Source organism: Hyaena hyaena, unplaced genomic scaffold (assembly GCF_003009895.1).
Source record: "Hyaena hyaena isolate Hyena2069 unplaced genomic scaffold, ASM300989v1 scaffold_247, whole genome shotgun sequence".
Classification (NCBI taxonomy): Eukaryota; Metazoa; Chordata; class Mammalia; order Carnivora; family Hyaenidae; genus Hyaena; species Hyaena hyaena.
Genome location: NW_024080879.1, coordinates 1,902,997 through 1,975,085, shown reverse-complemented (window position 1 = coordinate 1,975,085; position 72,089 = coordinate 1,902,997).

Below are 72,089 nucleotides of genomic sequence, written 5' to 3'. Positions count from 1 at the left end.
GTTAATGATACTGGAATTAAAATTTTAAAGAAAAGGAAATAAATAAATAGAATAAGAAACTGAAAGTGACCAAAAATAAATAAAGCAAGCAAACAAAAACAGGTGCTTAAAGGAAACAAAGCAATAAATTATGATAAAATACTAACGATAACAATAAAGCATTGGGTTATATGTGCCAGAGTCTTCTAAGAGCATCATATGTGTCCCCTCATCTAATTTTTACAGGACTTTATAAGCCAGATATTATTATTATTCATATTTTATAGATAAGAAAACTGTGGCACAATAGAGTCAAATAAGATGCAGGAAGTTCTACTGCTGGTAAGTAGTGGCACTAGGATTTGAACACTGTTCTCTCACACTCCTATGATGAATTTGAAAAATGTTTCAAAAATTGCTCTAATCAGTTCTGGCTCCATCATATTACTAGCTCTAAGTCTTGTGCCATTGTCTTACATAGTTTCACATAGAAACTGTAGATGAGAAAATTCACAAGACACCAAGGAAATGCCTGTCATATGGTGTATGCTTGTTATAAGTAAAATAAAAACATTTAAAAATATATTATCATTATTGTTGTTGTTCAAGTTTATTTACCTGAAGATAAAAAAACCAGTTTTCTCACTCTCAACATTTTATATTACTTTGTATTTCCCTGGTATTAGGACAATCGGGTGGTGCTAGAAATGAGAACTTCCTAAAATTTACATAGTCTATGAAATCAGTTTACAAATTTTAAGTCCATAAAATTCAGCATTGTAATATGAAACTGAATGGGAACTCCCAGTTTCCTGAAGAAATCAATGTTTACAGACTTAATTTTTGGTGCATGTTTTGTTCATATTCAACAAAAGAATTTGGATGCTTGACAGAAAGGTGATTTAGATTACATTTGCATGCAGAACTAGTTCAATTATTATGAGGGTCAAGTCATTCAAAATCCAGTTTTGACAGAACCTAGATTGCTAAAATAGTCTTCTTTAAGATGAGTATGGTTTGAGATCTTAAATATTCATCATTAATAAAAATTCTATGACATTTTTCAGAAGAACATTTGCCCAGGTCATTTGACCAGATGCCAAGTTAAATCATTAAGGCATGGCCAACTGCCATTTCATTTTTCGTTTTTCCCTTAATATTATAGATTTTTTTAATTTAAAGGAACCGGAGATATCACTTTTCTTGAGTATAAAATTTACAAGTGAATATCAGAATCTCACAAAGTGCCTTTCCCAAACTTAGAATTTCTGAGGTCTTTGAAAAATCTCCCCTTTGGATCAGGGTATTGTTGATAGGGAAGAGTGTTTCTGAGTTTCAATAATTAAATTCTGCATAAAATTTTCCATTAAAATATTTTGCAATGAATAGATCAGAAACTGTTTTACTTGCTCTTCGTTTTGTTGTTGTGTTAGTGATCACTAATGTTTTTTTTTTTTGAATGACTGAGGGTTAAACCACCATCCATTTGATAGAGTTACTCTGTTGATGATTTTCTCTTGTATCACAATCCCACAGCAATGAGTACAGCATTTAAAAAAAAACTTATCCACACATTTTAATAACCTTTACTTAATTTCTCATTAATTGGAGGCAGGATGAATACTTTCCAATCTGTTTTAGGTTATAAGAGGAACAGTGTTGTTTCACATCCCACAGAGTACATGTCCGTGCGTTGCTACAATAACAATTTGTGTTATCTCATCAGTTTTGAGAATTTGTTTGCATGTTGAAGACAATCGGTGATATTGTTTTTGAATGGTGACTTGATAATGATTTTTGAAAGGCTACCAGAATTAAGGAATGAGTTGTGTAAGAAAATGAAAATTAAAATTAACCTTGAAAGTATGCTATTTTAGATTCTTTATCTCATAGTTTAAGTATACATACTTAATATGTTATTCTAAGTTAGAAAGCATTTTTATCCTCCAGTGGCAAAATGTCTCCCATTTTAATCCCATCTATATTTTTTTACTCTCAAAGAGTTAAATATTAGTTGTACAGATAGATGCTTACTATGTTCCACTTGCTATATGTATGCTTAAAAATTGTGATGTTTAGATCCAGGTACGTTCACTAGGACATGGTAGATTTTTACTTATTCTTAAGGACTCAGATTACTTTTTAAATATTTTGTGATTTCTTATCTAGTCCACAAATTTAATCTTCCCTTAGTTTCCCTTAGAACATTATCAGAGATCTTATTTTTTTCTTATCAAATTTTTGTTTAAAGCCTAGTTGGTTAACATACAGTGAAATACTGGTTTCAGGAGTAGAATTCAGCGATATTTTTTGATTACATATAACATCCAGTGCTTATTGCAACAAATGCCCTCCTTGGTACACATCGCCCATTTACCAATCCACTTCCCTCTATCAACCCTTAGTTTGTTCTCCATCTTTAAGAGTCTCCCACGTGTGTTTCACTCTACTTTTTTTCCTCCTCCCCCATATATGGTCTTCTTTTTTGTGTCTTAAATTCCACACATGAGTGAAATCATACAGTATATGTCTTTCTCTGACTTATTTTGCTTTGCATAATACATTTTAGTTCCATCCACATCCTTGCAAATGGCAAGATTTCATTCTTTTTACAAATGTTTTATTTACTTCTGAGAGAGAGAGAGAGAGAGAATGTGAGCAGGGGAGGGTCAGAGAGAGAGGGAGACACAGAATCTGAAGCAGGCTCCAGGCTCTGAGCTGTCAGTACAGAGCCCGACGCAGGGCTCAAACCCACGAACCGTGAGATCATGACCTGAGCCGAAGTCAGAGGCTTAACTGACTGAGCCACCCAGGCGTTCCTTTTTTTTTTTTTTTAATGGTATCATTTCTTTTCTATTTTCTTCCAAGATTTTATTTAAATTCAAGTTAGTTAACACAGAGTGTAGTATTGGTTTTAGGAGTAGAATTTAGTAATTCACAACTTACATATAACAGCCAGTGCTCATCCTGACAGCTGCCCTCCTTAATGCCCGTCACCCATTTAGCCCATCTTTCCAACCACCTCCCGTCCAGCAACCGTGTTTATTCTCTATATTTAAATCTCTTACAGTTTGCCTTCCTCTCTGTTTTAATCTTATGCTCATTTTTATGTTTCTTAAATTCCACCTAAGAGTGAAATCATATGGCATGCATCTTTCTTTGACTAACTTACGTTGCTTAGCATAATACACTTTAGTTTCATCCATGTCATTGCAAATAGCAAGATTTCATTCTTTTTGACAGAATATATTCCATACATTCCATTGTATGTGTATATATAAGATATATACGTGTGTATAAAATATATATGTGTGTATAATATACAAATATATATATGTGTATATACATATATATATATATATATATATTACATATTCAACAGTTGATAGACATTTTGGCTGTCTCCATAGTTTGGCTATGTTGATACTGCTACTATAAATTTTGGGGTGCATGTACTCCTTCAAATCTGTTCTTATCTTTTGGGTAAATGCCCTGTACTGCAATTGTGGGTCATAGGGTGGTTATATTTTTAACTTTTTGAGGAACCCCCATACTGATTTCCAGATTGTTGCATTGGTTTTCATTCACACCAACAGTGCAAGAGGATTTCCCTTTTTCTGCATCCTCACCAACACATATTGTTTCTTGTGTTGTTAATTGTAGTCATTCCAACAGGGGTGAGGTGGTATCTCATTGTGGTTTTCATTTGTATTTCCCTGATGCTGAATGATGTTGAGCATTTTTTCATGTTAGCCATCTGGATGTCTTCTTTGGAAAAAAATCTATTCATGTTATCTGCCCATTTCTTAACTGGATTATTTCTTTTTGGGAGTTGAGTTTGATAGGTTCTCTATAGATTTTGGATACTAACCTTTAACAGATTTGTCATTTCCAAATATCTTCTCCCATCCATAGATTGCCTTTTAGTTTTGTTGCTTTTGTTTCCCTTGCCTCAGGAGATGTGTCTAGGAAGAAGTTGCTCCACCCAAGTTTAAAGAGGTTGCAGGCTGTGTGCTCCTCTAGGATTTTGAGGATTTCCGCTCTCACATTTAGGTCTTTCAACCATTTTGAATTCATTTCTGTGTGTGGTCCAGTTTCATTCTTCTGTATGTTGCTGTCCACTTCTCCCAACACTACTTGCTAAAGAGACTGTCTTTTTTCCATTGGATATTCTTTCCTACTTTGTTGAAGGTTAGTTGACCATATAGTTGTGGTACCACTTCTGGGTTTTCTAATCTGTTTCACTGATCTATGTGTCAGTTTTTGTGCAGTACCATACTGTCTTGACGACTATAGCTTTGTAATAAACCTTGAAGTACAGAATTGTGATACCTTTAGCTTTCTTTTCTTTTTCAGGATTACTTTGGCTATTTGGGGTCTTTATGGTTCCATATAGATTTTAGGATTGCTTGTTCTAGCTCTGTGAAAAACATTGGTTGCATTTTCACAGAAGATTCATTAATTATGCAGATTGCTTTGAGTAGTATAGATATTTTAACAATATTTGTTCTGCCAATCCACGAGCATGGAATGCTTTTCCGTTTCTTTGTGTCATCTTTAATTTCATTCATAAATGTTTTATAGTTTTCAGAATACAGAACTTTTACCTTTTTGGTTGGGTTTATTCATAGATATCTTATTGTTTTTAGTGCAGTTTAAATAGGATTGATTACTTGATTTCTTTTTCTGCTACTTTATTATTGATGTATAGAAATGCAACAGATTTCTGCACATTGATTTTATATCCTACAACTTTGCTAAATTCATCTGTTCTGGCAATTTTTTGGTAGAGACTTTTAAGTTTTCTACATAGATTATCATGTCATTTGTAAATAGTGAAATACTGAATTCTTTCTTGATGATTTGGGTGCCTTTTATTTCTTTTTGTTGTCTAATTGCTAGGCTAAGACTTCCGGTACTATGTTAAATAACAGGTATTTTGTATATGGCCTTTTTGAGATTGAGGATAGATTTTTTTGTTTATTTTTTAATTTTATTCATTTATTTTGAGAGAGAGAGTGTGTGCATGTGCACAAGTTGGGGAGTGGTAGCGAGTGAGGGCAACAGAATCCCTCGCAGGCTCCACACTGTCAGTGTGGAACCTGATGCAGGGCTCAAATTCACAAATGGTGTGAAATCATGACCTGATTCAAAATCAAGAATCCAACTGATCCACCGAGGTACCCTGAGGAAAGATCATTTTATAATAATAATGTAGCAGAAACTTTTTTGAGTACTTACTATGTCAGGCATGTTTCTAAGACACTATTTCATTTAATGGTTTAATTGCTCCAAGAGAAACTGTAACTTCTGTAGTTGCCAATTAATTTTTATCATTTATCTATTCAACAAGAACAACAAACGCCCCCATGGGTGTGTGTGCATGTGTAGAGAAAGAGATGGAGAGAGAAAGATGTGGAGATGGATAGATCGATGATAGATGGATAGACAGATGATAGATAGATAGATAGATAGATAGATAGATAGATAGATATGCATACTAGCTATTTATGCTATTCCTAAACATTTAGGATTCAAATATTTTTAAGAGAACCTATTAGGTTGCAAAATAACATTATAACAAAGAATACAATTACAGAACTATGTAATAGGACAGTTCAGTAAATATCACAAAGGAAGTGAATATGAAATGTGGCACGATTGAAAGGTCTAGAACATATTTTAGTGCCTGTTTTATGCCATATACTTATAGAGTTTAAGATTCATAACTATACTAGGAATAAACATCATCAGTCTTTATTCATGAAGAAATTAAGATGAGAGAAGTTTAGTAACTATAAAAAGTCACAAGGCAAGTGATTGGAGAATAAGAAATAGAATTCAACTCTTTCTTTTCCTTTTTTTTAAAGTTAAATGAGAGAGAGAGAGACAGAGACAGAGATAGAGACACAGAGACATCAGGAGAGAGACAGAGCAAGAGAGGAAAAGAGAGAATCCCAAGCAGGCAGTGCAGAGCTTGATGCGGGGCTTGAACTCATGAACCGTGAGATCATGACCTGAACTGAAGCCAAGAGCTGGACACTTAACCAATTATGCCACCGAGGTACCCCCAATCCAACTCTTTCCGATTTTATTATGTCAATTGGATTTTTTTGCTTGGAAGGATTGAGGATAACTCAAAAGAGATCAGAGGACATGGGATTTAGTAATAAGAAAAGAGTGGAAGGGAATTCTCTCAGAATATTGGACATTTGTAAATTCAGGCTCTGACTCTATTGTGAGCCTGCAAAATGTATTTAAGGAACTATTCAAGGATTTCTGTGGATTTAATGCAGCTGAAGTCGTGTCTTTTAAAAATGCCATTCCAGTTACTTAAAATAATGAAGACATAAGTACTGTAGATCTGTTTCTCACATGACATATATGTAACATATAAGATGTGTTCTTTATATAATCAAAAACCTTCTCAACTTCTAGTAGTTTCTTTAGTGAACTAAAAGTTACTTCATAGGTCAAATGGTTAATAAATCTTTCAAAAGCTTCTAATTTGTACTCTACCTGCAGCTAAGTCATTAAAACACCATGACTCCTTGTATAACAATGACCAGTATTTATTACAGTATAAAATGGCTGTACTAATATGCATACATTTGCTCAATCTGTTGACTATTTTACATAGCATGTGCTGTTTATTAATTTATCTTTTAGATCTAAAAAATTGCCTTTCTTTTCCTTTCCTTTCCATTCAGGACACAGGGATGTATAATAGATATATATTATATCTTCAATATATCCAATTTATATATATATATAAAATAGCTCCCAAACCTAATATTACATATCATTTCATTCTCTGCCAGAATAATTGTATTTTAGTAGAAGAACCAAAAGACACTTGGTGTTAAAAAGAATGATGAAGATTATAATCTACCTGAAGGTGAGAGCATTTCAAAATTTATATAAATAACTATTTGAGGATCTGTCTTCTTAGAGTAGAACTAGCGATAGTTACAATCATAAAATTGTTGGAAAGGTAATCTCTAAAACTAGAGATGTAAACAAGAGAATACCAAATCTAGGACATTCAGGGACTTTTATTTTGGTAAGTATAAAGCTAAATTGAACATAATTTTATAAACAATATAAAATCTTACTTTTCATTTACTCATTCTCAACAAATACTTTTTGAGCCTTGGATATAACAAACATATCATGATATTGTTAAACCTTCATAACTACTATTAATTAAATATGTACCACGTGTCAGAAACTTGTGGAAATTGGGGGTGGTTTGAGAAAAAGAGAAAAAAAATATCTGTAATGAAAGCCAGAGCTACTTTCTGCAACATATTATTTTCTCATGTTATTAGAGTTCTTTAGGAATTCAAGCATTATGATTAACTGGATATTCTGATTAAGAACATTTGCATTGTCAAAAAATTTTAATGAAATATATTTATCTTCTCCCTCCTTCTTAATGTGTTTAGGATGATAATACAATGAAATTTTCTCAACAGGAGATGCTATAATGTCTCATGAAAAACTTCTAAATATTGATTAAAAATATACCCGCTACTGTTGATGGCTAAAAGTAATACAATTCATACTCATGTCATATAAATCTAAACAAATTTTGTTTTCTCAAAATAAAAAGCTTTAACTCAGCTAAGTTTCTACTGCATTTTTTTAGTTCTTATGAAATCATTTTACATTTGGGGTAGTTATATTCTATCATAAATCCACTTATTTGATTTCAGGGTAAGTAAATAGGTGATTTTTAATGAAGAACATTATTTTTTAAAAAACAGTCCACACATAGTAGTATTTTAGTCTTAACTTTACATATACAGATAAAGATCACACTATTTTTTGTAGTCCAATTCATTATGTAACTCCTGGTCTACTAAATTCAGTATGGGAAGGTACTCTAGTACCTTCTTTTTAAATGTATTTCTAGCTTCTGATCAATCTGTAAAAAAAATATTGCTATACTTTTAATACTGTGTTACAAAATATACTTTCCTATTAGTCAAGTGATGTCTGAAGGGTGTTTCAAACTGAAAAACTAACTATTTTCCTGGTTTGGGGGTAAAATATTAAATTTATTTTGGGATTTTTATGTTCCCATATGTGTTCATGCCCTAGTTTGTTGTATGTTTCTGAAATTCCTTAAACTGATAGAATATTTATACCCAATCAGTCACTGTCTTCTGAAAGCTCAAAAATGCAAGAAAAAAGGGATGTTACTGGACAGAAAAAATATACATACAGTCCTTCTATAGGAAGTGCTGTTTTAATCATTGAATAAAGGCAATTCTCTCTCCTCTAATATTTTTACTTTACTTTGATTTATTGTATTAAAGAATCAGAGGAGTTTCTAAAGGTAGGCAGGACATCTTCTAGATGAGAACAGTGACCTTGACAAAGGTCATGCAGCTAGAGGATGGCAAAGCAGAGAGGACCCCTCCATTCCCTGTCTCTGACTATTCAATGGTTTTTGCACTGGACTGTATTTTTTCCTTCAGTACAAACTACAACCTCAACAACATAAATTCCAGAAGTCTTTCTGTTGAGTCTTGACCTTTCTTTCCCTTCAAGCTTGGTAGGAGTAAAGGAAAGACCCCTGTTTTGTTTTTGTCTTTTTTCCACATACATTTCAAAACATCTTTTCAGCTTTACGGACAATTGCTCCTAGAAACTACACTTGGTCATTAACAGAAATTTCAGGTAGGCATTTGGTGGAAGTAAAAAGAAAAAGAAATGAAAAAATATGGCCCTTTCTGTAACAGCACAATCTTTGTAATTTCCAGTGTTAGGTGTGGAATAACAAATGAATTTATTATTTCTTTAGGAAGACTGCCCTATTTAAATGAAGTATAATTCTTCCTCAATGAACACCTTAGGAAACTTAGTGGAGTTCAAAGAAATAATTCTCTTCTATCAGAGGGAATTCCGTAATCTCAGTAATAATTCCCTATATTTGTAACTAAGCAAAGTCTATACACCAAGTAAAAAAAAAAATCAGACTCTATTCATTGCTTTGCTTATTGCACCATAACCAGCACAAATTAAATCTTCTTGTCAGTTATAAGCATATGAACATCCTTTAATATCAAAGAGAATGATAAAAGGCTATACTTAAATGAGTAATGGCCAAGGAAAACTGCTGCTTAATTCACAAATGACACAGCATCCTTTTATTGATGCTGTCTGCACGTTTCAACCTGGAAATTATCACATATAGATTTACTATGTCCCATGCAGAGTGTAAAAGTACAAGAGACCTAAAACATTTAACCAAACAACAACAACAAAAATGACTAGGAGAAAACATTTGCTAAGTGTCAAGCATGTAGCTTTAACCCTAGCAAGATTCTGTGTAATTGGAAGTGAAATTCATATGGCACCATGAAGACAGGGAGGAATAAAAATTAGTCAAGATTCTGCTAGCCTATAACTGTTACATATCATTCTGTTGTTTTCAAGGAATGTGTTAATAGAAATTCACACTTCCAAAGATGTAAACCAAGTAATAATATTGAATTGTTAAAAGACATCACTATTACATATTGTGTAAGAAAAAAATAAAAAACACAGAAATATTTACTTTTAGAAATCTATCAGTTCCCAAAGTATTGTTCTAACAGGGAAGTCAAAGTTTATATGTTACAATTAAGGTCAGCAAAACTTTATTTTTTTAAGTGTTTATTTAAATTCAAGTTAGTTAATACACAGTATAGTATTGGGTTCAGGAGTAGAATCCAGTGATTCATCATTTATATATAATACACAGTGCTTATCCCAACAACTGCCTTCCTTAATGCCTATCACTCATTTAGTCCATCCTGCATCTACTTCCCTCGAGCAACCCTCAGTTCTCTGTATTTGAGTAGCTTATGGTTTGCCTCCCTCTCTGTTTTTATCTTATTTTTCCTTCCCTTTCCCTATGTTCATCTGTTGTATTTCTTAAATTTCACATGTGAGTGAAATCATATGATTTTTTTTTCTTGGACTGAAAAAACTTTACAGTTATTATTATCTATTATTATAATTCTTTTTAATGCCTGTCTTATAGATTAGATGGAAGGAACTTAATATTTGCCAGTTAAAGCTGTCTTATTCATGTTCAATTAAAATATTTTTTTTTCAAGTTATTTAAGAACTTTTTGGGCAGTCAGTCAGCTCAAAGGCAATTCCCTAAAGTGGCTATTTGTCACTCTGTCACTCTCTACTCCCTAAAATGGCTCCTGGGTTTAATGGAATCATTACTTAACCTTATGACATTGAGGGAGAGTCATAGCTCTGAGTCACCCATCTCACATGTGTCCTAGGCACTTTTACCTACACCAACCAATATTTAAAATTTTACCTACATTAACATATTTAATTTAAAATTCACAAAAACGTAGAAATTAATATTTTCATTTTGCTGATAAGAAAATGGAGTTTCAGAAAATTAACTATTTACTATTAACTTTAGTTTAACTAATAACTAATAACTATTTCCTAGCTAAACTAGAAAAAACGAACTAAACTGTATAGACATGATATCTGTCAGTTCAAAACTGTATCTGTAATATACTAATGTGTAGTAATTAGTTGAGTCCATAATAAACTATGATATAGATACTCTCATCTTCATTTTACAGATGAAGAAGACATAAATTAAGTAAGTTGCCTAATACTACAGAAATATGTTTTAGTGGAACCAGAATTAAACCCCAGGATGTCCGGCTCTAAATCCTGCACTATTAACCTACCGTTGTTACTACAAAATTCACTAGAACATCACAAATTCAGATAATCAAAACATAGAATTGAATATCAATAATGGGTTTGTACTTTCAAGTACTAAAAAAGCAACACATTATCTTGTGCACTGTTTCCCAAAGTATGTTATGGTATATTTTACTATATCTAATAAGTTACCATTAGCCCTGTCATCTTAGCTTGCCGGTGACTTACTGGCCCCACCCCCACCTCAAATAGTGGGACTATTTCTCTGCACTCACTTACCCTATATATGGGTTCCTATAACCCTGGTGTGCCAGTATGATTTTGTTGGAGAATTTGAGGAGGGAAACAAAATATAGGGATGTAACTGAAATTGCAGCCTGCCCCAAGTTCAGCTCCCCCTTAGAGGGTCTTGAAGAAGTAGTAAGTACCATGGCAATGAGGGGACTTTCAGCCTATGAGTTTCAGACCGGATGAACAGTAAATATATGACCAGAACATGGTCAAGAGGGGGAGAAGTAGCCACAAAGACCACACACAAATATATTAGAAAATAGCTATTAAAAGGGAGAAAAAGTGACACCTGAATTCTATGTGCCTAATTCTCAAATTTATTCTTCAGCTTCCAGACCCTCTGACTTCTGTGAAGTCTGACCATCCTCAAGTCTGGTGTTGGTTTCTCTCTTATGGAGTTTAATAATAAACTGTACTACCACTTAAGTTAATTTCAAGAATGTTAAAAATTACAGAAAAAGTTAGAGAATTTAATTGATTTACACAATTATTGTTATGAGTGTACTTCAATTCTCTACATGTTCTACTTCTGCAAAAGCTTAATAAAAATGTTCCTATAAAAATTACAGGAACTATTGACAAATGTTTACATAAGAAATTATCTTGAAAAATAAAATTTAAAATCATGAATATCTATTTTATTTGATATTTCACAAAATTAACTTACAAGTATACTCCTTTTCTTAAGATGGATGAAGAATGTAATAATTGACAATAAAGAAATTAGTTTTGACTTCATATCTAACTTTTCTAACATAATAAAGGGAATCTAACTTTGAAACATAATTATAATGATTACCTACCACAATTATAAAGATAACATAATTTTTATAACATGATCATAAAAATAAATTAAGTGCATATGTACAATTTAAGAAACAAAACAAATGTACAAAGGGGGTAAAAAAGAGAGAAATAAACCAAGAAAAGGACTCTTGGGAGAACAAACTTATGGTAACGGGGTGGGGGTGGTTGAGCGAGGAGTTAAGTAGGTGACAGGGATTAAGGAGTGCACTTGTTGTGAAGAGCACCAGGTGATTTATGGAAGTGCTGAATCACTATATTGTACACCTGAGACTAATATTACACTCTATATTAACAAATTGGAATTAAAATAAAAACTTAAAAAAATAAATCAAGTTCTATCAAGGCAATTTCCCCAAAAGCTGGCCTTTTCTTTAGACTGTCAATTCAAGTTTTTGCAGTCCATCTTTAATCCTTGTTGATTTTCTTTAAAAATTTTTTTCCACCACCAAAAGATAGAGTAGTATTTTTATCCACATTAATATGCATGCTGTATATTAACTGTATTTAATGGCATTAATTAGTAGTTACCAGTGATTCACAAAGTTAATCATTACCAGTGATTAATGTAGTTCTCCAACATCACTCTCAGGAATTTCATGAAATCTTACATTTTTTAAAACCAGATTTGTAGTCTCTCTTTGCAATCACATGCCAGTGTGACTGAATTGTTTTTAGATGTTTACAACAGTCAACAACCAGTGAAAGATTGACCAATAAGGAATAGAGAGTTTGATGCAATGGGGGAGATGTTTGGCATTAGAAGCAAACACTTTTGTGGACATGTAAGTTGTTAAATTATTGAGATACATCCATACCTCAAAATAAAATCACTATCTTGAAGACCAAGGTATGTCAGATGCTACTGTGCTCACTAGCCTAACCCTACTCTAAGACCCCGAACTTCCTTATACTTACTGCAAGAACTAGAGGATAACTCCTTGGCACAACACAGGGTCCCCATGACTCTGTCCCAGGGCTTTAGTAGGCATGCCTTCTGATTAGTTAGTGACTGTGTCTGGATAGAAAATACGTGTAAGAGGATATACGAATGGAGATTTTTTTTTTAATGTTTTATTTATTTCTAGGAGAGAGAGAGAGACAGCGTGAGCAGGGTAGGGTCAGAGAGAGAGGGAGTCACAGACTGAAACAGGCTCCAGGCTCTGAGCTGGCAGTCAGCACAGAGCCCGACGCGGGGCCCAAACCCACGAACCACGAGATCATGACCCAAGCGGAAGTCAGACGCTCAACCGACTAAGCCACCCAGGCGCCCCTTTTAACTTGTCACTTTCTTAAAGAATATCCCCAGTGTGAGATGGCTTTTGTTTCCCTAGGCAACACTGTAACTTCAAGGACCCATTAAATCAACACTTGGATACGGAGGACTCCCATTCATCCCTGCTATCTTATTTCATAGCACACTTTATTCCAACTGTTTCTTCAACTTGTTTCTTTATTATTCTGGACTTTGCATGATGGCAAGGCACAGATCTGTCTTTTTCATATTCTATGCAGTGAACCAAGTTTTTACTCCTATTCTCTAAACACTTTGATGATTTCACACCAGTGGAGTAAGAGCTAATGTTCTTACAATGATCTTTGAAGGTCTGAAATGTCTTCCATCAGCTGTGACCTGATTGTTTGTCATCTTTACCCTTCTTCACCCTGGTCCAGCCACAACAGCTTGCTTGCTGTTCATAAGATTTGCCAGTATGCTACCTCTAGAACCTTAGGTATTTGTTCTCTCTGCTTGAAACAGTCGTTCCTTAGATTTTTCATGACTTATTCCTTCAACTGCTTTTCACATATAATTCTTCAGGTATTTCCTTAAAACTTTTCTTCTCAGGAAGTCTTTATTGATCCACTTTATCTAAATGTCCACTCCCTCCCTGTCAGTCCATATGCCTCTTTATACGCTTTATTTTTCTCAGATGTATGACTGTCTGCAGACAATCGGTATTTATCTATATTCTCTTCTAAAACACAAGTCCCGCAGAGGCAAGGATGTATGCAGTTCTTCACTAATGTAAGTATGGTCCCTAATACAGTAACTGGAACATAGTACATGCCCAATTAATATTTCTGAGTTAACAGAAACATTGGGTGAAAACAAATTTCCCTTAAGATGTCCTTTTGACTGTCTATTATAGGAGATGGGAATTAACACTGGTTGAAAATCTTCAATGTGGGTGATACTCCCCTAGTTAATAGTTAAAGCTATCTATAAGGTTGAAAATAAGTATTTTCATTTCTTCTATTGTTTCAAAAATCACAAGTTGCCAGAAATTGCGCTATCAGTCACAACAGAAAATAACTCACATATTTTGGACATCTAATCTGATTATTAATGTATGAAGAGATGGCAAAATGGAAAAAGAAGGAATCAAAAACAGTGCCCCTGTCCCATCTTCTAAGCATTGGTTTCCATGTGCTTTCTATACCCAAATAACTACAAAATCTATGTTACTATTTTGTATCACTCCCATACTTGGAACTGATCCCTATTAAAAAAAAATAGCAACATAATAATGCAATAAACTACAGCAATATTAAAATGGAATCTTGAAAAATATAAATCCCTTAGTCAGCCTGTTATCTTTCATAAATGTTTTTTAATTCAGAATATATTTTATTTATTTAATTGCTAATGGATATCACAGAATACAGAGTGTGTAGTAAAAAAAAAAAAAAACTAATTGTGAATGGTGGCAGCCAGACCAAGGCTACCCTAGACTGTGACACAACACACACTGGAAAATGATGCCTTCTCTGGAGGCAAATTGGATGGTAATTTTTTCTTTACATTTTATTTTATAAGCTTGTTTATTTTGAGAGAGAGAGAGAGAATCCCAAAATCCCAAGCTGTATAGAGGCTGATGTGGGCCTCAACACAGGAAGCAAGAGATCATGACCAGAGCTGAAATAAACAGACACTTGACCAACTGAGCCACTCAGGCACCCCTGAATTAGATTTTTAGTCTGCAGTCATCAAATGTTTATTCTAAAATTTGTATGGTCAGATCCAGCTGTAATCTTGAAACTAAAATTAAGATATTAAATAGCTAATCTCACCTTGAATTAATAACAAATCATCCAATCAAGACATTTAAATACCAAAGATCAATAAATAAAATAGCAAACTATTTTTAATAAATCTATTTTATTGTATGCAGCTGTATCTCAAAACAATTTAATACAAGTTTTCAGATAAATTTACAGTTCAGTGACCAATACCCATCTCATACATAATCTAACAATCACGTATCATTTTGGCAACTTTATTAACCACCTTCATTAACTATTCCTTTTTCAAGCATAGATAGCAAAGATGTTTGGTTTTTGAAAATCAAAGCCATTGTCATGGCATTAAGATTTTTCATTATTGCAAATACTTAAAATACATCTTAAACCATAAATATGATTCCAGAATTCAGAATGGTATTTGAAACCCTAGCTAGATTATTATAAGTGCAAACAATAAGCCCCAACTCTTTTCTTCATGAATTCCTAAGTTTTAAAAGGGAAAATACTTATTTGATTGTATAATTGGGGGTAAATTTGTTGATAATTGAATAATATGACTTTTTTATTTTATAGACAAATTGCTTTTTTCAATTTTCATACAGAAATTGTTTTGTTTACAACTGAATAGAGCAAAAACTAGAAAGCAGTAAAAAGTATTACACTGTCTGAGTTCATAGCCTATTTAGAAATGATATACTTTGCTCAATATAACTTAGTCAACATAAATTAGTATATATTATACTGAAATTTTCAATTTAATCTCAGAGTATAACAAAATACATTGAACACAAAGGCAATTCAGAACATTCAAAATGTAAATTCATCTATTATTTTTGTATTTCTGAACAAACTATACGAATTATCAGGGACATCAGGGTACTCACACATGTATTTTCATTGTCCTATCATAACTGGAATGTAAATGGATAGTTTCAGTTGATACAACACTGGATGCAATAATGTTATACTCTTTAAATTAGGAATATTTTGGAAATAAAATATAGGCATCAGTGGGGCTGGTAATTATATACTCAGCAAGATTACAAAGAATTTACCAGCTATTAAATTTGAGTTTCAATATACCTAAAAAAACCCTTTATTGATAACCCAACTTATTTTACATGTAGTTGTTTTTTGGTAAAATTTATATGTGAATTCATTTAAATTGAAGCTCCATTTTAACGACATTCTTACCTGCCTTTATTCAAATTGTGATTATTTGTTGTAGTGTGGACGCTTTTTCATCAGTGTTCTCTTTCTTTAAAATATCATTATTCTCACTCACTCTCATTCTTTTCTGGCTTCTTTAAATGAGAACTTTGCTTTCATTTCTCCTCTTTTCTCCATTATCATTATGTTCCTGAGCCTGCTCACTCCACTATCCACAGCAAATTATATTTTCTAGCCTACAAATGCAATTTGTAGAAAGTTCCATTTTGGTGCATGGTATAAAGCAATCTCAAAAACAAAAATAAAAACTAATTCATTAAGTTCCTAAAATATTAATGACACAATAGGAATTTCTTACTTATTATATTTCTTCTAATATGTTTTTAAGTGATGTTTTGCCTTTTTTATTATTTTACCTAAATGTATGAATCTTATTTAGAAAATCTCTATCCCTTTCTTAGAGAGTCTCTCTAATCTAAAATTCCAATGCTAATTGTACAACAGTTCCAGGAAATTGATCAAAATCAACAACATTCTATTTTTAATTCTGAACATACTTATATAACATTTAAATATTAACTAGTCATATTTTACTTCATTCTCAGAATATAATTTTTAAAAGATTAGGAATTAACATTAAAGCTTCCAATTTTCTGAAAAATGTTATGTAAAGTGCAGTATGAGGATTGAAATGCCTGACAATGAAAATGCTAAAACACTATTGCTTCGTGAGGGAAAAAAAGAATCAATCTATATTAACTTGAAAGTTGGCCTGTTAAAAACCCTTGTATTTGTAGGATCCTTGTATCCATTTTTGAAACAGGATAGAAAAACAAAAAGAAGTCCCACAGTGCTTCTTTTAATTTTAAGATAGGGTAAAATATTTCTTAAAGTCTGATACTACTTCTATTCTCTGTGCCTGATCAGGCCAAAACTGATTTCTTGGTTTATCCCAGATCCATAATCATACAAAAAGCCTCTAAAGTGTCCCAAGGGATTCTGATTGGTACTGAAATCATTTTGAAAATATTACAAAACCGTATCCAGTGCTTCCTGATCTGTATATATATTTGCTCTGTTAACTGGAAAAGGGAATCGTAAAGAAGATACATTTGTCCTCTAATATTTTGAGATAAGCACCCAAAAGTTTTCTTTTACTGTTATCCACTATTTGGATTTCATAACATGTTTTTTTATTTTTTATTTTTATTTTTATTTTTTTAATGTTTTTTATTTATTTCTAGGAGAGAGAGAGACAGCGTGAGCAGGGAGGGTCAGAGAGAGAGGGAGTCACAGACCGAAACAGGCTCCAGGCTCTGAGCTGGCAGTCAGCACAGAGCCCGACGCGGGGCTCGAACCCACAAACCGTGAGATCATGACCTAAGCGAAAGTCGGACGCTTAACCAACTAAGCCACCCAGGCGCCCCCATAACATGTTTTTTTAAATAAATAGTCATAATATAAGTTGTACAACGTCAAGTTTATTTTTTTTAACATTTTTAACCTAATTTAAAGGGAATTAACAAAGCAAACTTCAACATCGTTCTATATTTTAGGATTCCTCACCCTACTCGTTTTAGATGCCTTTCCCATACCTCATTTGGTAGTAGCCTCTTAGCCACTCAACTTTGTGTCTTTCCACAAATATCCAACTTACTTTTCATAAAAATAACTACTTTTACAGTCCTGTTTTACTTATTTACGTATTTACAATGACCTAATCATTAGTGAAAGTAAACAAACTGTCTCTTAGCATGCAAATCATGCAATCCTCAGGACCAAAATACAAGGTGACATTAAAGAAGAGTGACTCAGACAGAAGCATTCATGGTGACATGCACACCACACAGTAGGTTTTACAGAGGGATAAAGAACATCTAATAAAGGGACAGATGGTTTAAATGGAGGTAATACATTTATTGTGCTGTGTTTTTTTCCCCCTTAAGGGGGAAGATCCACAGTTAGATGTGTCTTGTGAAGATAAATGCATTTGCTGACAAGGAGGAAATAAAAAACACTTGAGAGGTTGATCTCAAAGTCAATATACACAGAAGAATCACCTGGGACCCTTGCAAAAATTCAAATTCTTAACACTAATCTGAAGGCACTGGGTCTGGAGAGAAACTGCATGATTTCTCTAAGCTGGCATCCCAGATGATTCCAGTACAAGTGATCCATAAAATATATTTTGTGAAATAATGACCTATCATGTCCAGTTCCCAGAAACAGGGAATACTTTGCTTCCTGATATCTAATATGCCACTCATATTATAATTTTATCCTGACTGTGGAGGTGAGGATGTCTTATGTGGAAAATTTAGAAAATGTTAGGAAGTAAAATAATAAAAATCTCCCCAAATTTCACTCTTCAGATATAACATTTTAAAAATACATAATTTTGTGTGTTTACATTGAATCATGTACATACACATACCTTTATACATTATATGAGAAGTAATTTTTTTGTATGGGAGGGAATCATTTTCCATCTCTGTTAGTTACATTCTATTTTTTTAAAATATTTTATTTATTTCTGAGAGAGAGAGAGACACAGCATGAGCAGGGGAGGGTCAGAGAGGGAGACACAGAATCTGAAACAAGCTCCAGGCTCTGGGCTAGCTGTCAGCACAGAGCCCGACGCGGGGCTCCAACCCACGAATCGTGAGACCATGACCTGAGCCGAAGTCGGACGCTCAACTGACTGAGCCACCCAGGCGCCATAACAAAATAGAAGCCATGCTAGGTATTGCAAACAGGGAATTGGTTAGCCAAGTGCTAGCAACCTTCAGAATGCTAAGGAAATTCAGGTATTAGTGACTCCAGGAAGCAGGTGCCCTCCCATGATTGCCCTAGAACCTAGGAGCTCAAAACAGGGGCCACAACACAGATGAAACTTAGCTGAGAGGATCCCAAACCTCCTGGTATTGGTCCACCAAGATGGTACATGGATCTCTGAGGAGGTACAGTGTATATGGTGCTTCCTGCCAACATCTGCGAATGGAGATAATCTTTATTCCTGAAGTAGTACAGTAACTACAAACAGAATAGTTGTTTCTTATAAGCCCTATGTGCTAACAAATCTCCCTTTAATGCTTCCCCCTAACAGAATATGGTAGAAACTCAGATGTCAAGATGTTTGTCTTCTCTAGTCCCAACAGAACAGAACATAGTATAGAAGCAGGCTTGTTGTTGAGAGAAAAATAGTCACCACAATCCACCACTTGGGTTACTCAGCACCAATATATTTCATTCTAAGCATATGTAAACTTCATAAGACACCAAAACAACTCAATGCTTTCTCCTAATAAGGTACAATTCTTAATTTATATGAAGAAACTTTTACCATCTTTAAAAAAAATGTTAGATACAAAGTCCATCAGTCACTGTATCCAGTGTTTCCTCTCGGGAATGCTATTAATTCCATTTTCATTTGAACATAAAGCCACCTGAATACTGGTAACTACCTAAAGACTCAATTTAAAAGTTACTAGCAATAATCCTTATATAAAATAGCAGGAGAAATGAAGAAAGGAAAATTTTAGTCAGTGTTTATAGTGTGCAAATGACAAAGTGGCAGTTTGTCTCCATATTTTAGTAACTTGTCCCAAAACTGTAGTTGTAACTTATGATTCGTTGTTCCTTTGCCCATCACATGTCCCCTTTGCTTAATTGCTTTTTCATTAACTTTTGCCATTAGATGGAAGTTGAAGAAATTCACCAGAAATATCCCTTGAATTTAAGACAAATTTCTCTCCATCTCAGTTATGTATCACTAACAAATTCCCCTTGAACAATGAGATCAATCATCTCAATCCAGTGATTCTAAAGCAGTATCTAAAATCATGAGAGTCCAGGGGTACGTGGGTGGCTCGGGTGGTTAAGTATCTGACTTTTGATCTTGGATCAGGTCATGATCTCAAGGTTTTTGAGTTTGAGCCCCACATCAGGCTTTGCACTGATGGCATGAAGCCTGCTTGGGATTCTGTCTCTACCTCTCTCTCTGTCCCTCCCCATCTCTCTCTCTCTCTCAAAATATAAAAAAAGGCGACAGAAAGCAGAAATTAAGAGAATGGGTAATCAACAGTCAAGAAACTAGTAACTACATTAGCCATTTTAAATGGTGGATATTTTATTGGTTATTTGTTACACAGATATTTAAAGATGGATCTTTTTTTTTTAAATATTTTTATTTATTTTATTTCTAGGAGAGAGAGACAGCGTGAGCAGAGGAGGGTCAGAGAGAGAGGGAGACACAGACTGAAACAGGCTCCAGGCTCTGAGCTGGCAGTCAGCACAGAGCCCGACGCGGGGCTCGAACCCACGAACGGCGAGATCATGACCTAAGCGAAAGTCGGACGCTTAACCGACTAAGCCACCCATGCGCCCCAAGATGGATCTTTTTTTAAAGGATGTTGAGATAACTTAAATATTAGTAACTGTAAAAATCTGCTACTGCCCTGAAGTCTAGGTGAACCAAAAGAAAACACCTAGGAGCTCAAGAAAGAAGCCTCTGGGTGGCTGTTTCTCAGAACTCTGAAAGAATACACTATCACTGGGGCAGGAAGTACCAAGAGAAACTGAAAGATAGGACTGACTTTGGTGCTGCAGCAATGCTGCAAGGAAGTGAAAAAGGGAAGGAAGTCCTTTTCCCATGTTCTACTATTTAAAATTGTTTCTAGTTTTTTTATCGCTAAAAGTTAACAAGAAATTAATTGGTAAGAGAATCTAAAAATATAGATTGTAGACCCTAATTCTAGTATCATAAGATCATAAAGACAATAGGCAAATAACTAGCATACACGGTATTGGACATATTTTGAGACCAATATTTTAATGTCAGCAACATGGTCCAGTTCAAGACTACAGTACTTGAATTATTCCTGTGTCCAGAGTGCATCCTTAACCAAGCTATTCTCCACATGGTAGTAAGGATAAACTTTCCAAACTGAAGCACTGAAATTCTGAAACCCTGAAATAAATTCCCTGGCCACAGGGTAAAGTTCAAACTCTTGAACATAGCTAACAACTCTCTTTGTGATCAGGCCTCTCTTCAGCCTCAACTGTCATTCTTCTTTGACTCTGCTCTCATTAGACAGACATTTCTGAAGAGTGTTTTTTTGTTGTTGTTGTTGTTGTTGTTGTTTTGGTTTTTGACCATGCCATGCTCTCAACTTGATTCTAAATCATTTAGACGCATATCTGTCTGAAAATGTTTGTCTCTTCTCTTGGGTTTCTCCTACACATCCATTGGATTTTTCACTTAATCATCACTTTATTAGAAGACTTCCCTGAATTTTCCATGCATGTCTTTCTTGTAGCACACTACTTATTGTCATTTATTGTAATTGCTCTATCAATTTCCTGACCCATTTCTTGACCCACCCTCCTTGAGGACAGGGCAGTCTTGCTTACCTGTCTGTTCCCTGTGATGGTGCATATATATATATATATATATATATATATATATATATATATATGTTTTCATGATAGATAACTATTTTTGAGAATAAAGTTGATTGAGGAGTATATTAGCAACATAGGGGAATAGGAGTTTTCTACCATTTTCTCCCCAAAAACTGATATTGATAATCACCCATGGATCAGAACAATTTTGTGGAAGTCCAAGAGTCCAGCTGAAGAAGTTCCAGCACACCACTGGAACAAAAAATTTGAGACAGTACATTGAAGAGGGTAAAAGTAAGAATTTCACTTTATTCACTTCATTCCTCCCTCAACAGCACAGGTCAGGGTCAAGGGAGATACTCTAGACTGGTGATTTCTCCCTCAGCAGAAAGTGAGAGCATGTGAGTGAGTACCTGGATTTCCCAGCTGTATGGGATGCTGCCTAAGAGGCCCGCTTCTCTCTCACCTCATCCAGAACACTGGGTGAGCTACCTGACTGAGGAGAACAGAGGGGTGTGGAAAATAGCAGCCAGGGCTTGGAACATACCAAAGAAACATGGGTCCTACCAAATACTTTGTGGACTATATCAGAAAGCCAAGCCATGAGCCACTGGGAATGCTTCACATGTGGATCTCCCTGAGTGGTGTTTGGGTACTGCAAACATTCTGTGTTCCTCATACAAACATACGCACAACCTGGCTGGCTTCCTGCGCATTCCCTCCAGAGTGGTGAGTGTTGGTCTTTGCAGAAAGAAGTGAGCATGTGTAGAAAGCCAGCCCAACTCTGCAGAATTGGGAGAAAGCACCCAAATGTGAGGATTTAGCACCATTCTACGGAAAGCAAATGAGAGGTTGTCAGCTTCCAGCCAGTCTTTTCAGGATCAAGAGGAAGCATACAATTTTAAGAATTTCCTCCACCCTTGCCCCTATTGAGATCAACAATGTGTAGTAGGTGTATCCATAGGAAAGATCTGAGAAAGCTTCAGAATCCCAAGGATGGCTGACAGAAGGCATTTCATTTCAAAAGGCAACTGGATATACTAGAGGAGGTAACTGCTTTTTCAAATGTGCAGACAGCAATAAGGACTTCAAAACAAAAACATAAGGAAACAGGACACTTTCACCACCATGAACAAAAAAACTGTTATTTCTGCAGCCAACCCCAATGGAGACCTGCAATTTTCCTGATAAAGAATTCAAAACAGTTATTTAAGAATCTCAGTGAGCTACAAGAAAACACAGAGACAAATCAATGAAAATAGGAAAGTAATACATAAGTAAAATGTGAAATGTATCAAAGATAGATATCATCAAGATGAGGCCAATTAGAAATTTTGGAGTTGGAAGAGTGCAATGAAGGAAATGAAAAAAAAAAAAAATGCAACAGGGGGCAATGATGGCAGACTTGATCAACCAGAAGAATCTGTAAATCTGAACACAGTCATTTGAAATTATCCAGTCAGAAGAGAAGAAAAAAACACTGAAAAAGAGTGAAGATAGCCTATTGAATTGTGGGAAAATATGAAATTGAATCTATTTATACATTACAGGTGTCTCAGAAGAGAAGAGAGGGGAAATGGGCCAGAAAGCTTATTTCCAGAAATAATGGCCGAGTACTTCCCAAATCTGGGGAGAGATTGGAACATCCAAGTTTATGAAGCTCATATGTCCTCAAGACAGATTCATCCCAAAAAGATCTATTCCAAGACAGATCATAACTCTGTTGAAAATCAAAGACACCGAGAATTCTAGCAGCAGGAAGAGGAAAAATAATCCTCATGTATAGGGAAGCTCTAGAAGCATATCAGTGGGCTTCTCAGCAGAGAGCATTCTTTCTTGAAAGAGTGAAGTGATATATTCAGAATGTAGAAAGGAAAAAAGAAAGTAAGAAAGAAAAAAAGCCTGCCAACCAAGAATATTTTACCTGGAAAAGCTGTCCTTCAGAAATGAAACAGAAACATTTTCCCAGACAAACACAAATTGAGGGAATTCATCAGCACTAGACCTGCCTTACAAATGGATGCTGAGAAAGGCTCTTAAAGCTGAAATGAAAGGGTACTAATTAGTAACATGAAAATATATGAAAAAAAGTAAAACACACTGGTGAAAGGGATTTTGCAGTCTAATTCAGAATTCTCTGGTACTGTAGTAAGGTGGTAGTCTAATTACTTAACTCTAGTATAAAGGTTAATGGACAAAAGTATTAAAAAGTTACTAGAGCTACCTAATTTATAAGTGGATTTCAACTAATGATTTTAGCATGTTTTCAGGAACTTTTCTGGCCCAGAACATCAAAACACATCTCTAAAAATCAAATAGCCACTGAAAAAATAACATTTGTTGGTGGCTATATTAAGTGTTTAACTTCATCTGCCTCTACTTCTTTATCTGCATATTGTGAATCATCACAGTAAACCAACCAGGAGGAATTTCCTGGAATTGTTATAGAAGTGTGTGTGTGTGTGTGTGTGTGTGTGTGTGTGTGTGTGTCTTGAGTTTCCCTATATTTGTCTATAGTAAAGAAATCAATTCACTAGATGCATGCTCAGTTTCTTCTTCTTCTTTTTTTAGTTTATCTATTTTAAGGGAAAAAGAGAGAGTGAGAGCAGGGAAAGGGCAGAGAGAGAGAGGAACAAAGAATACTGGGCAGGTTCTACACTGTCAGCACAGAACCTGACATGGGGCTTGATCCCACAAACCATGAGACCATGACCTGAGCTGAAACCAAGTGTCAGATGCTCAACCGACTGAGCTACCCACGTGCCCCTCGTCTGGCCCTCCAATATATCATTTTCATTTTTGGTATTTTAATTATATTTCTTCCACTAGAATCCTACACCTATAAAGGTGTAGTTTAATAAACACTTAACCACTCTGTTAAAACCTAATATATAATTTTAAGCTATCCTGGGCTTAGTCCTTGCTAGTTAAAAAAAAAAAAAAAAGAAAGAAAGAAAAGGAGGAAAAAGAGCAAATCAATTTTGCTTTCTAATACTGTGAAGATGATTTTCAGTAGTACTTAAGAACTAAAGGGGGATAAGTGATTGATAAGGTAATTAAATGATAAAAAGTATCAGGCAAGGATGCAGAAAAAGTACAAATGAGGAAAATGATCAAGTATGCTTGTTCTAAAAAAATTACAGTTTCAAATCCTATAAATTATAATTCTTAGAGCAGAAAAGAAATCTGTTCCTGGCCTATACATTTTTTTCTAATGCTTTTTTTTTTCTTTAAGCAATCACTGTGGATATACTTTTCCCTTCTTCTTTTTGCTTCCTTCCCATTAATGTCATGATTTTTAAACAAGGCAATTATTTCATCATCCATGTCATTTTTCCTGTTAGTTTTATGTCTTTGTTTTCAGAAATCAAAAAAATTAATAGTCTCAGTAATTATCAACTTACCTTGTTTTTCATAATCTTTCTGATTATTACAAGTATCATGAAATCAACTACGTTAACATGGGGCAATGTGGAGTGTCATATATGTTAGAGAATAAATTAATAGTTGTTATAGATTGTGGGCATTAGGTTAGATCTCATATCAAGACATTGCAGTTAGAATACTGTATGCTACAGAGGCTTGTGTGTAAATCACAGATATCAAATTAACAGTTTGAGAATGCAAGTCTTTCAGGTTGTTAGAGTTGCTTTTCTGAAAGCAACAATTTGGACATTACCTAATAGAGTTCAAGTACTAATGTAATTACAAAACATAGAGTTAATCTTCAGTAATGTTATTAGTGGCATATTGAACCTTTCTATCTCCTTACTTTTCTCTCGCTCTTTCCATCTCTCCTTACTTTCAGCTCATGGTCTGGTTTTCTTTTCTTTTATTCTGGTTTTCTTAATAAATAAATTCTTCTAATCTCTCTACATTGTGACATTCTATGCTTTCCTGGGTAGGAAGACTCCTTAAACACCCGCCTAGAGAAATCCGACCCACACATCTGATCACCGCTGGCACTCTGAACAGGCCATCCCTAGACCTTAGACCAAAGATGGGTTTAGGCAGCGACTTTTTGGATACAAAGATGAGGAAACGCTTCAAAGTTTATAGGTAACAACATCTGATTTGAATTAGAATGCAAAGTACATTATAACATCAACTTTGTAAAAGTGACTCAATACATTTGGAAATGATTTAATTATACTCATTCACTATTTCTGCATTTCAAAACTATTCTGAGATTAGGAAAAAATTTGAAAGGCAGAAAAATACTGTACTTTATTATAAGAAATCATTAAACACTGAAGTGTGTTTAATATGGAAAGATACAAGTGTTAGAAATTTATTAACATTTAAGACAAATCTGACATTTATTTAGATTCCTCAATAAAAAAACTGATGATTATCACAAGTATCAAACAAATAGTGAATATTCATAGGACTTACAGTACTACCCTAGGGTCATATATATTACACTCAATAAATTTTTAAAAAATGCATACTAAGAGGAAAGCATTATTTAATGCATTTCATAGGATACAAATATCAATAGAATCTTTTAAAAAAATACTTTAATGTTTATTTTTGAGAGAGAGAGTCAGAACACAAGCAGAGGAGAGGCAGAGAGAGAGAGGGAGACACAGAATCTGAGGCAGATCCAGGCTCTGAGCTGTCAGCACAGAGCCTGATGTGGGGCATGAACTCATGAACCAAGAGATCATGACCTGAGCTTGAGTTGGACGCTTAACCGACTGAGCCACCCAGGTGCCCCCAAAATCAATTTATCTTTAACAATCTAAATCCCCATTATCAAATGTGTGACATCCCTCAACACTCAACTCTCTGCCTACTCCATCACAGAACTCACACAGCCTAACATGACTGAAGAAAAGCACAAAATAATGCTATGTTACCATTAAATTCATGACCAATCTCAAGGACCAAGCTCCTCCTCTTTCATGTTACTATTTCTAATGTTTTCCTTTTCTTGATACTTTGAATACCTCCTTCCAAATTTAGTCTTTTGCAGACTTTGCTTCCTATTTCCCTCATAGGAAAAAAAAATGAGTCAGTGAGATGAGGTAGACTAACCATGGGATGACCCACAATGAATCACACTCTAGGAGAAGATCCTTCTACTTGATGTGGGAATGACCTATAACCTACCTACAACCAATAAAATATAGAAAAGGGATAGGATGTCACTGACATTATATATTGTAGTCAAAAGGATTTTGCAGATATAATTTAGATTTCTATTCACTTATTTTCAGCTAATCAAATGAGTGAGGGTCCTGGGTGGGACTGATTTAAAATAACTCTTGAGGGGCGCCTGGGTGGCTTAGTCGGTTAAGCGTCCGACTTTCGCTTAGGTCATGATCTCGCGGTTCGTGGGTTCGAGCCCCGCGTCGGGCCCTGTGCTGACTGCCAGCTCAGAGCCTGGAGCCTGTTTCAGTCTGTGATTCCCTCTCTCTCTGACCCTCCCCTGCTCACGCTGTCTCTCTCTCTCTCTCCTAGAAATAAAAAAAATAAAAAAAAAAAAAAACAAACTCTTGAGAGGATCTAGGCCTTCTCTGAAGACAGAGACTCAAACAGAGGATATCTCTGGTACTCGCTTTAAATAAGCAAGCTGTCATGAGCTGCAAGGTGCAAGGCGCAAGCTGAAAAGAAATGAATTCTGCCAACAACATGTGAGCTGAAAAGCAGACCTCAAGTCTTAAGTAAAACCACAACCCTGACTGATACCTTGAATGCAGTCAGTGAGACCCAAAGCACTGGACATAGTTACTTGCGACTCATTAAAACTGAGATAGTAAGCAAATATTGTTTAAGCAGCTAGTTCATGGTAATTTGCTGTGCAGCAATAGAAAAATAATATAAATGATTACTTTTGATTACATATACACACCACCTGATTCTGAGCCCACGCAATTTGCTTTTCCTCTTATAATGGTGGATGGATTTTTCCTAAACAGATTGAGGAGAGTACATTATATACTAATATCTTTAAGCTGTTGAAGGACATTGTTTACTGTGTATGTGTGCATATCCCATTCCTCCTTCAGAAACATTTCTTAGCAACAGTATACAAATATACAGTATATTAATAACAGTATACTGTTATTAATTATTAATATTAATATATATTATTAATATAACAGTATATAAACGTGAAAAAGTTTATATGTATGTACTGATTTTCCTATCTGTTTTGACCATGTCCAATGAACACTTCATGTTCACTATCATTTTCTTCACTCTCTCTCACCATTCCACAAAAGTCTCTCTTACCAAAGTCAACAATAATTTTCATAATACTGTATCTGATTGTCAATTACTTTTCATCTTACTTGGTTTATCAATAGCATATAGTGGTGTTGGTTACCACTTCCTTGAAATAGTTTACTCAGTTTCTAATAAACTACACATTGATGATTTTTTTAAATTTTTGATGTTTATTCATTTTGGAGAGACAGAGAGACAGATCATGAGTTGGGGAGGGGCAGAGAGAGAGGGAGACACAGAATCCAAAGGAAGATCCAGACTCCGAGCTGTCAGCACAGATCCTGACACGGGGCTCCAACTCATACACTGTGAGATCCTGACCTGAGCCGAAGTAGGTCACTTAACTGACTGAGCCACTCAGGTGCCCCACTGATGATTTTTTTTTTTTTTTACCACCTTAGTCTTTCCCCAGTATCCTTTTCTATCCTCCAGAGATCTTAATATTAACATGCTACTTGATTGTGGTTTTTATTTTCTCTATCAGCTCTCACTTTTGTAGTAATCTCATCATGTTTCATGGATTTAGCCACCATCCACTTTCTGACAACTTCCCAGTTAATTATTTTAGCCTTGGTTATTTTGCTTAACTCAAGACTTATGAATATGGCACCCTCTTAGAATATCCATCTTTTTTTAAAAGTTTCAATTTTTTTTTTTTTACATTTATTTCTGAGAGAGACACAATGTGAGCAGGGGAGGGTCAGAGAGAGGGAGATACAGAATCTGAAGCAGGCTCCAGGCTCTGAGCTGTCAGCACAGAGCCCAACATGGGGCTCAAACCCACAAACCATGAGATAATGACCTGAGCTGAAGTCAGACACTTAACCAACGGAGCCACCCAGGTGCCCCAGAATATCCATCTTTGTGTCCAGTAAGGATCTCACACTTACTATCCACAAACCTACCGGAAGTTACTGTAATACCTTTAGGATGTGATCAATGTTTACCACTTCCATACATGACCCAATTCAATCTATATCATCTCTCCTCTAGAATACTGCAAGAGTGTCCATTCTAGTCTCTCTGCTTCAGTGCCATAAACAGAGTGATTCTTTAGAAATACCTCCTCTGCCCAACTCTTCTAATAGTCCCTCCTTTTGCTCATATTAAAGACCAAAACCTCTTTAATGGCCTTCAAAACCCTTTCCAAGAAAGTTTCATTTTTTTCTGACCTCAGCCTTTCATGTGCTCTGCTCTAGCTACATTGGTGTCCCTGGTTTGCTGTTCACATACTAGACAAAACTGTGCCTTAGGGACATTTCAGTGATTGTTTCCTCTGCCCAGAATATTCCTCCCTAGATATCTGCACCTCCTTTAAATCTTTGCATATTATTGTATCAATGAAATTAACCTAACTAGTATGTTTAAAATTGTAATCTGCTACTCACCAAGACTTCTGTTAGCCCTTTCTCTGCTCTTTATTTTTCCAATGAATATATCACCTTATAATGTGCCACATAACTTTGTCTTGTTTATTAATGTGTTTTAGCATCAGATCAGAAGAACTAGAAAATAATAAGTTTTCAATATGTTTGGTAAATGAAGAAATGACTAAAAAGAGAATAAAGTAATGAACATGTAAATATGAGGAAATTTAGCTTATAAAAGTTCAGTAATTTTGGGAGTGTACTTGGGTGGCTCAATTTGTTAAGTATAAGACATGTGGCTTTGGCTCGGGTCATGATCCTATGGTTCATGAGATCAAGCCCCATGTCGGACTCTGCATTGCATCCCACCTGCTTGAGATTCTCTGTCTCCCCTTGCCCCCTCCCCCTCTTGTGTATAGTCTCTCTGTCTTTCTCTCTCGGAATGAGTGAATGAATGAATGAATGAATAAATAAATAAAACAAAATTAAAAAGTTCAGTATTTTTTTCCAAGATAAGAGTAGCAAAGCCAATATTAAAATCTAGTCTTTCTGGTTCTGAAAGCTATGTTTTCAATACAATAAGTGTGCTAAATTTCAAGTCTTGAACTAGATTTTGGAAATACAAAGATAATAGAACATAGTAATTAAACTCAGGAGTTAACAATGTTACAAAGATAAAATTTTAAAAAATAGTAATTTCAATTTTTTAGGTATTTTGTAATAAGGTCTCCCCTGAAACTCAGAAAAAAGGAATATTTACCTTTGGTTTCTAACGATTAGAAGTTTATTAGCTGCTTGCAGCATATATAAGAAAGAGAATGGTATTTTGAAAGACATGGAGGAAATAGAGAGTGGAAAATTTAGTGAGAGAAGAGGAGATGGAGAGAATGGGGAAATGGCTTTAAGAATGAAAAAGACTAACAGCAATGGATCCGAGACCTTCTATTTTAAACATTAGTCTGTTGGTATAATAAGTAATGATCTTTGGCCAGGGATCAAAAATTCTGAACCCTAGGATTCTACTTTGTCACTGTTACTACCTTAGAGGCCTCTGCGAAAAATTACCTATAGTACACACACCAAGCAAATTGTTAACATTATTACCATAAGACCTTTATTTCTGGCACCAACCTAACACTCTTGGATTGGTTTAGGCCGTTGGCAGAATTGCATGGCTTTGTGTTAGATATGCCCCCCTGAGAAACGTACAACAATAAATGTTGATCAAAATCCCTCCTTGGTAGCTTTGAGGGGAGCCTGGGTGGCTCTGTTGGTTAAGCATCTGACTTTGGCTCCGGTCACGATTTCACTGTCCATAAGTTCGAGTCCTGCATTGAGCTCTGTGCTGACAGCTCAGAGGCTGGAGTCTGCTTCAGACTGTGTGTCTCCCTCTCTCTTTGCCCCTTCCCACTTGCACTCTGTGTGTGTGTCTCTCTCTCAAAAAATAAACATTAAAATACCCCCCCCCCCTTGGTAGCTTCTAAGTTAAGTTTTAACCCAAAACTCCATCAGTGTCTGTCCACACTGGTGATCAGAAATGGTGAGTGAGACAGAGAGAGTAGGAGGAGAGTGGAAGGGAGAGGAAGAGACATGAAACACCAAGAAAAATGAAGAGACTAAGAATCGAAAACTTTTTTGAGAATGAATCTCAAGGTAAGTGAATCTCAAGGTCTAACTTATCTACTTGAGGACTATCTCACATGAAAGACACCTTTGGCCTTATGTGGGTAGAGAGGGAATTGTTTCCTAGAGATCAGATTTTTCAGGGGAAACAACACTATAATAAAGCCTGTAAAATAATTTGTCTTCAGTTAACTCTCCCTCTACTATATGACTGAGAATGAAGGAAAGAGAATCCTGAATCTCTTTGTTTTAGTAAGTAGATAATGTTAAGCTATTGGAGGGGAGGTAGGTGACATTTGATATTCATTTTATGAAAATGGAAGAAAGGATAAGCAGAAAAATAAAACTGATCTGCACATTGGGAGACCAGTTGGATGCTGTTTATTTTCATGAGAATTTAAGTATAGGCAAACAAAAACAAAGGAGAAAAAGAGACAACTGTGAAAGACAAGAAAGGTCAAAAACGTAAAACAAAAAACAAAGCACAAGGACAATATGGATTATATGAGAGATCAAGGAGTTTAGGATAATTCTCAGATTTTGGCTTAGATAACTAGAATTCCTGGGAAAACTAGTTAGATGACATATTTCCAGGTGAAAGAAAAGGTCAGTGTGCTCCAATCTCTCTACGTGAACAACAGTTAATATCTTGCAGTGATTAGTACTTTGTCAGGCTAGAAACCAAATTGCAACAGCAAAACACACTAAAAAAAAAAAAATCTGTTTTAATGTATTAATATCCTTGAATGAGGATATCAGCTGTCAGTTAAATAGAAAGATGATTAGGCTTTGAACATATTGGCCAATCTACTAATTTGCTGATTATCATCAGGCATTAGCTGGTTGCCAGACAACTACATGTTCCAACTAGGGAGATTCTCTCATGCTAACCAAAGATTAGATTATTTGACATCTTTGGGGAGCTTCTTATATTACTAAGGTCCTAGGAACAGACTGCAGTAATTTTACCTGAAGATATCTTAAAAAGCAAATTAGATTAGATAATTGAGTTACTTTGAAAATTGCCATAATTGGGGGCAGGATGGTTAAAGGACAGTCTATTCCACTTTGTTGTATAGTTGAAGATAAATATTTTTCCTACCTGGATAACTGTAAGATTTGTGTGTTTATTCTTATAATTTGAAAAGAAACTGTCAATATAAGTGGCCCATTTTTAAAAAATTAATTTTAGGTATAACTTAGTATGACCTTTGAATTTCATGTTTTCCAAAGCTCAAGGAAATTATATTTAAACATGAATATTGTATCCATTTAAATAGCTATGAGTTCTTCATTTAGAATTCCTTAAATTCTTAGATCGCACTGTTTAATGCACTATATCCTTGTCTCTTGTAAAATCAGTTCACTGACAGTATAGCAGAGTGGTTAAAGGTAAGGTACAAGACTCAAAAGGACAAGGGCTTGGGTTTCTGTATCTGCCACTTACGCATTGCATGTGTAAATTGTGTGTGGCATGCTTTTAGCTGCAAGTAACAAAACTACTGACTCAAAAATTATTAATCTATAAATAAATTTATTATCTCACATAACTAGCATTCCAGAGGTAGGTTAGACTCCAGAGGTGCCCTTATTTACTGATAGTAATAATCCTTCAATCTCTCACATTTTCCCAATAAATCCTTGCATTAGGTACAGCAGTTCAGTGATTTCCTTAAGATCCAATAGGCTGCCTGTCTCTCAGGAATTCACTTCTTCTGTACATGAACAAAAGAACGTATAGCTCTATTTATTTCTTTTGGTCATCTTATAATCACAAAGGAAACTACTCTAAAATATCTGTAGACCAGGAACAGAGAGAGAAACTTTGGATTCTTAACGATGTCATTGAGCCACTGGTCAACTAAACCTGATAGCCTTCCTCCTCTGGATTTATAACTGTATAGGATAATAAAGCACCTTACTGGCCAAATCAATGTGAGGGCAGGAGTTTCTACACTGCTACATACAGATTCTAAGTGGCAGGTGCAGAAATGAAAACCCAAGTCTAGGTAACTTCCTTGTTTCACTTCTAGTTATGTCATATAATCTTTATCAGCCATGATGAAAGAAACAGAGGTTTAAAAAAAGAAACTTAGACTGAACATTAAAATATTTTAACTGACTGAATCATATTTGGGCACAAACCCAATTTGGACCAGTATAAAGATGTGCCCATAAAGTGCTTGCTTTAGACTTAATCAGAACCAGCTCCTAGAACTTTGGAATACAGTGGTCTTCTGAAATAGAAGGTCATGTGGAGGAATGGTGGATTTTTGTTTTAATTTAAAAAAAAGTTCTTGGGGGGCCTGGGTGGCTCAGTTGGTTGGGCGGCCGACTTCGGCTCAGATCATGGTCTCACAGGCTCAGAACCTGGAGCCTGTTTCGGATTCTGTGTCTCCCTCTCTCTCTCTGACACCCCCACCCCCCAGCTCACTCTTTCTCTCTCTCTCTCCCTCTCGGAAATAAATGAAACATTAAAAAAAAAGTTCTAGTGAAAAGATGTAAGGTGAGTCGAAAGGGATGCTGAGGTGAACATTATCCATGACAATGTGTGACCTTAAATTATTTATTTCAGTCTTAATATCATTATAAAATGGAGACAATAATAATAACAATGATAATAACGGTAGCTATTTCTTTATGTTCCTATGATGATTAAATAAAATAATGCATATAAAATACACAAAGCAGGTACAACCAGAAAAAATAATGTATATAAGATAAAATACTCAAAGCAGGTACACTCTGAAAATTCAACCAACTTTATTAATTTTTAGGTTTTTATTCATTTCTCAACATTCTCAAAGAAATTCCATAGTGTGTAGTTGTGATGAACTTCTCCAGATTCACTCTCTATCCTTGGTAATCCTTCTCTGCATCTCATGATCATGGCTCATACTACCTATATCATTGTATCCCTTGCCCTGTAACTTCTGGCTAAGTTTGATCAATGTGAAACATTGACAAATTAGAGGCAGGGAGAAGAGAGAACTTGGGAGTATTTATTACCGAGGTTTCATCTCTTTAAGTTGCCATGAATTGGCTGCATTTGTCTATCAAAACTCGCAGTTCCTTTCTGATTATTTCCAACATATGGATATCCTCTCCAGATTAGAGTAGCCACTCTGCTTCCTTGACTCTTTGGCCAAAGGGTGTTTAGTTACCTCAGTGGCTGTCTTTGGGGTGACAATGTATTATGTCCTGATGGTTTCCTTGAAATTGACTACATCTTTGCTTTACTAAAGATCTCTTCAAATTATTCATTTGAGTGTACATTATGTTTACTGATGGGACTCTGATTGACACTATAATCTGCATTACTTCTTAAGTTTTCTGAAAGTCAATTCTGTTTTTATTGCTACCAGTGGTAATTTTAATTTTAACATTGTATGCTTATGTTTTCAAAGTTTTCTTATTCCAGACCAATGATCATCTTTGTATCCTTTCTCCCTACTGCTCTTTGCATCTTTTTCAATGGAGTCAGATTTTCTTGGATCTTACTGAGATTCTTCTTTGAAGAGTTTAAAATTTTTCATCTAGTTTCTGTAATAAATAATTTTCAGAACTTGACCCTTTCTCTGGATGCTCAGGGAACAGTTTTGTTTTGATGTATTGTCGTTTTTTGGTTTTGTTTATTTTGTTGACATACATTTTGATAGATATAATCTGCGTGTGTTTCATGATTATGGTCACATACATTTGACCATCCTTTCATTGAAGAATTTTCACACAGTGAATTATATACCCGTTCAGGAATTCGAAAACAAAACAAAACAATAACAATAACTTCCTGTCCTCAACCTGTCTGGCAGTCACTGCACATGTGTGCAATATAAACCTACTGGCAAAACGAAGTGATGGGCTCCACAGAGGACCTACATTCTGGTGAGAGTGCCCCAGCAGAGATGCCGGACTTTGACGCAGCAGCCATTTGAGGTCTAATGTTTATGGCCAGCTACTGAGTCAGTGGGATTTTCACTGGGGCAGTCCTAGGTGGTGTCAGAAACTGGCCTGTGGGTGATAATCCACCAATCTTGACTTTTGTGGTGTTGGAGATTCTGAGAACCATGCACTTTAAAAAAATTCTTATTAAATTTATTCTTTTATCAATTGTGAATGCTGACCATCATCATGGGTCTATTTTTCTTTTAATTAATGCAAGAAAAAATAATCTTTCAAGATACCATCTTTGCCAACACACAGATCATGAAGATTTACTTTGACTATTGCATACATGCTTGAGTATTAGTAGCATTTTCCTAATGAGATTTTTGATCTGCTGTTAGAATGGCATGCCTAGCAGCTAGCCCAATCTCTAATGTACAACAGGCATTTTCCCATTATGTATGCTCTTATCGATTGGAATTGAAATATTATCATATCCAACTTCCTGGTCCTCTAACACACTTAATTGATGGACTACCTTAAAAATTACAAAAAATTACAAAAAAAATTACAAAAATTAGTACTAGGATGTACTAATTGAGGAAATTCTCCTGTCTCTTTCCTACCCTTGTGTACTTATTTTTTGTTGTTAAAACTACCTCACCGAACATTTGTACTTTCATATCACAAACTCCTTGCCCTTTCCTCCTCAACCTCCCTAAACTGCATTTACCCTGAAATCTCCTTTCTCAATCCTCCCATCCCTAAACATCTCTACTTTGAAAGAACAGAGAAGAGAAAAGCATGGATGGCAGGCAGAAATGAAGGCAAATAGCCTGCCTTCTTCAGAAAGCTGTACTAGAATGTACTACTAACTTTAGGTAAGCAAAAAATTTATGTCTATAACATAAATTAGAGGAAAATCCAAATACAATATTGTCCTATGTACAGGCTGGTAGTCTTGCTAGAAAACCAAGGAAGTTTGTGTTTCTGAATGAAATTCTCCATTCAGCTTTATTTGCCTTGAATTTATTGAAAAATCTTCATAATCTTATATATATGTTATATATATAATTATATGCACTGTATACATATTATTATAAGTATGAAATGTAATATATATGTATGCACATACATTATATACACGCATCTATGTAAAATATACATACAAGACTGCATGTCTTGTGTGTTAGTTTCCTAGAGCTGCCACAACAAATTATACAAACTGGGAGGCTTAAAACAGAAATCTGTTTTCTCATAGTTCCGGAAGCTAGAATTCTGAAATCAAGGTATTGGCAAGGCCTCATTTTCTGTGAAGTGTCCAGGGAAGAATCCTCCCCTGTGGCTTCTGGTGGCTGCTGGTAATCTTTGGTTTTCCTTGATTTGCAGCTGCTGTTACTCCAATCTCTGCCTCTATCTTCACATGGCCTTCTCTCCTTTGACTCTGTCTCTATTTTCAAATTTCTCTCTTCTCATAAGGGCACTGGTCTCCTAGATTTGGCTGCCCACCCCACTCCCATTTAGTATGATCTCATCTTAACTTCATTACTAATTCCAAAATTACATCTGCACAGAAGCTATTTCCAAGTAACACCACAGGCACAGGTACCTAGCAAATCCACATGATCCTGGTGGACATGAATTTGGATGGAACACTTTGAACTCAGGATAGCATGTAAATTTGGATTTCTACCCTCGCTTCTGGCTTTATCTTATTTTCATACCCTTATTTATCTCTGTCACAATTCATTCTCAAATTTTAAATTGTATGTAATGTTGAAACATGGATCTTTGTAGGATTCAATAATCCCTTTTGATTTCAATAGTTTGAAATGTAAAGGTAGAGATAAAAAAATGTTTAAAACATCAATTTCAATCTTTTCAGATTCTTCCAAAGCACTGATTATAAATCTTACTTTTGTTAACATGATTTTTATTTGTTTTTCTTTATTTTGGCCTCTTCACAGAGGCCTATGAGAAAGTGAGGTTGGGATGAGCTGAGAACAGTTAGTTATATATCTTGTGTTAATTTAAATTAGAATTTGCCTGTTTTTTGATGGAATGAAATGTTTAAGAGCAAATACTCATTACGATATTGGGCTTGAACATTCCTTGTTAATTTTATTTCAAGGTAACATTTTAATTTTATATTTTTAAACTGCATTTGTATTTTATGGAAAGTAGTTGCTTAATATCTTGATAATTTTATTAAAGTAAATACTTATTAGTTATACTATTTAGTTATAAATACTTGTGATTTTCATTTTTTTAAGTTTATTTATTTATTTAGAGAGAGGGAGAGACAGAGACAAAGACAGAATCCCAAGCAGGCCCCAAGCTATCAGCCCAGAGCCCAGTGTGGGGCTCAAACTCACATCTGTGAGATCATGACCTCAGCCAAAATTAAGAGTTAGATGCTTAACCGACTGAGCCACTCAGGTGCCCCAATACTTGTGAATTTTCTAACAGAAAGTCAAAGATCCTGAGAAAATTGACCATAAGATTATGCTTTTCTAATTTTTATGCTTTATTATCTTATTGCACACATTAGGACCACCAGTATATTTTCAAATATAATTCATTGTTTTTTTCTTGATTTTAAGCATAAACAATCTTGGCATGTTAACATTTACATTATAGTTAATTTATATTTCCTGTTTTATGGATAATCCAAATTACTGATGCTATATTATATCAGTTATAATGATGTTTATAGCCACAAATGTAATTGTCTAATATGTCTGTTATCCATTTCTTTGTTAGTAATTACCTGATACTACTATTGACCTCAAACTTTTTGAGGTCTTATGGTTTATATAGGCAAATATTTTATAAACAACAAAGAGCTAATTGATTTTAATGGGAAAATGCACTTCTTTATAATATTTACACTTACTAAAATGTATTATTACTGAAACATATATCTTATTTTTGTCTTTTTTTGGTATTACTTTTCTTTTTTATTTTCTCTTTTGGAGTTATTTTAATACATTCCTCATTCCATTTTCCCTCTGAATTTATTTAGAATTTATGCACTCTACTATTATTTTTTTAATTCTTATAACAGCAATTTAAACATGCATATTTTGATTAAAATTTATGGCTAAAGTGAACCTATATGTTTATTTTATTTCAAAATTTCCAAAATTATACAATATTATTTTTGTAGAAAATGCTTCTATCCACATTGACTCTTAATTTTGTATATTAACATTTTCCTCTTGTGTTTTAAAACATATCTAAATGATTATTTTTGACCAGTATTCCTTCTTCTATTTCATACCTTCCTTCTGGGAAGTTTTATTTTCTTGAAGTTACCTTTAAGCAATCATCTTTTTCTTTTGAGGATCTTGTGATAATTTTGACTTGTTAAGAACTATGCATACTTTGTTCTCTTTTTCAATATTCTTTTGCAGGGTTTATTATTCCATATGACAATTATTTTCTTTAGCATTTTGAAAATAATTTTTAAAAATTACACATGTAATCTATTTAATAATAAAACCATAAGAAAAAAATAATTTCAACCATAACAGATAAATGATTTGACATAATTCAAACTATTCACTATCAAAGAAAAGCATCAAGTGATTGAAGTTATATATGTACGTTTATATATACAAGTATGCACATAAACAGCGAAGCCAGGAAAATATTCACATTTATTGACCATAGGTAAAGAGTATATAGGTATATTGATAAGCTTTGTAGTACTGTTTCAACTTTTTTGTAAATTTGAAAATTTTTAAAATAAAATTTAGTTGAGAAAAAAATAAATTAAATAGCTGGAAAATATCTACTTGAATCATCTGAGACATGTGTTAAAGATGCTAAATTGTCATTGAATAGTTATTTGAGAAATTAAAACTATCTTATTTAAACCAATTTATTATGTATTTAAGGTATCATTGGTAAAGAAAGTTAGCATGTATTAACTATTACTAATGGAAATGTTAGTAGTATGATATAAAGGATCTGGAAAAAACATACAGCAAATACATTTACTAATTTAGAAATATAAGATGTATTTCCTTTAAAATCAGGAACTATATTGAAGTTCACTATCACTTTTTCTGCTTAATTTTGTACTGGGGGTCCACCTTGAGTCAACAAGAAAAGTAAATAACTAGGCTAATAATAAAAGGATTTGGCAAAAAACCCCAATACTATCATTATTTATATATATTTGTCAACATAACATTTATTTATGAGTGAGGGAGAAAGAAACAGAAAGAGGAGAGAATCCCAGGCAAGCCCTGCACTATTAGCACAGAGTTTGATGCAGGCACTCAAACTCAGGAAGTGCAAGATCATGACCAGAGCCAAAATCAAGAGTCAGTAGCTTAGCTAACTGAGCCACCCACACACCCCAAAAATTTTTTTAAAATACAAAAAGTGATTAGATGTAGAAACTTTAGGAAGAGAGTTTTATATAATGTTATACAAAATCAACTCCACTGACATTCATAAAGACAAAGGCTTTGTAAACATAACTATTTAAGGTTGAATGATTATGATACATCACCCCCAAGGAAATGAAGACTTGTTCTTGGAGGTGAAAAAATGTTAGATATTACAAGCTTATTTGGCTTTCCAACTCAGAGAGAGTTGGAGAAAGGCAATCAGAGAAAGGCAAATCCCATATAATTTCACTAACGTGTGGAATCTAAAAACAACAACAATCCCCAAAAAACAAATGAACTAACAAAACTAACAAAACAGATTAGTGGGGGGGAGGGTGGAGAGGTAGGTGAAAGGTTGAAGCGGGTCAACTGTATGGTGATGGATGGAAACTAGACATTGTGATAATCACTTTGTAGTGTATACAAATATTGAATTCTTATGTTGAATACTGAAACTAGTATAATGTTATATATCTCAGTAAATTTTACCTCAATAAAAACATTATTTAATCAGTCTTCATTTTTTGTTGTGTGTTATTTAAAATATAGGGCATTTGATTTTTTAATTCCTTAGGTATTTGAATTGTTTACAAGTAATATATTTATCTCTTAAATGCAAAATGCATGGGCCTTGAAAACAAGACTCAAAACTTGGATTTGGATTCTGCCTCAGTTTTCTTTAGACTACATATGGAACAGAGACTTTGGGTGGTCTCACTGCATACCTTGTAATTAAAATACAAGCCTATGTGATATTTAAAGCAGGTGTGAGCTCAAACTGTTAATTGCACTATAAATTCATGCTCTTGCGCCTGAAGAGGATTCATTTGTATGCACATTTTCAAACATATTACAAAAGAATTACCAACATATGCTGTATATTCTGTGCCATTAAGTCACAGAACAGGCAACAGCAATTCACCAATGTAAGTGCGGTGCAGGTGTTAAGTGGCATCACAGATGTGATATGACTGAGGAAATACTGTAATGCCATGCAGCAGGTAGACTTATTTCCTAACAACTTTCTTCCAAACTGTTCTAAAGCATGAGATCATGCAATTGAAGATATAATAAAGATTGCATTAAAGGAAGACAAATTAAAAGATAGTTAAAGAGCAGGAAATCCACCTCCATGAGATTGGAAGTTACAATTTTCTTTTGAGGTCTTGAACTATATCTTGAACTTTGATAAAAGTTGGATAAACCTGTTTATCACCAGGAAAGCAATCATTTCTCTAGGAGATCTGAATATTAGATGTTTAGATGTTTACACCTATCTGTTACATCAAAGCTCTGCTCTAGTAGAAGGTAATGAACCCAGAAAATCATTACATGGAAAATGTTAAATTGACTCTAGTTATTTTTAATACAGTATTTATAGTAGGTTAAAACATAGTGAAACTAGACTTACGAAAAAGTTTAAAATTCAAATGATTTTGAATCCTTTAAGATATGTAGACTATAAAAATGAAGATAAGATATTCTTTAGACATAAGATTTTGCCCTTTCAAAATTTCATCAGGTCTTAGCCAATGACCTAGTAAGACTCCAAACTCTTTGTGGAAATTTTAGGACAGAATCCTGTGTATTGGTGTTAATCTCTGTGATGTTACTTCAGGAATTTTTTGGGCAAGAGAAACATAAATTGAATGCTAAACCCAGAGTTGATTTGATAAAGGTGATAACATAATATGACCTTTAAAATTTACTACAGGGAGACAGTCAACAGTGAATTTAATTATCAAATAATTAAAAGTATAAGTGAATGTAAGTAGATATTAAGGATATCAAAGAGGAAGGCAAAGCTAATATGAAATAAACCAATGTTATATACATTTCATGTTGAAGTTTTCACGGTCTTGTTATCAAGTCTGTGATGGTTAATTAATTAATTTATTTTTTAACTACTTTATTTATTTCTGAGAGAGAGAGAGACAGCGTGAGCAGGGGAGGGTCAGAGAGAAAGGGAGACACAGACTCTGAAACAGGCTCCAGGCCGGCAGTCAGCACAGAGCCCGACGCGGGGCTCGAACCCACGAACCCCGAGATCATGACCTGAGCTGAAGTCCAACGCTTAACCGACTGAGCCACCCAGGCACCCCTGTGATGGTTAATTTAATGTGTCAACCTGGTTGGGCCACAGTGCCAGATACTTGGTCAAATATAATTCTGTCTATAGATGTTGACTTTCAGTCTCTGCAATTGCATGAGAAAATTCATTAAAATAAATCTCTCTTTATGCATATATGCATCCTATTTGTTCTGCTTCTTCAGAGAACCCTTATATATAATGTGAATCTGAAGCAACTCAACTGGTATAGTATGCATGTTTTGACCTCATGCAAGCTAAATGTAAGAAGGAAGTAAGTAAAAATATATATGGAATATAGGATGAATTGGCATGACCTGGTGCTGAGTGTGATATAGAATTGAATGCACTGTAATGATCCAGGTTCATAGATCTCTTCGCCAAAAACCAAGCCACACATCCCAACTGTGTTTTGATCATAAATAATCCCTAGGCCTATCCCAGATAAAAGTCGCATCTCCATTTCTAGAGTTCAGTCAAGTTACTAAGAGATAGTTGTGTAGAAAGGAAATGTCCTTTTATGTTACTAAGCATTTGAAATTGTCAACATGTGTTTAGAAAATGACCGTAGCTAGGGCATATCAGTACTAAATAATTATCTGATAGATTAAGTCGGATAGAAAAAAACCCCAAAAAACTAACAGGTATGGAATTTGACCTGTTTAGCCAACATGTTCTATAAAAGACAAAGCTGCTAAAAATATTAGGGGGAGATCACAAGTGTCAAAAAATAAAAATGTTAAAATTATTTAATCCTTTGTACATAGTGAATACATTGCCATATTAAGCAGTTGGGAAACGTAGTATCTGATTTCTGTATGAAGCACAGACTAGGGGTTCAAATGATAAAAGAACCTGGTTTCTTCCTCTCTTGGCTCAATTCTTTATGTGGGCTTGTTTTTAAGACAGGCATTTCTCTTATTGTTGTAAAGATACTGGAGTAAATTCACCTCGCATTCTTAAAACTTCAAAGCTCACAAGGGAAAAATAAAAAACCTTTCTTAGAGACATTTTGTTTCTTACTAATTTTGAAGGTATGATTGTGTGATGACTATCACTTAACGGATTACTATATGATAATCTCATTGCTCTGAACCCGAAAACTGTCCTCTACCAGACAGGAGTGGAGCACTACCTGAAGCACAAGGACTAAAAAATGAATAGTATACTTCACAAAGAGCAGCCTAGATAGGGTTTTCTGAAGGATAAAGGGATACTGAATTATTAGATATAGATTTTTCCATTTGAAAGTTAATAAAATGCAATTATATAATACTACAGCCAAGCTGGATATAATTTATCTTTGATGATTCCAAAAGTATTTCCAGCTAAAATAATATGTTAATATTGTTGCATAAAACTGCATATTTGAGTATCACTGAAGGTTATAGAAATAGGTATAATAGGATTATTGCCAAAACAAATTTAAAGGTTAATAAGGAATTAATTGCATAACAGTAGCGGTAATTGAACTAAACTCACTTATATGTACAAAGGAAATATCATATATAGGCTTATAAGAACATATGTACAGTGTACATTTTGGATAAAATCTAGAGTAAAGCAAGGATATTTCATTTCAGAAACCATTTGTGGACACCTGACATGTTCTAGGCACAACGGTAGCTGTGAGCTGCAGAACTGCCATCTCCAGGAAATGGCATTCTAGGTTGGAAGATGAAAGCTGTAATCATCAAGACAGAATGGTGCTGGCAGAAAAACAGACACTCAGATCAATGGAATAGAATAGAGAACCAGAATTGGACCCACAAATGTATGGCCAACTAATCTTTGACAAAGCAGGAAAGAGCATCTGATGGAAAAAAGACAGTGTCTTTAGGCAGTGGTGCTGAGAAAACTGGACAGCAACATGTAGAAGAATGAAACTCGACCACTTTTTTACACCATACACAAAAATGAACTCAAAATGGATGAAAGACCTAAATGTGAGACAGGAAACCATCAAAACCCTAGAGGAGAAAGCAGGCAACAACCACTTTGACCTCAGCCACAGCAATTTCTTGTTCAACACATCTCTGAAAGTAATGAAATTAAAAGCAAAAATAAACTATGTGGACCTCATCAAGATAAAAAGCTCTGAACTGCAAAGGAAATAGTCAACAAAACTAAAAGGCAACTGATGGAATAGGAAAAGATATTCGCAAATGACATACTGGATAAAGGGCTAGTATCCAAAATCTATAACGAGCTTAGCAAACTCAACACCCCAAAAAACCCAAATAATCCATTGAAGAAATGGGCACAAGACATGAATAGACACTTCTCCAAAGAAGACATCCAGATGAACAACAGACACATGAAAAGATGCTCAATGTCACTCATCGTCAGGGAAATACAAATCAAAACCACAATGAGATTTTACCTCATGCCGGTCAGAGTGGCTAAAACGAACAAATCAGGAAACTACAGATGCTGGTGAGGATGTGGAGAAATGGGGACCCTCTTGCAATGTTGGTGAGAATGCAAACTGGCCAGCTGCTCTGGCAAACAGTGTAGAGGTTCCTCAAACAAATTAAAAGTAGAGCTACCTTATGACCAAGCACTACTAGGAATTTACCCAAGGGATCCAGGAGTGCTGATGCATAGGGGCACATGTACCCCAGTGTTTATAGTAGTGGTTTCAACAATGGCCAAGCTATGGAAAGAGCCTAAATGTCCATTAACTGATGAATGGATAAAGATGTGGTTTATATATTCAATGGAATACTACTTGACAATGAGAAAGAATTCAATCATTCCATTTGTGGCTATGTGGATGGAACTGGAAGGTATTATACTGAGTGATATAAGTCAGTCAGAGAAGGATAGATATCATGTTTTCACTCATACGTGGATCTTGAGAAACTAAACAGAAGACCCATGGGGGAAAAGAAGGGCGAAAAATAGTTAAAAACAGAGAGAGGTAGAGAGGCAAACCACAAACGACTCTTCAATACAAAGAACAAACTAAGGGTGGAAGAGGGATGAAAGAGAGGGAAATTGGGTGGTGGGCACTGAGGAGAGCACTTGTTGGGATGAGCACTGGGTGTTTTATGTAAGCCAATTTGATAATAAATTATATTCATAAAAAATAAAATAAATGTATACATAAAATATAAAAGGGAACAGGTATGTAGAAAATGCTATCTATATAAGTGGAATAGAGAACAGGTGAAGTAGGATTTGGAGTAGAAGTAAGCATCGTCACTTAGGATAATCAATTTACATGAAGGAAGAAAGATTGGGACATTCATAGATAAAGATTTATGACAAGAGAAATTCAGATTCAAGGGGGTCAATGTTAAACAAAGTTTATGAAAGTCAATAATGTTAAGACTGTATCAATTTTTTAATGATTTTATGTGAACAAATGATTTCAGTTCAGAAAATATTTGACATTTGATTATGTTTTAAAGCAACATCTACAGTTTTCATCATTTCCCCACTTTCATTATTCAAAGTTATTTTCTTAAAAGTACTTTTTCATTGATGATGAAAAAAATGCCAGGAGATTCTAAGAAAAATATTTAACTTTTGCAACTATCATAAGGAAAATACATCATAAGGAACTGTGCCTATTAAGATCATCTCTTCTGTCTTAATTAAATCTAAGCTCTTAAATTTCTGCTTTATTCAGTAACAGTATAATTCACATTGAAAATACAGAATGAAATGTGAAGGAACCTAATTAAGCTCTTTATTCTCTTCTTTATTCTATTTCCTTTATTTCTCCAATTTTCCCAGTTTCCATTAAAAAAATCAAAATATAAGGAAATTTGATTAATTCAATAAAAATTTAAAAATACACAAAACTGAAAGGAAAACTACTAAAATAGTTCAATGTTATTTGTTCTTATTACTATTCTACAATTATATGAAGCACACATAATACAGATCACTTCATAAAGTTTATTATAGCAAACATTTAATATGAGATGTGTGGCAGCAAGCCTCTAAGATAGCCCTCAATGGTCCTCATTTCCTAATATTTGTACCCTTGTGTAATTCTTTCTCTCACTGAATTAGGATTGCTCTTTAATAATGGACAGCAGAGGTAAGAGCATACGCATTCTGAGACTAGGTTATAAAAGTCAAAGCAACTTCTGCCGTGCTATGAGGGCATGCAAGCAAAGTACAGGGTGCTTCCTGACAACAGCCAGCATGAAACTCGGGAATTCAGACATCATTTCAGTGAGCCACCTGGTAAGCAGATTCTTCGGCCGAAGTCAAGCTTTCAGATGACTGCAGCCCTAAAGACATACCTTAACTGGAACCTCATGTGAGACCCTAAGCCAGAACCACTCAGCTAATTCACTCTCAGAATCCTGACCTTTAGAAATTATGTTAGATAATAACTGTTTTTAGTTGCTAGGTTTTGAAGTATTTTGTTACTCAACAATAGATAATTAATACAAGATGACTGTAAAATGATTAAGCAGCAATATTATTCCTACTAGTCAGAGAATGGATATGGTTAGACTCCTAGGATACTCTGAAGAGCAAGAACAGGCATTTACCAAGTATCAGTTCAGTGTCAAATTGTGGTATAGGAGCTTTGATGGGTACAAAAGCAGTTCAAGATGCAGTTCCAACTTCAAATTGAGAATGGAAGATGTACACATAGGGAAGTATTAGAAACAATTGATTTTGTTTCGGAGAGGCAGATTTATGAAGCAGGTAAAATTCTGCAGAGAAAAAAAGCAGACAGATGAGGTGAGTCAGGCAGAGTGTCAATGAAACAAACTAAATTCAAACTGGTTTTTGACAAATGTGTAAGATTTGCACAGAAGGAAAAAAAGAGAGAAGGTATATTGCACTTTAGGAGAATGTTATAATCAGAGTTCCAAGGGTGGAAACAATATGTAAACAGTCATAGAAATATTAATTTTTCTGTAGTAGAGACTCTGACTTGGGAAATAGACCTAAATACAGATTGATAGAGCAGGTCTTCCAGAAAGGGTTTGAATGCCAGGCAGGATATTCTGGTTTTAATAGCATTCAGGGGACCTACAAATGATCTTAAACAGTGAATACACCTTGACATTTCCTCTCATAGCGAATGAGCCTTACTATTGAGAGAACATATTAGATCATTGTACAACCATAATTCTTAGCAAGTTCTTACTTATCTTGAGCTGAAATTTGTCTTCCATTAATTTCCACACTTGCTTGTACTTATGTAGCTGAAAAGAATTATCGGGGAATCATAGAAACTTTGCATTGAAAAGAAGCTTGAATCTGATCTATTCTAATTATTCAATTGATTCTCATAAATTCATATAACACATGGCCATACATCCTATGCTTGAATAACCACTGTGATATGGTTTCAACCAGTTCTTCAAGCATCTGTATGTATCTTTATACAGTGTAACAAAAAAATTTTCCTAAAACTGTTTGTCTATAAACATAGACCCAGTTTTAGACCTTCAGGTCACAGTTTAAACAAAGTCTAATCCCTCTATCGTATGCAAACCTTTTAAGTATTTGAAGATGGACTGTTCCCCTTGGATACAGAGGATAGAAAGATGCATGGTATGGTTTGGAGTCCCTTCATACTGAGCCCAATCTTCTTTACGTTGTCATAGTGTGTCTACAGCATTCTAAAAATGAATCTTAGAGTGAGGATAAAAATCCAGCATGGGCTCTTTAATACAGAGTAAGGAGGCGACACTGTTTTCTTGTTTGCAATACACATTTATTTCTCCTTAAAATTCTTCAAGCTTTTTTGGTTAACACTCTCATAGTTGAGTATACTTGCAAAATTCTCAAAATCTCTTTTACGTGTGCTGTCTCCCTGCCACACTTCACCATCTTCATTTGTATTCTGTAAGATCTCACAGGTCACTCAGGCCCCTCCATTATATCAGGTTACAATGATACACCCTAGCAGGCTTACATTTTGGGATCTGAAACTACCTTCCTGTGTGGTAGAAAATCCACATACTATTACTCAAACTCTTTTATTATTCCAATGAAGAAACTGAAGCCTCAAAAAATTTCACTTGACTAAGCTCATACAGTTAACTTTTCCCCAGAGCTAGTGGAATAACTCCAGCCTCATAATTGTTTTTCTGTAATCATTTTTACTTTTTCCACCAAATGTGTAACCTACATGAGGTGTATGTAGTTTCTCCTCTATCAAAAACAGTACCCTGTTGCTTAGATTTTCTCACCCACGTCCCATGTATTGTATCACTGCTTTGGTTTCAGTTGTGAATTTCACAATTAAATTTCTTCTATTTGCAAGTCACTGCAGCATTTTATGATGTGGCTGGTCCAATGAGACTGCATGTACTCAACTTTCAGAAAAGACACAGATGTTTGCTTTCATATGGTAAGAAAGTGAAGATTCAGAAAGGCACTTAAGTACAAATATGAGGTATAAGTGTCATTTTTCATGAATTATTTGAGAAGATTTTTTTTGCCTGATTATGGTAATCCCTTTCTCCATCTAGAATTTTTTAATAGCTTTGTTCTCTGTCCCTACAAATGTGCCTTTCCCAGGCAATCACATAAACCCTGCAGTATTTAGCTTTTTGTGTCTGACTTCTCTCATTTAACAAAATATAATTGAAGGTTATCTATATTTTTTTGCATGTACCAATAGATTCTTCCATTTTAAGTAGTGTTCCATTGTACAGATGTACTATGTTGTTTCAAGTTTAGGGCTATTATAAATAAAGCTGCTATGAGCATTTTCATAGAGGTCATTGTATGTATCCACACAGTTATCTTGGATAATATCCATAAGTGGAAGTTTTTTTAAAGTTTATATCTTTATTTTGAAACAGAGAGAGAATGCATGCAAGCAGGGGGATGGCAGAGAAAAAGGGAGAGAGAGAGAATTCCAAGCAGGCTCCACATTGACAGTGCAGAGCATGACGCAGGGCTTGAATCCACAAATTGTGAGATCATGACCTGAGCTGAAATCAAGAGTCAGATGCTTAACCTACTGAGCCACTCAGTGCCCTTCCATGAGTGGAATTTTTAATTAGTATTGAAAATTTAATCTTTTAATAAGAAATGAGAAAATTCTGTTCCAAAATAGCTATATTGGTCTGCTGGTACTGCTGTAACAAAGCATCACAAATTGAGTGGCTTAAATAACAGAAAGTGTATTGTTTCATAATGCTGGAGGCCACAATACCAAAATCAAGGTGTCAGCTGTGTGGCTGCTCCTTAGGGATATAAGGGAAAGATCCGTTTCAGATTTCTCTCCTTGGCTTGTAGATGATCATCTTCTTTGTATGTCTGTTCACAGCATCTTCATTACATGCCTATATTTGTATATATATACTAATTTTCTCTTTTTGTAAGTTTTTCTTTATTTTGAGAGAGAGAGAGTGAGCAGGAGAGAGGCAGGGAGAGAGAGAATCCTAAACGTGCTCTTTGCTGACAGCACAGAGCCTGATGTGGGGTTTAAACTCACAAACCATGAAATCATGAACTGAGTCGAAATCAAAAGTCAGATGCTTAACCAACTGAGGCACCCAGGCGTCCCTAATTTTCTTTTCTTTTTTTAAAATATTTTATTTATTTCTAGGAGAGAGAGAGAGAGAGACAGCATGAGCAGGGGAGGGTCAGAGAGTGAGGGAGTCACAGACTCTGAAACAGGCTCCAGGCTCTGAACTGGCAGTCAGCACAGAGCCCGACGCGGGGCTCGAACCCATGAACCGCGAGATCATGACCTAAGCGAAAGTCAGACGCTTAACCGACTAAGTCACCCAGGCGCCCCATAATTTTCTATTTTTTTAATAAGTACAGTCATATTGGTTTAGGTCTAACCCAATGACCTCATCTTAACTAATTACATCTGCAATCTTATTTCCAGTTAAGGTGATATAATTCATTGTAGAACAATGGTTAGCATTCTTTCAGCATTGTATGAGATTTCTAGATGTCCTCCATCTCCAGCAACACTTTAAATTGTCAGCCTTTTATCTATCTATCTATCTATCTATCTATCTATCTATCTATCTATCTATCATCTATCTATTTAGAGCAGGAGCAAGCATGAGCAGAGGAGAAGCAGAGGGAGAGAGAATCGTAAGCAGGCTCATACTCAGCGTGGAGCCTGAAGGGGGGCTCAATCTCATGTCCCTGAGGATCATTATCTGAGATGAAATCAAGAGTCAATACTCAGCTGAGCCACCCAGGCACCCCTGAAATTGTCATGTTTTTAAAATGCTGTTTAAATTGCAGTAGGCATATAGTGGTATCTCATTACAGTTTTAATTTGCATTTTCCTAAAACTAATAACTTTTTGCATATTTTCATGTGTATTTTGCTACTCAAATAATGTGTTGGGCAAAGAGGCTATTCACATCATTTGCTTATTTTTATTGGCTAACTTAGCCTATTAATATTGAATTATAAGATTTCTTTATATATTTAGGATTTAAGTTTGCAATCAGATGTGTATTTTGCAAATATTTTTTGCAAAACAATGTGAATTTAAAAAATTTTTAATATTCTTCAGAACATCTTTTGAAGAAGCAGTTTTTAATTTTTATAAACTATAATCTGTTATCTTTTATTTTTGATTTGTGATTTTTTTTTTTGTCCTAAGAATTCTACTAAACCCAAGTCATAAAGATTTTCTCTTATATTTTCTTATGGAAGTTTCATAGTGTTAGCTATCTTCATTATACTATTATTCAAGTTAATTTTTACATATGCAATGATGTAACATTTTTAGTTAGTTCTCTACCAATGGGTATCCAATTCTTCCAATATTATTCTTTAAAAGGACTTTCTATGTCCATTTCTAATTGCATTTGCTCAGCAAATTTACATTGAAAATAAATTTCCATTTTTGTATGGGTCTATTTCTGTAATTTCTATTAGATTTGATTGTTCTATGTCTTTAATATTTCACTTCTTGAGTACTGGAGTTTTAGAGTAGTATTGAAATAAGTACCAGTTATCAGAATTTAGTGTTCTGATCTATGAACATGAAATATTTCTCCATATATTTAATGGAAGTATTTGTTAATTAATGTCTCGGGCTTATTGATGCATTAATCAATGTATTAGGGTTAGGTAATGTATCTCCACAATACTTTGTAGTTTTCAGGTTAAAAATCCTTCAAATGTTCTATTAAATTTATCTCTATGTATTTTGTGGCTTTGAGAGTTACTTTAAGTGGTTTACTTTTTAAATGTCAAAGTACAATTTTTGCTTTATTTTCTCTCTCTTTCTACATATATACATAGATATATAGATATGTGTGTGCACTTTAGGTTTAATTTGGTCTTTTTTCCACGTTCTAGTTTCTTAAAATTTCTTTTTTAATAAAATAACTTAACGATAGAAAGTTCCCTCTGAATACTGCTTTAGCTGCCCTCACAAAGTTTGATATCATTTTTGTAGGATTGTTTATTTGTCTGCTTCATTGTCATTCTATTTAAATATATTCTATTTTTTCTATTAATTTCATTTTTGCTGGTGGGTTTAAAAATGTGCTATTTAATTTCCAAGTATATTGGGATTTTGCTCTTTCTGCTCTTTCTAACTTACCTCCATTGTTGACAGAGAACACATTTGTAAGATTTCAATCCTTCTGAATTTATTGAAAAATATCCTGCTTGAAATATGAGTTACATTGCTGAAAAGAATGTTATCTTTCCAAATTTTGGGGAAAACTGTCCTATAAATATTTATTAAGTCACTTTGGTTGACTGTGGTATTCAAATGTACTATACCTTCCTTATTTTTTGTCAACTTATCATATCCACACAGTAGATCGCAGAGAGATAATGTTAAAGTCTTCAACTATAATTTTATCTTTGTTTCTTTTTCCTTTGGAGTCTAACAATTTTTCCTTAAAATATTTTGAAACTATTTCATTGGATGCATATGCATTTAAGACCTCTTCTCTTCTTGATAATTTGACTTGTAATCCACAATGGCCTACTTATCCCTGGGAATAGTCTTTATTCTTGTATCTTCTTTGTCAGATATTAACATAGCATATCAAGCTTTTTAAACCAGAATTTACATGATATATCTTCTTCCATGCTTTCACTTCTAGCCTATCTCTGTCTTTATATTAAGGTGCTTTGTAGTCAGAATTTAGTTGGATCTTCCGGTTTTATCCAACCAGAAAATACCTGTTAATACAACATTTATATTAGGGGCACCTGGATGATTCAGTCAGTTAAGTGTCTGACTTTGACTCAGGTCATGATCTTGCATTCTGTGAGTTTGAATCCGAGCCCCGTGTGGGGCCCTGTGCTGACAGTTCAGAGTCTGGAGCCTATTAGCCCTCTCTCTCTTCCCCTCCCCTGCCTGTGCTGTGCTCTGTCTCTCTTGCTCTCAAAAATAAATAAGACATTTTAAAAAAACTAAATAAAATTATATATTATATAAATGCCAGTATCATTAGATTGATGTTTATCATCTTGCTATTTGTTTTCTATTTATCCCATCTCTTTTGCTCCCTTATCTTTCTGCCATTTTTGAGTAAGTTCAAATAGTTGAATATACTACATTTATCTTACTATTATATTATTATATTATTGCCTATTCTTAGTGGTTACTTTTGGGTTTATTATATACATCTTTTTATTCATATGAATCAACACTGTAATATATTATACAACTTTAAAGTATGATCGTTGGAGCCCTACAACAGTGCAACTTAAATGTTATCTTCCCATTCTTTGTGCTATAGTTATACACTTTATTTCTACCTCACGTTAAAGCCCCCACAATTCATTGTTATTTTTTTAATTTGTTTTAGGTTATCAAATATCTAAAGAAATTAGAAGCAGCCCCACCTTCCACCACTTCATTCCATCCAGTTGATGCCAGATGAAGATGGGTGCGGGGCTTCCCATTGTTCTTGCTGACACTAGGGGGTACGGGGAAGAGAACTGGAGCACTGACCAGCCACACCCTGCACCATCACCCCCACATCAGCCTCCTTATGCCAGAAGGAGGTAGAAGACCAGTTTCTTTCTGTGTCCTTGCTGACATGGAGGCTGAGAGGAGACCGAAGTGCTGACTGATCCTTTCTTGCACATCCTGATTAAGTGGTGTTACTGGCTGACGGGAGAATGGAAAATCACATCCCTGTTTGTTCCCACTAACACTACCTCATTATTTGAGTACCTCCTACTTATGCTAAGAGAGAGATGCAGATCAGTTTCTCATCCAGCTCACCAACATTGTCTCTAGGAGTATTCAAATAAAAATGCAGTGGGAGTGCTTGGGTGGCTCAGTCAGTTAAGTGTCCAACTCTTGGTTTTAGCTCAGGTCACGATTCACAGTTTTGTGAGTTTGAGCCCTGCATCAGGCTCTGAGTTGGCAGTGCAGAGCCTGCTTAGGATTCTCTCTCTACCCATCTCTCTGCCCCTCACCCACTTGCACTGTGTCTGTGTCTCTCTATCCTAAAAAACAAACTAACAGACAAAAGACAACACTTTACATCATAGTGCTGTAATCTGCTATTGCAGAGTAAGTGGAGTAGAATGGAAGATCAGCTACTCATTCCTCTCTGAAACTGTGTAGAAGAGTAGTTTTCCTTTGTGGTTTGGCTAGACTAAGGTAGGTATTTGGTTTTCTGTTCGTTAGAATTCCCCCCTTTCTAGTCCTTTAGCTAGAAGGAACAGGAATTTTTCCTGGAGTTTTAGTTTTGTTTACCTTGTTTGCTTATTTGTCTTCTGGCATGGACCTCTCTCTCTGTGTCTCTCTTCCTCTCTTTCTGTCTCTCTCAGACCTATACCTATGTCTATAGACATCAATAGCTACTGATATCTATCTAGTCAGGTTTCATTCCTTCTATGTTATATGGTTCTATCTCACATCCATGCAAACACAGTTTTCAAATATTTTTCCCTTTCTATTCTGTTTTCCTCAATGATTTTTTTTCTTGGACACCAATTCATATATGTTAATATGCTTGATATTGGATCACAGCTCTTGAATGCTCTGTCCTTTTGGGACATTCATCTTTGTATTTTTTATTTTTATTTTTTGCATTACTTTGGGTGATTTATTTTGACCTATCTTCAAGTTCATTGATAATCCCTCTACTGTGGTCTAATAACGCCATGAAAATAATCCTTCATCTCTGTGGTTTCTTTTATTCCAAATTCTCCATTTAGCTCTCATTTATAGCTTATACATCTAATATTCTTCATTTTTATAGGTTATTTAAATCGCTATCTGATAGTTCTATTATCTTGTCCATCACTAGATCTGGTTTTGTTGATTGTGGTATCTCTTGACTATATGGATGACTACAAATCAAGAGTAAAAATAAATAAGTGAAGGGAAAAAGTATCCAAAAAATACTTAAAAACAAATGTGCATAAATCTGCTTCCTTATTCTAACATGCTTAAGAGTATAATCTATTGACTATTTTAAGAAAACACCACTCCATCCAGCTTTCCAGGAATGGAATAAATAACACGGAAATAAAAAGTACAACATAGGGAATATAGTCAATACTATTGTAATAGTATTCTATAGGGATAGATGGTAGTTACACTTGTGAGAATAGCATAAAATAAAGAAGTAGAATCACTATGTTGTTCACCTCAAACTAACATTGTGTATAAACTATATTCAAATCGAACAAATGTTAAAAAAAGAAAAAGAAAGCACCACACTAGCCAAGATTTGTCTAGAAACAACTAGAACATTATTCATAATGAATAGGACAGTGGTGCAGTGCTAAGAGTAGATGCTAGGCAGTCAGAAAAAAGCATCAATGACATAAAAAGTATGTGCAAGGCACAGCAGCAAGGAGACAGAGTGTACTAAGTCCACGCACTGTGCTGCATAGCTGCATAGAGTGGACGTGGAAAGTCATGAAGGCTGAGACCAGAGATGTAGGTAGGGGCAAGATGAGGTAAGGTCTTCTAGAATATTCTGAGGAAATGACTTTTACCCAGAAGAGAATATCATAAGGCAGGAAATGACACAATCAATTTTATATTTTAGAAAGATTACCCAGGGGCGCCTGGGTGGCTTAGTCGGTTAAGCGTCCGACTTTCGCTTAGGTCATGATCTCGTGGTTCGTGGGTTCGGGCCCCGCGTCGGGCTCTGTGCTGACTGCCAGCTCAGAGCCTGGAGCCTGTTTCAGTCTGTGACTCCCTCTCTCTCTGACCCTCCCCTGCTCACGCTGTCTCTCTCTCCTGGAAATAAATAAAACATTTAAAAAAAAAAAAAAAAAGAAAGATTACCCTAACATTTGGGTAAAGGACAATTTTAACAAAAGCAAAACAATATACAGAGGAGTCAATTAGGAGGCTCTTGATAAAATCTAGATCAAAGATGTTTACTACATTTAAAATAAGACAATGGCAATAAAAATAGAAAGGAAAAATTATTTTCCGCAATAGGATTAACTACTGACTGACCATGAAACATACAGGATTTGAAGTTTAAAATACTACAGTTCATTTTCCTTTATAGAAAAAAATAAAACATTAACTAATAGAATAACATAAAAAGATTATATATATTATTAGCAGGCTCTGAATGCTGATTCTGCAGTCAGACTGCATGGTCTGCCTAGAAGTTTTATCCCTTACTCACTATGTATCCCTTCTGGGTTTCAATTTGATCATCTGTACAATGGAGTCAGCATTTTAATTCTTATGATTCTCGGTAATATGAAAAAAATATATAAATGATATAAATGGCTTAGAATAGATGCTTGGAAACAGTAAACTCTACAGAAACATCTACTATAATTTTTAAGAACTAATAACAGGGAGAATTCTGTTATTAGCCTTTAATATATAACTTAATGTATAAATGTGTTATTGTCATTTTGGTTATACTAACTTAAGGACATAGATTCTAAGGTAGATAGATACAAGAAAGAAATTTTTCAGACCTTTGAGATTTGGCTCTTTTTATACAGTAATTTTAAAAACTAAAGATTAAAAATGATTAATTCTGGGGCACCTGGGTTGCTCAGCCAGTCAGTTTAGCATCCAACTTTGGCTCAGATCATGATCTCACAGTTCATGAGTTGGAGCCCCACATCAGGCTCTGTGCTGACAGCTTGAAAACCTGGAGCCTACTTTGAATTCTGTGTCTCCCTCTCTCTCTGCCCCTCCCGTGCTTGTGCTCTGTTTCTCTCTCTCTCTCAAAAATAAAAATTAAAAAATTTTAAACAATGATCATACTAACTTGAATTTCTTCTAATAGAAACAAATCAAATGCTTAGATTAAAATTAATTTTATATTAAAATTTTTAGATTTCATATAGAAATTATCTGTATATAAATTATATAACCCCAAATCCTAAATTTTAATTCTCAGCAAGTTTTCTATGTTTTTAGGTAAAGGATCTATATCGTTTATAATTTTTCTCAGATGTCTGGATTTATTCCGTGGTTTGTAAATGATTACTTTACAAGTTTGATAGTAAACGGTATGAGTTTCTCCTTACAGTACTTTATTGTATTTTGTAAGAAATGGCAATTGAATGAGCCACAAAAGCAAAAATTTTATTCTATTATTTTCATGACTGAGATCCAGCATTAGGCTGACAAATTATAAGCCTGAAGTAAACTTTTTCTTGCACGCTGTCAAGTATTAAATATTGGCATCTTAAATATTGATTGCCTCTGCATATGAACACTAGTCCATAATGAGGATAGTAGGGCAGAGATGAAGGTGCTAATGTTGACATTTAACATTTATATTTTGATACATGTCAATCAGGTTACCCAAGCAGGGTATAATTTTGGTCAGTTGAACAATAACTGAAAACCTGAGAAGAATAATGTGCTAAGATACCTTTTTTATAATGGATCAGAAAACCAGATTAATAAGCATTCAACACATTACACATCTATAAATGATTGGTAGATTTTCTTTTCTCAGTCTTCTCAATGACATTTTTAAGGAATCTAAGATTCAGGAAGAGGTACAAGCTAATAAAGTTGTCATTGCTCATGTGTGAAACACCCTTCCTGCAGAAGAGTCAAATCGTTATACAGATACACAATGTGGTAAACAGACCCCTCAATCAAAAAGTTGATCCATCTTGTTCAACAATTCACTGTGGGAATATTTATTTTACTTAGGAAATTTGTATCACATTTTAAAAAAAATCTCTAGGGGTAATAGATACTTCTATCTAGCCATTAAACAGCACATCCCAAATAGTCCACTTATATAATTCCAATTGGTAAAGGTTTGCATCCAAGACCAATTTAGTAGGTGGCACTCGGTCTACTAAAAGGATTTCTGACTGATGATCTTTCAAGACCTTTTTAAAAAACTGTCATAAACTAATTCAAAAAGATATATGCACTCCTATGTTTACTGCAGCATTATGTACAACAAAAGAAATGGGAGCAACCCAAGTGTCCATCCCTAGGTAATGGATAAAGAAGATGTCTTCTCTCTCTCTCTCTCTCTCTCACACACACACACACACACACACACACTCAATATTGCTCAGGCATAAAAGAAATAATGAAATATTGTCATTTGCAACAAGGTGATTGGATCCAGAGGGTATACTGCTAAGTGAAATAGGTCAGTTAGAAAAAAACAAACACCATAATATTTCACATATATGTGGAATTTAAGGAACAACACAAATGGATAAGGGAAAAGAGACAAATAAAAAACAGACATTTGACTGCAGAACAAACAGCTGATGCAGTGAGGGAATGGGTGAAAGAGGTGAAGGGGATTAAAAGTACACTTACCGTGATGAGCACTGAGTAATGTATAGAATTGACGAGTCACTATATTGTACATCTGAAACTAATATAACACTGTATGCTAATTATACGGGAATTTTAAAAAGTAAATAAGTAAAAATTTTTTTAAAAAATAACAAAATTGTCATGGAAGAGTTAGGCCTATTATAATCTTTAAACAATAACTTTGTTCAATTTGAAAGTATTAACTCTTTGAATTCTAAATCTTGGTGTAATGAAAATCTTATTATATCTACTACCCCTTTCCTACCTATAAATCATGAGCACTGTAAACTGGTTCACCCTTGTTATCTTCCATGATAGTAATTAGTCAGGAAAATGTATTTTCATGCTTATGCGGTTGGTAACAGCTCCTTGGTTTTGCATTCTCAAGAAAGGAAAGATTTGGCTACTTTTTGATTACTACAGTTATGCAGTCAGTCTAACAGCGTAATTTATTAATACCAAATTATTTCAATTAATTTTAAAGTTTCTAGCGATGCATCTGGGTGTATTTAGATTAATAAATATTTTTCCCCAAATTTGATTTTCTAGGTTAGAGATATCCTTTACATAAAGACGGCCACACAGTTTATGTATCATCACAGAGTCCAAAAATTAATTAAAATATGCCTCAATTTATAAACTATTTTTAAATGCTATCAAAATTTAGTTCTCTCTCCATTTCATATTTAATGAGATATTTTTATGTAATGGTACAGAAGTTACAATCCAGAGAAAAAATACTACTTATCAAAATTTTTGTTATTATGTATCATTTTTTGTACCATAAGTGAAAACTGAATTCAGGAAAGTATAGTTGCTTTTTTTTTCCAGCAGAAAATTTGCCACCTTGGCTCTGTGACTTCTGTGTAGCAACATCTGTCCTATTCTACACGTCTGGTTCCTCATTTGTTTCTACATTTCACATTGTTTCTTCAGATTATTAATTGACAAGGGACCTAGTTCACATTTGATTCAGTGCTCATTTAGCAATCACTGTAAATCTAACTGTTATTTTACACAACTAATATTTTTAGAAGTATCCAGAGTGGTTTATCTCTTGAAGAACTTATGATTTATGAGAGAACACGACATTCATATATTAAATAGACAGTATAGACATTCATATATTAAATAGACATATATATTAAATATACTAGTACAGCTACTAGTTATCTTAAGAAGATTTTCATGCAGTAGGGGATTTGCATTTATCAGGAAAGGTAGATAGAATATGATTGGCAAAGAACAGCAAGAAGCTCCTAAGCACTGGAAGTATTTTTCATGTGCTTCTTGATTTGGTCACGTGCTATGTTAGGACCTATAGATATAAAAAACTCGACCTGGGGTATCCATGAAATGGCACTGTTCAGATCTCTTGCTACAAGAAATGTAATTCCCTATGACCGTGGGCAATTAATCTACCATCACATTTGCTCCTAAACCACACTTCTCAGAGGCTTCTTCCACTAAACTGCATACAGTGAGCTTATAACACAGCCCTACTGCTGTGAGAAATATGGCTTCTTTAAGTGACCACATTTGGAGGCACCTGGGTCGCTCACTTGGTTCATGGGCTCAAGCCCCGTGTCAGGCTCTGTGCTGATAGCTCACAGCCTGGAGCCTTATTTGAATTCTGTGTCTCCCTCTCTCTGAACCTCCCCGGCTTGTGTTCTGTCTTTCTTTCTCTCTCTCAAAAGTAAATAAACATTAAAAAAATTCAAAAGATGACCTCTTTGGCCCAAGAACTCTCTGTTGGTCAGGCTAAAACCTTTTTGGGACTGCATTGCTATCTGTGATGCTTCCTATTCAATTCTTCTTTCTTCCATTCTCCTTCATAGAAATCAGACCAGCACTGTAGTCCAAAATCAACCAGTTCCCTTTCTAAACCAAACCCTAGCCTCAAAGTTCATAAATTCTTCTGGTTATGTTTACATGTAAGCAAATAATTGCAATATAATGAAATGATTTCTGTCTCATGTGAAAGTACTCCTTGATTCATTTAACAAATATTATACTAAATAAGCGCCCACTATGGGCCAAGCACAATTCCAGGTACTGAGGACACAGCAATAAAACAAAATGCCTGGCATCAGGAAACTTACATTACAGTGTGAAATAAACCAAAATAGACAGATAAATGAACAGTGTGTGGGGTATAGATAAATTCTAAGAACACACCTATGAGAACTGAAGGAGCAAACTATGCAAATATCTGAAAGAAGAGATTTCCTAGCAAAAAGAATAGGAATTGCAAGGCTTTGAGAAGTCTGTTTGCAGTGATTAATAAATAGTAACAAAAATAGTGAATATAGAGGGGAGTAGAGGGAAGAAGGAGGACATAAAATGTAGAGAATGACAATGGAAAACTAGCTGTGGGAGATGTATGTAAGCTCTTGTAGACTCTGGATAGAATTTTGGGTTTCATTCTAAGTAAGTTAAAATCTATTAGTGGGTATGAACAGAAGACATCATGATCTGGATTATATTTTTACAGAATCCCTCTGACAAGTGGGTCAGGGTAGAAGATCAGAAGGAAGAGAACCAAGTAAAAACTATGGAAATGCTTGGGGCACCTGGGTGGCACAGTCAGTTAAGCCTCTGACTTCGGCTCAAGTCATGATCTCTCGGTTCGTGGGTTCGAGTCCTATGTCGGCTCTGAGCTGACAGTGAGCTCAGAGCCTGGAGCTTGCTTTCAATTCTGTGTCTCCTCTCTCTGCCCCTCCCCTGCTCATTCTCTGTCTCTCTGTTTCTCAATAATAAACAAATATTAAGGAAAAAAACCCTAAGGCAATGCTTTAGGGAGTAGTGCTAGGGGATAGGTAGCAAGAAACAATGAAATTCATAGTATGTTGTAAAACGAGCTTGTGGGATTTGTTGATGAATATAATGCGGAATGTGAGAAAAAGAGAGGCAACAAGGATGACTTCAAGTATTTTGGTAAAAGGAGTTGTTATTACCTGAGATAGTTAAAGTAGGAAAAGAATAAAGACTGATGGGGAGAATCTAGGATTTGGGGTTTTACACTTGGGAAGTTTCAGCTGCTAATTGGTTGCCCCACGCTAAAAGTGAATATACGTAGATAATGGTAATGGTTAATATGAATGCTTTTAAAGAGTGATACAGTGTCTTTATCCTTCTTTGACTACTGCTGTCCCTTTTTGGTTCATTTTATTAGACTTTCCTTCTTCCTTTCTCTGTCCACTCTCTGGTGTATTTCCTCCTGACTGTTGCCCTTTTTGGATCACAAAATTAGCCTCCATCTCTGTCTTCTTCTTCTACAGCAGACTTAGGGCTAGGCATTAAAATAGGCCCACAGTTACCACTAGATAGGAATTTAAGAGAACTTTTACTCCCATCTTAAAAACATGAAAAGGAATCCAGTTCATATCCCATCCAATACCACACAAAACAAAAACAAAACAAACAAACAAAAAAACAAAAGAAAACAAAAATCTCCATTGCCTAATTCTTTGGCAAGACCAATCACTCTAAAAATCATTATAGCCAAAATCCAAACATCTGCCTCCTGACTCACTTTTAAGTAGTTATTATTTTCTCTCCTGTCCATTTTTCAGAAATCTTTGAGATTTTTTTTTTAAACATAGCCTTTCTGGTTAAATTGTCTTCTTTATAGATTGTGTAAAAGTTAACAAAAGTAAGTGGTTCTACACATTCTCTCCTCTGGTGGGTAGTGAGAGACTGGGAAGAGAGTGATGTGGAGTTTATGGAAAGGATGTGGGGGTAGAAGAAAGGTAGAAATTGTAGCATCCATGCATCTTGTCTTTTTCCAAGAATAAAGTATATTGTTATATGGATATTTGTAGGTAGATAAATGATAGATAACCTCCACTACCCTTTAGTACAGTGTTACTCAAAGTGCCAGTACTCAACAAGGTAAGGTCTTGCTACTAATGTTAGTGGAAAAAAGCAGTGTTTTTAATGACATACAGTAGTGTAGTAACATGCATGATCTGGCAGTTGGTCAGTGTCCCACACCATGTTCCAGGGTTAGGAAGCACTGAGTTAGTTCATTTATACCCAGAATTGAACAACAATTATCTTAAGGTAGTATTATGGTATGTTTTTAATAAATATATTGTATATTTTAGAAAGATTATATGTAATATATACTTTTTAATGTGAAAATAGTTGTATAGCATCTTTATCTTCATTTTTTATCTTATTATTAGTTTGAGTACACTGTTCTACTTAGGTGCTTAAAATTAACCAGCTCAAACTTCTTCTTCTTTTCTGATAGTGACTTATATTAAAATGGAGGGGAAATTGCTATATAATGCAATCCATATGAAATCAATGACTTACGTCAATAGTAACTATTACCCATCTCAAAATATGAGCTTTTTATGTCAAAAAATTTATTTTTCAAGCTTTCATTGCCCTATCACTGAATTGGATTGGGACTTAATACAGTGTGATATCTTAAACATAATCCTTTTATTTCTTTGCAGTTTAGATTTTGTTGCATAATGAGAAAACCTCACTCTTCTTCTGGTCTGTAGCACGTGTCCTATTATTTTAAGATTGTATATGAGTTTTTGTCACTAAGACATAAAGTATTTTACTTTATTTATTCTTTACAATAAACAGGATTTTTTGTCGATCATCTTCATTTTCACCATAAGATTGATAAGGGCATTTCTAATTCATTGGGCATAGCATTTTACAACATAAAATCTGCAGTTTAATGTAAGTATTAGGTATAGGTTTCATTATATTTGTGCAGAGTTGTAAATGTCTGAAGCATTTGTTAAATTTTATAGCTGATCTTGTTCAAAGTAGTCCCTTTGGTTGGGGGTTTTGTGTCTAGATATTACTGACATTCATATCTAATTTCACACAGACATGCATATTAGTTTCTGGGTAAAGAGAGAACAGGCCTCATTTTTCTATCCCTTTTAAAAATGATATAACTAATTTTGCAATTATTTTAACTACTTTTTGTAGATGGAGGTGTTCATATAAATGTGAATTATAAATTTGATAATACCTTAGGTTATTCAGAATTTCTTTGCCACAAATAAAAAGGAAACCCACAGATTAAAGCCACATATTAACTTCTCATATATATTTCAGTTCAGTAAAATTGTATGCTATATTACTATCATGTGTCTTTATAACAGGAAGTATACTTTTCTTCAGAAAGCTTGAAATCAAGAGAATTGGTTCATTTTCTTACCTGCTGCTTATACAAAGGGCTCATAATTAACAGATGACCACAGTAATTCTTTAATTTTTCCCCAAAGTACTTGGTTGCCTTTTTTTCCTCTTATGATGAAAACTTTTGAGATCTACCCTCCTAATGACTTTTCAATATGTAAGACAGTGTTTCTAACTATAGTCATATGCTGTACATTATAGTTCCATGACTTATTTATACTTAGTTTGTACCTTTAGATCCCCTTTACCAATTGAGTGCCTTTTTATATTATTCATTTACATCAAGTTATTTCACAGAAAGAGCTAATCCCAAAGTAATCCCAATATTAACCTGTTAATTTTTCTGTTCTTTAGGAATCAATAATTACTATTTATTAACAAAACTCTATGAACAATTCAACATTGGATGCTAAGAAATTATAAAGTTGAAGTTGGTTTCCTAGTAATGATCAAAGCCATATATATGTCCATAATTTCAAATAGTTTTCTAAACTTCTTTATTTTAATTCTAAAGCAGTCTTGTGAAGTGAGGAATACTAATTTCAAATAGTTTTCTAAACTTCTTTATTTTAATTCTGAAGCAGTCTTGTGAAGTGAGGATTATGAAAATAATATTTGTTATTTGTATTTAACTCAATCCATGTTTTCAAATGGCCTTTTCAGGAACTTTCCTAGGAGCTTCTCCTTATATGTATGATGAAGTAGCTTGTGGGAAAACAATGCCACCGAGAATATCAATAAAAGCTGCTGAATAAAAGATATTTGGAGAACAGGTGAAGTGGCTGAAGTAGCCAGGATTTTAGTGATCAGTACTATGGAATGGGATTGTAAGAGAATCCACAGTTGAGATCAGCTGTCTGAGCCACTGTACCTGACAGTATTTGCCATCACTAGGTTTAAGATATGGGATTAAGAGCCTACCCTGCCTGGGGAGAAGGCCATGACTATTAGGTAGAAAGTCCAGACTCATATGGTTAAGAAGCATCAGAACTGGAAGCTTGAAATGAAGCCTGGTGAGAACGACAGGTTGAAGAACTGAACTTCATGACTGCTGGCCATCTCCTTCAGACCTTTACCAAATTCAGAAGACATCTGGATTAAGTCCTAAAATGCTTACCAGAAAGCACAGTTTTATGGAAGTCTCTTAATGTCCTTAATGCAAGGAGATAAGAAGGTTTAGAAACTGCCAAGGGAAGATGTCCTCATGAATATATCAGGCACCAAGTTCTTGAGTGAAAAAATGGCCAACTATGTCTGGGAGAAGGGGCAAACCTCGCTTTGTCTTAAGTCTGTCCCTGTCTAGAATAAGGTGATAAGTACAACTCAATCAGCCTGGCAGAAGAAAAGGTAAACTTTCTTGGAGGAAGGCTGCTTCACTTTTTATACAAAGTGGTCTGCGTGAAGTAAGATATATATATAAGCAATTCATGAGATTGTGCCAGGAGACCAAAAATTAAGACAAGAAAAAAAAAAAAAAACAGCATAGCTGAACCAGATACTATAATTAGCAGGCTAGAGCTCTCAAGTTACTATAAATATGTTAAATATGAAGATTAAGAACATGGATACGATTATAAAGATATATGTCAGATATTAAATATGTGATATGAAAGAGTAAATGGAATTTAAGAACTGAAAATCATAACTGATAATAAATGGGCTTTAAAACAGATTAGATGGAAAGGCAGGTTTAATGAACTGAAAACGGGGCAATAGAAATCAATCTGAAATGCAGACAAAAATTTTAAAAAATGTACAAAAGAGTTTAAGAAGCATATGGGACAATTGAAATATCTACCATAATAATAACTGAAGTCATAGAAGAGAGAAAGTAGAAAAGAAGCAATATTTTAAATGATAATGACTGAAAATTTCAAAATTTAGGAAAGAGACTAACTCACAGATTAAGGAAGCTCTGAGAACCCTACTACTTATTTTAAAGAAAACCACCTTAGCACATCTTTGTTAAATTATTGAAAACTAAAGACCAAAAGATAAATCTTAAAAGCAGCCAAAGGAAAATAATACATATTTTCAAAATAAGCAATAAGGAGATGGACAGTTAATGTTCAAGTAAACATAATGAGATCTAGAAGGCAGAGGAATGACATATTTAAAGTGCTAAACAAAAACAACAGAACTAGAATTCTACATTTGATGGGGAAAAAAATCCTTCAAAAATAAAAGTAAAAATAAAGAGGTTTCTATACCACAGAATCTGAGAGCTCATCATTAGGAAACATGATAAAAGTTTGAAAATATCGAAAAATTTAGGGTTTACAAAAATAAAGGAAATACCATCAGTAAGTTACAACTGGATTACTCTAAACTACCAAAATTCTCCCTCAAAAAATCAGTTTTTAGTCACCTATCAAGAATTAAGAGTATTATATACATAGGTGTGATGTATCTCTCTTTTAAAGGGTTATATCTATTCCTGCATATGATTTTTTAAAACCTATTTGTAAGATAATAATCATCTATTCATCACAAAAATTCTATGCCAGTCTTACTTTGGGCATTTCCAGACTTTGTAATGTTTTTCTCCCTTTACTTCTTATGAATTTTATATTTAGTGTTTGATGGCAAGCTCAAAGATTATGTTTTATAGTGAGTTTTGTTTTCAATTCAAGAGTAATCTTATATTTTTAAATATATCAACAATCATATTTTAAATATATGAAGAACAATGGGTTCAATTACCACCTCTTTTCTGATAACTACTAAGTCATTTCTGAATTACAGCCTCATATACAATTGCCTTTTACTAATTTCTTCTACACATCAGTAACATTAGAAATTCTGATAAATGAACAGCAAATACTTTAAACTCCTATATGCCAAACCAAACACTATTCTCAACCAAACTTATTCTAGCTATCTTGGGTCATGACAGTCAATCCATCCTAGTACAACAGCAAGAAACTTCATTATTAGTTGATTCTTCCTCTTTGTCACATTTATTGAGGCACAGATATTGTCAATTTCACTATTAAATTATCTCCTAAAATACTTCACTTCCCTTTTTCTATTGCCACTGCCTTAGTATATATGCCATGTTTACTGAATTCATTTGTAATATCTGTAAGTTGCTTATAGTATTTTCCTTTGTCATCTAATTTGATTTCAAGTTCATTGATAATAGTGATTATGCTTTCTTTCTCTGTATCTGCTCTTTTCTCACAGTAATTATTTTCTTGACTTTATAACTAGAATCACTGAGTAAATGATTGAAAACTACTGCTTAAATATGCAGTATTATCTATACTATAAACAAAATCTAAATTACAAATATAGTATTTGAGGTGAAAATATTTAAATACTTATTTATATATAGTCCATATAGATATTACTGTTCTGTCTTTAGTTGTTGCTGTGTCTTAAAATATCTTCTACCTCTGAATATAAAATTTGTAAACTCTTTGGTAAATTTTTATAGGAAATTGTCTTATTTTTGCCAAATAGATTTTTAATGATTCAGGTAATATTATATATTTAAGTCTACTTTATACACATAAATTCTTAGACTGACTTGTGTAACTTGAGTCATTTTCTTTTTATAAAGTTTTCATAAAGAACGCAGCCAAGTCATTGGGCTAAATTGTTAGGCCAGTTTTTTAAAAAAGTCATTCCTGCTATCACTAAGCATAAGCAAATTCTATAAGACTATTGGCTATAACATGGTTAAATATAAACAAGATGGGAGATCAACTAAGGGTATATTTCTATCTCTTTTCTGTTTTCTATTTTATAAATAAACATGTATTACCAAAAGAAAGGCAAATGTTTTAGCTATTTACTCACTTTCAAATCTGGTTCTTAAAGGATTACTGTGGGGTTTAAGTGCATAATGTGTCATGGACGATTCAGTTAGCCTTAATAGAGGGAAATGATGGCACATCATCAACTCTACTGATGTGTATAGTCTGTAGGAAATCACAGAGAAGATGTAGTCTTTGAAGTTTGTTTTAAAAATATACAGTGTTTACAGCTTGGATAAGAAACTTGTCATTTTATTAATGATGAATGACCATTTGTCACCACACATGGAAAAAAGTGACATATTAGTGGCAAACAATCATGAGACAAAACAATGTAAATATAATTTTAGGAGATAATTAAAGCTCTCAAGATAGCAATTGTGAAAAGCCAGCATGACAGGGTGAATGCGTGTTGACAGAAAATGTTCATATGCTAGAAATACGTATAAGCTCTTCTTTTAACAATATATATGCCTGCCACTTTTTGGAAGTCATATGTATTTATTAACTATGTATAGATGTATGTTTGATCTGTATCTTCATCGTATTATAAGCAACATCTAGTTAATAGTTTTAACATCATATAAATTATTTTCAATATGAGTGTATTCTGTGTAGGAATTTTTTTATGTTTGAAAAAAACAACTCTTGGGATATTTTTTCTCTTCGGATTCAACAAGACATCAGAAAGGTGTTAATACCTAGAATGCATAAAGGAGAGAAAGTTAGCTACAATAATTTAAAAGTGTCCTTAATTTTTTCCTGTCAAGTTTTCTCTTGCTAAAGAATGAACTTCAAAATTGTAATAAGTTTAGGAATGCCACACTTCAGGAAATCAAAGAGATAGCTGTCAAAAATATCTAAATAAGTGGAATGAGCCACTTAGCCACATGAGTGACAAAAGCGACATTTTGGATGAATCTCTGAGGCACGACCTCAGCGAACCTAGAGAAAAATACAAACATTATTTTGGCATCTACTTACATTCTGGCATTTCTTCTAAGAGTTCTTATCTGTAAATGTTTCCTTTGTATCTTACTCTGACATACATGTGATCTCCTATAGATAGATGCCCAGATTTTAATTCAATATCAAGGTGACAGTTTGCAAACACAGAAGAAAAGTAAAATAGTGAAATAGCAGGAATTGAGATTAACAATTCCAAAAAGAATGTTGAAGACTTGGGTGATTTGCATGGTGCCTCTTGTAACATGTATTCAAAAAGGTGAGCAAGAGCAACAAATGTATTCAAAAAGGTTACATATTTGTATGGTGGGAGAAAACCAACTTGGCTTACTTGTTTCTCCTTAGTGATTTATCCTTTCTGTTGCATGGAATAAAAGAACACATTCCATTTTATTATCTTAGTATCCTGAAGTTATCTCTACTGACAAGTAATACCAGATAATTTTTGTCTCCTTGATTTTTCCAGAATGATATTGGACACTGGTATTCCAATGAACATGATAACATATAGGTGGATGGATGGACGCATGCATGGTTAGGTAGATAGATTAAATATCTGCTCATTTTCACATGTATCTATTAGACAATACCATTCTATCTATCTCTTTTTCTTCTCTCTCTGAGATACACACATGCAAGCACTCACATACACACACACACACACACACACTCACATGGGCACATGGAAAGGAATAAAATTGAATTTGGGAAGTCCGTAATAATTACAAAATGACCTGTAGAACTTCTTAAACATATATATCCTCTCTCAAGCTTTACCCTACAAAAAAAATTCATCAATATATCTGGGATCAGTCCTCGTTGTCTTGGACTAACTAGGACCATTTTATTCCAATTTCTATTTTATTAGAAATGGCATTGTACATGGCTTGAGTATAAGCTACAATATGATTATCTGCAGGGAAATTAAAAAGGTAAAAAAAAACTTTACTTTGGAAAAGGTTGACAATGAGATTGTTTGAAAGGTCATATCCTCAGGTAGATTCTAATTGATTCAGTTGAAAAAAATTTTTTTTGATTTACAGAGTTTTTTAAAAAAATCTAGTATAGGGGCGCCTGGGTGGCTTAGTCGGTTGAGCGTCCAACTTTCCCTTAGGTCATGATCTCGCGGTTCGTGGGTTCGAGCCCCGCGTCGGGCTATGTGCTGACTGCCAGCTCAGAGCCTGGAGCCTATTTCAGAGTCTGTGTCTCCCTCTCTCTGACCCTCCCCTGCTGACGCTGTCTCTCTCTCTGTCTCCTAGAAATAAATATTTTTAAAAAATCTTTAAAAAAATAAAAATTTAAAAATTTAAAAAAAAAATTAAAAAAATCTAGTATAGAAAGATATACTGATACAACTTTTTGTGTGACTTATTATTCCATTTGACTCCATCTTTTGATTCTATTGTAATGGAATGCAAATTTTAATTTGTATAATCATGTCACTTTTCTACTCAAAACTTTGTCATAACTGCACATTTTGAGTAAAAGCCTAAGTTCATTTACTCGCCCAATAACTTCTCACTTCTTTTATGACAAGCTCCAAGCCCTAGGCTCATGGTACTAACCTCACTTGCCTTTGTTTCCAGAACTTACCAAATATGTTTCTGCCTTAGAATCTTTGTTCTAGTTTCTTCTTTGTTTGTTTTGTGCCAGACATCTGCTTAACTAGACCTGTATTCTATTTTTTTTTTTTAATTTTGGTTCATTTTCTCATGAGAAATATCCATCATGCTATTTAATATTTCAACCTGCCTTTCTACTTCTGGCACTGTAGACAATCTTAAACTCTGCTCCTTTTTTTAATTTTCTTTAGTCCACCAACTTCTCATATCCTATATTTAATTAACCTATTGAGCAACTTAATGCTCATTGTCTCTCTGTACTAAAATGTAAGCCCCATTAAGTAAGAGACCTTGGTCAGTTTTGTGTAACAATGAATGTCAAAAGCCTAGAGTAGTTCATGGCATATGGAAAGAATTTTTGATTTTAAAAATTTATTTAGGGGCGCCTGGGTGGCTCAGTCGGTTAAGCTTCCGACTTCGGCTCAGGTCACGATCTCACAGTTCACAGATATGAGTCCTGTGTCGGGCTCTGTGCTGACAGCTAGCTCAGCGCCTGGAGTTTGCTTCGGATTCTGTGTCTCCCTCTCTCTCTGACCCTCCCCTGCTCACACTGCCTCTCTCTCTCTCTCTCTCTCTCTCTCTCTCTCTCTCTCTGTCAGAAATAAATAAAACATTAAAATTTATTTTAAAAATAAAAAAAATAAAAATTTATTTAGAATAAATGAACCTAATTTATTTCAATACTTTACAGTGCAAACACTTACATTCTCAAATACAATGTTCAGAGTCTTGTAACAGATAGTTTTATTGGAAGCTTATCTATTAGTTCCTCAGAGCCTTACTCCACCAAATTTCATTACACCCTATGTGCAGAAGTTATCATGAAGCTGACCATAGCAGTGCTGTGCAGGCTTTGCCAAACTTAGAATTATTGAATTTCATGATACCTTTTTTAAAACTATCAGCAAACCATTGGTAAATGGCTGTCTCTTTAAGTCAGGTGCTCAAAAGACTCTGAGTGTTAATAATGAATCATCTTCAAAATTAGAAGAATTTGATAAAGAATTATTCCTGGGCAATCAAATTTCTTTCCTGGGCAAGCTCTAAAATTAAACAGTGTCAGAGTAGGAAGTTATGAGAACATGACTTTACTGTGAACTCTCTTTCCATAGACACCAAAGATGACTCAAAATCAGTCCCTAATTTTTTTTTTTTACAAAGTCTGACACAGAGAGAGAGACACACACACAGAAATACTGTCACAGAATAGAAAATTATATGTAATTACTGCTTTATTGCCACATGTTCCTGAGTGATTAATGAAGTTAAGGAAGAAAGTAGAAACATACTACACGTCAATCCCTTAACTACCTCCTCTTATCTTTAGCTCTTCCTAGCACCAAGAACTCCCATCTGTGAAATGGAGCTGATAGAGCCTGCCTTCCAGGAAATATTCATGTATTAATTAAGCCCTGTGGTTTAAACCTATGGGATTTCTGGAGTTTGACTAAGAAGAAGATGCTTATGTAGGTGAGTGTCCCGCTAAAACCTAAATATAGAGGCATCAAAAGAGAAAGAGAGATGAAAGATCATATGCAAGAAGGGAGATAGAGCAAAAAAGTGGGAGAAAAGCAAAGAACAGTCTTGGAGACTTGCTTTACACTTTAAACACTAGTACCCTCTCGACTGTTTTACCTATTAACTTACAAAATCTAGTTGACATTTTTCTATAAATGCCAAAGCTAGGGAGTGGAATTGTTTTTCCTACTTTTACCCCAAATGCAATGGATTAAAGTCCTATATACATTATAGAAAAGGAAGCTCAAGAACACATGAAAATAGAAAGTGTTTTCTCTATAAAGATAATAGGATAGTCTCTAACCAGGTGTTACACATTAGGATAAATAAGAAATAATTTCAGGAAAACTACAAAGAAAAACTATTAAAATTTTCAAATTTACCCCAAAACTATAAGGTAAAGGAAAATGTATATTATAGTGAAATATTATGCCTGGGGTGTTAGATTCTTTATAGTCTATTTTTGGCAAGAAATTAACTCCTTTCCTGTGATTTTGCTAAACCCACACAGGTGTTACAAACGACAAAATTTAGTAAACTGATGTGAGAAGGAAAGATAGAAATGTTTAAAGTGAGCACATGAAGCAAAGTCTTTAGAGGACACATATGCAGTGCAATGTGAAAATTATTGTATTGCTCTTTGTAGAAGTAAAAACCATTTACCACCCACCATGTCATTTGTAATACAGGATCACACTTTGCCTTGTTCTTTTTGACTCAAAAATAATTATCCCCTGTGTTTGTTACAGTAATAAAGATAATAATAATTTGCTCTAATAGCATACTTTTTCTCCTAAGAGTTTAAGCACTTTAGAGCACACTATTCCACTCATCTTCATAAGAACCCTGCAAAGTCTCTATATAGAGATAAATGGCCATAAAAGACAAATAAAGGAAAATGTTTTAACCTGGAGAGTTGGATTCTTATTCATCTTCGTTGTCTGAGCCAGAGAAATGGAGTCTGCATCGTGAATACGGAATTGAAATTCTCCCAAGATTCCAAATATTTTTTCCTTGATCTCTGAGGTAAATGCTGAGCATTTTTATTGCTTGAAATTTTGGCCTGACTTAAATTGAGATATACTGTCAAACTTTCTATCTAATGGTATTGTACTGAAAGAATAAAAATACATTTTTTTCAAAAGATTTTTGGCACAGCTAGTAGTGGTATCCATACTTAAAAACTATAGGCCTAACTACAGTAGGTTTCATGTGTTAATTAAGGTCAACAAATAATGGATATATCAAGATATAGATTTGGAATATTACATTTATTTTCAAGGAACCCATATACGTCATGAGATCTTTATAAAGAATGCCAAATCATCTCTAGAACTAGTAAATAAAAGATGGTTAGGTATGTCCTTCTTTAAAAAGTAGTTACAAATTAATCCCATTGACCCTAAAATGTGAGTCTGAGTAATCTATCCTGAAGCTAAACTTCTTAGGGTTTGAAACAGAGGTAAGTTCAGTCACAATTTCAAAACTTTGGATAATATGTTCAAATATGAGAAAAATCCAAGATTAACTTGAATCTATTAAGACTTTTCATTTTGTCTTGTGAGATATAGTAAATCCTATTGTTTGCTTCCTATAAATTAAAATGGGAATGACTCAGTCATCTGGCTAATTTATATTAAAGAATGTTGAAAATGAGTGTTTAATATTCTTTTGTTTGTTCAAGCCACTGTATTATTTGGACTGTAACATTTGGTATCATCATCATTATATTCCATACAAATGATTTTTAAAAATCAGGGTAGAGTGTTTTGCCTACATGTATGTTTATTGATCTTGGCTTCATAAAGAAATAAATTAAAAAAATAAGGTTATTTCCACACTGGCAAAATGTAATGTACTATTTTACGAAGTGCCTTACACTGTTTTGTATATTGACACTGTTATAGCTCTTACAAAATGACGTTCATTATACCCATGCTGCCAACACTATCAATTCCATTTGATGGCGAAAACAAACCCAGAGCTTATCGTGATGATAGAGAATTGGGTGCAATCATACCACAAATTGTCAAAAAAATAAAGCAGTTGGAAAGTATAGTAGTACAAAAGAACTACATTTATTTCTTTTTGAAAAATCAATTTATTCTTTATTGACTACCTTTAAATTTTAAGATCTTATTTACCCTGTGCCCCATTCTTTATTTTCTTGTATTTTCAATTGTATTGTAGATATTGGCAAGACATTTCCAATTCCATGTGCTAACAAGTAAATAGGCAGACAAATAGACAGATGGGTAGGTGAGTAGAGAGACAGATGATATATAAGTAGATAACAGATAATAGATGATTAGATAGATAGATGATAGATAGATAGATAGATAGATAGATAGATAGATAGATAGATGATAGATAGATAGATCAT